The sequence below is a fragment of the Zalophus californianus genome, chromosome 4 (assembly GCF_009762305.2).
Source record: "Zalophus californianus isolate mZalCal1 chromosome 4, mZalCal1.pri.v2, whole genome shotgun sequence".
NCBI lineage: Eukaryota > Metazoa > Chordata > Mammalia > Carnivora > Otariidae > Zalophus > Zalophus californianus.
This window is the reverse complement of record NC_045598.1, coordinates 99,301,995-99,373,472: the sequence shown is the minus strand read 5'-3', so window position 1 is coordinate 99,373,472 and position 71,478 is coordinate 99,301,995. Positions and strand designations below refer to the sequence as shown.

Sequence of the window (71,478 nt, the reverse complement as noted above, 5' to 3'; positions counted from 1 at the left end):
GAGGGCAGGAAAGTATGCAACTACACAGAGTATCGGAGAGGATTTGCCATTAGGAAAAATACGGAAAAGTGCTTTGCAAACTATTAAGATCAATGCCGATTCGTTATTGTAGCTTTTGTTACAGATACGTATGATAGCTCCCGGAGACAGAGATTTTTGTTTGTTTTGTCCATGGCTGCACCTCCAGAGCCCAGAACGGTGCCTGGCCTATAGCAGGCGTTCAGGAATATCTGTGGCACCGATGAATGAATGAAGCATAGCCCTGGCTGCCTCTCTGGAGCTCCATCTCAAGCCCCGGAGCCCTCTCCAGTCAGGCTGCAGGCTGGGTGGCACAGGCACATCCCCGCTCTGTCCAAGCTGCTTCCAGTCACCACCCCCACGCGGGGGCTATTTTGGATCCGAGGGTGTCAGGAGCATAATGGCATCAATCTTGGAAGTTGTGGCTGAGACATGGGCAGAGAGTGCTGGCTTCTCTCCCCACGTCTCAACTGGAGCCTGAAATAGCTGTGAGGTTAAAGACAACCTCAGAATAGCTTTTGACTTTACTGCAATTTCAGGCTAGGGCATGACACATGCCTGAGAGGGGCCAAATAGGTGGCTCGTGGCGTGGGAAAGTCCTCTGGGGGGGCGGGGGGATGAAAATCAGGACACAAAATCCAGGCTTGTCCTTGTTTGGGGAAGAGTGACAGCATGTTCAGCAACTGCAGCGGTGCAGCCGGTGGTTGTTGACCGGTGTGGGTGAGGTCCCAGGCCACCAGCACTGCCATGGCTGGGGGCGCTTTGCACTGGGGAGCCTGGAGCGTGAGCTTCTGAACATCCGGGAAGGTACTTGCAGAAGCACTCAACTCACCAGGAGTGCCCTGCCTCATGCTTCTTAGAGACTTTATCCTATTTTCTCATCACAGGTCTGAACAAAAGGCACTATCCTTCCCGTTTTAAGGATGAGCTGAGGCTCCCAGGCATTAAGAAATTTGGCTCAAGTCATAAGCGGTAGAACTGGGATTTGAATGATGGTCTGTGTGGTTCCAAAGTACATTTTAGCTGGAGCTGCCCAAGTGGGTAAGATTCTGACCTCTTGAAAAGGGGCAGAGTGATGAAGAGGAGAGGGTTCCAGCTCTCAGGTGTTTGAGGACCCCTCTTGGAATGCTCCAGACACCCCCAGTGCCCCAGCCCATGCTTTAATATGGACAGAGATGGGGCTGGAGACTCCGGAGCCTACTGGTGCAGGCTTGCCGTCTCTTGCATCTCTGGGAGGTGGGAGGTGCATGGAGCTGGGGTCCAGAAGGAGAGCCGAGGAAGCCAGGAGGCCATGCCCCCCCACAGGGCGTATGCCACTTGTCACGTTTCAACACTAATCATGGTAGCCTCAAGAGTGACTGTGGGAAGCAAGGGAGGAAGGGTCATGTGAGAAAAAGAGCTCAGACAGAACCATGACCTCGGTCATCCCGGCCGCCATTCCTATCCTTTTGCTCAAGTCCCTCAACCCAGTTAACATGCTGACACCCACGGCTGCTGTGTTCTGTCCCCTGACCCCTCTGAGGCTGAGGCTCCACCTCTCTTGAACTGCGCTGGGAAGGTGCAGACACAAAGGAAGGTGTGGTGAAGGAGAGCACCACGAGGGGGCAGTGTGGAGCAGAACCCCCATCAGCCATCTCACCAAAGACTTGCTCCTGTCTCAAACCCCGGAGACCAAACAGCCACCAGTGCCCATATTCCAGGGGGTCCCTGAGCTTGGCGTGATCTTCACCTTCACTGTATTCGCTGCTATGGTAAGTTAAAGTATGAGAGCATTCTGAATTATCCGATGCCACCTTATAACCTAGGACCGCGCTTCAAGGCTGTCCTTGACACTGGGCAGTAAGTGGCAACACTTTAATTGGCATAAACAGATAAGTGAAGGACAGAGGCTGATGCAACGTGGAAATAATGTGCTTGTTCATTGAGTTTTTGCAGTTATTCCAACAGAGCCCATGGGTGTGCAGTATAGGGCAAGCCAGATGCAGAAGAGCCTGAGCCGTGGCCCTCATTTTATGAGCAGCAAGCGACTTTCAACAAGACCATCTCCTCAATTATGTGGGACTTCTTAAAAACTTCACTTGTTGCGTCCTTTTTATGATGTTTGATCTGTATATTTACTTTAGTTTTAGGCCTGTATGATTTAGCAGTTTATACCTAGTTTTTATATGGGCACATATTTAAGTAACATAAAAAAATAATTTAAGTCAACACCGGTAGATTTTGAACTTTTTTTTTTTCTTGTAACTTCCGTTACGAACATAAACTTCAGCCTGAGTGAGGCGTTCATGGCACTTAGAGTCAGGGAAGGTGGACTAGAAGACTGGGCTGTGAAGGACAGGGATGTATCCTCCTCGGAAGCAGAAGGCATGGCTTCCAGAGTCTGGGTTTGGCCACTTTGTAGCTGCCGCCTCACTTCTCTGGGCCGTGGCTTCCTTGGCATGCTGGCTTCTACTTCTAAAGTTCTGGCTGCTTGAAAGTTTCCGAAAACTTGTCATCCAGCAACCCCTTAGCTTTTCCCCCAAGCTGGAGGGTCAGGGGCTGCTGGGAGGGGGTGGGGAAAAGGTGAGCCAACGGGAAATGGCCTCGGGCTGCACAGATAAGCCTGACATATTGGCCTGCTGGTCCCCAGCACCCTCCCCCAAGTAAGCCAGCAGTCACTTTGCGTTGAGTCCATTAGTAGGGGTTGGGACAATTGAGCACCAGTCTACGGCAGGACCTTACTGGAAAGAGCCCACACTAGCTTGGACTGTCCTTCCCCATCAGCACACCCAGCGTACAGAGGTCCATCACACATTCTGGATTCCCTAGACCTTTCAGGGGTGGGAATAAAGCCAACGCCATCTGGCAAAGAAAATTTCCAAAATCCCGGGGCCTCGTCTCTCTAGGACCAGGTTCTCTCTGCTACCAGTAAAATGGGATAGTCAGCCCTTCTTCTGGCTCACGTTTATTATCAACTTCAATAAAATCACCATTTAAAAATGGGTCTTTATAGTTTATAAAATCTGCTCACATGTATTATTTCATTTGGTAATCAGAATAAAGGACTTTGGGAGAAAGAACCCAAGCTCCCCACCAGTGCTATTTTCCCTTGCATGGTGTCCAGGGAAATTGTGCCTTTGGGACCCTTACAATCCCAGATGTTCGGGTATCCACTTCCCAAGATAACCATAAAGTACCAGGACGCATCTTGGAATCACCCAGAACACTCATGCATAGATGCCTGGTGTGGTTTTGACCCAAGGGAATAAAGCTGGAGTGCTTTGGGTACAAAGATTCCTCTCCCATAGAAATATCCTTCTCGTGCTCATACCGACCAAGTTCCTTGAACAGAGAATACGCATTTTCCTTCTATCATAGGAACTCAGTCCTTTCCCTGAGAGGGCAGGGTGGGGGTGGGGAAGGGGTGGCGTTAAGCATAAAACAGAGGGAGGAGAGAAGGGAGGAAGGAGGTGCTCTTACTAAGGTGGAAGGGAGGGCAGAGTCACATCCACAGTACCCCAAACCGCCGCCTCCTTCCGGGCTCCTCGTGACACAGTTTGGGCACAGTTTGAGAATCACCTGACAGGATCATTTGCCACCTGGGCTCCAGGGAGACTGAGATGATTAGCACCCAGGCCCTCCCTGCCAACACCGAGCTCACCGATCATTTCAACCCAGGGTGACCCAGACCATGACAGAGGGTGCCTGGGTGCTGCATGAGCAGAGGAGAGCATTCTGCCCCAGCTGGGGACGGGGGGGCCTGGGGCAGAGGAAGCTTCTCAAGAAGGGATGGTGCCGGGGAAACTTTCAGAATACTCTTGTAAAACAAAAATAAAAAATGTTTAAATAAAAAGAATCTATTGATGTTTAAAGATAAAAGCCCATTAATTGCCCAAACAGTCTGCATCTCTGTAGGGCAACCAGTATGCTAAAGGTCAAGAAGCTATGTCATGTGCAGAGAGGTAGGGCAGTGCCGGTGCTCACCTGGCTTCCTCCCAGCCAGCCCCGAGTGTGTGCTTCTCCTGGAGGGTCCAGTCCCCTCTGAGCTCCCCTAGACCGAGCAACTGCCATCATGGCCCTCAGGAAGCCCACCCATGTGCTAAGTGTCCATGTATAGAAGGGGCAGCAGAATACCCCTGAGCCACCCAAGACTGGAGCCTACTCCTGCTCTGATCCTTGATCCTTCCCTGATGAGATTCCGCTTCTCTCAGACTTTAGACTCTCCCCTCCTTCTCCCTCACTCCTCTCAGCCTGTCTTCCTGCATCTCTATGTTTCTCTTTCCCTCCCCCCCCTCCAGAATCCCTCCAAAATCTACAATATTTGATGACATCGAGAAGCATCACAGTATATTGTGAAGCAAAACAAAGCAAAACAAAAAAACCAAACCAACAAAAAAGGCAATTTACAAAAGAATGTGTGCTATATAATTCCATATTTATTTGTAAAATGAGATCACTGGGAGGCAGCACCTCTTTCCTACCTCAGCTCAGAAAAGAGAGAAAGAAAGAAGAAAGAAAGAAAGAGAGAGAGAGGGAAGGAAGGAAGGAGAAGAGAGGAAAGGAAAGGAGAGTAAAGGGAAACAGAGGAAAGGAGAGGAGCAGAAAGGAGAGGAGAGGAGAGCAGAGGGGAGGAGAGGAGAGGGGAGGAGAGGAAAGGGGAGGGGAGAAGAGGGGAGGAGAGGAGAGGGGAGGAGAGGAAAGGGGAGGGGAGAAGAGGGGAGGAGAGGAAAGGGGAGGGGAGAAGAGAGGAGGAGAGGGGAGGGGAGGAGAGGGGAAGGGAGGGGAGGGGAAGGGAGGGGAGGAGAGGGGAGGGGAGGGAGGGGAGGAGAGGAAAGGAAAAGGGAGGAGAGGAGAGGAGAGGGGAGGGGAGGAGAGGGGAAGGGAGGGGAGGAGAGGGGAGGGGAGAAGAGGGGAGGAGAGGGGAGGGGAGGAGAGGGGAAGGGAGGGGAGGGGAAGGGAGGAGAGGGGAGGGGAGGGAGGGGAGGGGAGGAAAGGAAAAGGGAGGAGAGGAGAGGAGAGAGGAGGGGAGGGGAGGGGAAGGGAGGGGAGGAGAGGGGAGGAGAGGAGAGGGGAGGGGAGGGGAGGAGAGGGGCAGGGAGGAGAGGGGAGGGGAGGAGAGGAGAGGGGAGGGTAGGAGAGGAGAGGAGAGGGGAAGGGAGGAGAGGGGAGGGGAGGGGAGGGGAGGGGAGGAGAGGAGAGGGGAGGGGAGGAGAGGAGAGGGGAGGGGAGGGGAGGAGAGGAGAGGGGAGGGGAGGGGAGGAGAGGGGAAGGGGAGGGGAGGAGAGGAGAGGGGAGGGGAGGGGAGGGGAGGAGAGGAGGGGAGGAAAACCGAAGAGCAGCTAACAGAGGCCCCGCATTTCGGGGATGAAGCCCTTTCAGGTAGGGACAGGAATGGGAGGAGGAGGGGAGGGGAGCCCTGCATATTCTGTGCGATTCAGCAGGCATCTGGCTTCCTCTAGGGGCAGGCTCAGGTGGAGATGGAGAGGGCCAGGCAGGTGCCCTCATCCATCCCCCTCCTTGGGAAGAAACGCCAAGGCAGCTGGTTAACCCTTTATTACCTGGTGGATGGCCGCGGATGCCAGAGGCCTTGTCCGTCCGGACAAGGGCAAACGGGGGCATCCAGAGGCTCACAGTCTCTGTCGGTGAGGTCAGGAGAGTGGGTGCTGTGCTCCCTTCCACTCTGGCATTGGGCTTTAGAATCCCGCCACAAGCTTTCTACCTCCATCCACGGGCTCCCGAGAGCTCCACGGATGCACCCAGAGGGGGAGCGGGTCAGGCGGACTTGTGGACGCACAGTTTTCCGGGCAATGATCCACAGGTTTTCTGGGATTAAGGAGTGGGGCCCAAGGCCTCCAAACTATAAAGAACCACCGTTCCCAACGTTGAAGAACCTTAGGCTGTTTTGTCCGGAGAGTTGCTCTCACACATTTGAAAGGCAATCATGGGGAATGCAGGAAGGAACTGGAACCAGTGGTGAAGTTTCGGGGAGGCCAATTTCAGCTCACCGTGAGGATGGACGATCTGAGTGATGTGGAAATCAAACAGACTGTCGCCCCAAACAGGGAGCTCCTGGTCACTGAAGTGTTCGGACGGGGGCCACCCGCGGGGCCAGGGCACAAGATAGACCGATGGCCTCCAGGGTCTGGTCCAGCTCTCAGCTGGACGGAAGGAAGGAAGGCCATGGCTTTGGGTGCCCTCTCAGATAGAAAAGTGGGGAAACCGATAGGACACTGTATGTTAACTAACTGGAATTTAAATAAAAACTTTAAAAAAAAGGAAAGCAGGGCAACAGAAGAAGCTGTCTTTGGGTTGTAGGGCAAGCCCTGGGTGTGCGGACTGTCTGAACTGATCCTGTATTGGCCCTTTCCACGTCCCTGGGTGGAGAGGACATGGTCAGCAGAGCTGTGGAAGCTCAGAGCTCCGGCCTTCGAGAGCTTGGCGGGGGCTGGATGGTGTGGACGTTAGCCCGCTGCCCCACACGCTGGGCTGGACCGGCGACGGAATGTGTCTGCGTTTGTCCTCTCGCAGGCAGTTTTTCTCACCTGCCATTTGCCACCGCAGGTCTTGTCGACAGCTGGCTTACAGTCAACAATTACTGACGCAGCTTATGTATCTTGACTGCAGATTGGGACACACGTTTTCTGTTGAGTTAATATTCATTGCACACGTTTTTATTCCACGGACATTGGGTTCGTATGGATCGGTGGCTTGAAGGAGGGACGTTTGACACGAAAAGCAGTCAGAGGGTTCTCAACCGGCCTGAATCAAACAAGAAAAGAGACATCATACTTCAAAGGGAAGGTGAACAGTCATGGCCTTCAATTTCTTTAAAGAAAAAAATGGAGGAGAGCCATTGTGGATGCAACAATGGTTTCGGAGCAGCCTCATGAGAATTGTCACCTCACTATCACCCTTGTAGCATAAGGGCAAACAGGATCTCTTATCCTGGGTTTTCCTTATTTGTGGAGTTGCCACACCCTCGCTGGCCACCTGGAGGGAGATGGCAGATTTCCAGATTTCCGACAGGCAGAGTCAGCCAGAGGGAGCCCAGAGCCCCGCGGGCAGAGCCCAGCACAGCCCAGCCACGGCGCTTTGCTCGGGGCTCCTCAAGGGCAGCCGGGGCTGGCCTTCCCACCAGGGGACCTCTGAGTGGGGCCCGCTCTTCAAGTCTTCAACCCAGCCCTTTCTTCTGGACTCCCACTGGGCTGAGCCTTCGTGTGTGCGAGGGAACCCAAAACTAGGAAACTGGAACCTGGCCCAAAGGAGCCGTGTGGTGGGGAAAAGAGGGGGCCCCTGTGGTGGGTGCCAGTGCCAGCCAGTAGCCCCTGCTTATCCTCGAAGGGGAAACAGGGGCCCTGCCTCCCGATGAGATGCAGTGGCGGGTGCTGCTCCAGCACAAAGAGGGGCAGGATCTTCTTTTTCTTTTCTTTTCACGTCTGCCTTCAGCTCAGGTCATGATCTCAGGGTCCTGGATCGAGTCCCATATCGGGCTCCCTGCTCAGCGGGAAGCCTGCTTCTCCCTCCCGCGCTCCCCCTGCTTGTGTTCCCTCTCTCGCTGTCTCTCTCTCTCGTCAAATAAACAAAATCTTTTTTAAAAATTTTTTTAAAAAGTTTTAGTCGTAATTTTTTAAACATGTTATTTATTATTATTTTAAAATTTATTGAAGTGTAGTTGAAGCCCTTCTGAAAAGTGTGTCTGGGAGTGCCACGGCCAGCCAGGGAGATGTGGGCCTGAAGAGGGAGGAGCCCAGGGGGGAGGTAAAGGCAGGGAGGAATGGTCAGCTTCCTCTTCCGGTCTTGACGGGACCTTACAGCCTCACAAAATCTCTGTTCCCTTGGAGGACTGCAGCCACTGAAGGGGGGCCCCAGCCTTGGTCATGGCGCTGACCAACGTCCATCCGGTCCAGACCTGGTCAGAGGGTGCTTCAGCTTCTTTGGTTCTTAAGAACTCTGGGGTGAGGTGCGTGGGGCAAGCACCTTTTTACCCTGGTTTGGGTGCTGAGCATCAATCAGGGCTGTTGGATGCTGGCTCAAGGTCACACTGCTCCTAAAGAGGCACATTCAGAGTTTGAAATCGGACCTCCAAAATCCGAAGTCTAATCTCTTTCCAAAATTCATGCCGCCTTGCCCACTCGCAACCTGATGTGCACCCTCTGTTTACAAACTGCTTTGTAAATCCTGGTGTCGTTTTGCTAAATGTGTTGTTGATATAGCTGTACAACAAAGGACTTCATGAGGTTCAGAGAGGCTAAATAGCTAGGCCACAGTCACACAGCAAAGTCGGGGTTTAATTCCAACATATTCGTGTGCTCTTGAGAATCCTGAAGTGTTCTTAGAGGATAAAGGGTTTAACCAGCTTCTGCCTCTGTCTTGCTTTATGTGACCCAGCTTTTTGTTTGGGGGAGAAGCCTCCTATTTCTGGAAGGTGAAAAGGAAAGCGAAGTAAGAGTGACATCGGGGAGGCCAAGAAAGCATCCCACCGTGGTAAGGAGGATCCTGACAACTCACAGTCATGGGCAACTGCCTATTCTTGGGTGCTCTGGGAAGGCATAGAAATGATGGTCCAGCTCCAGTGTAGGACCCGAAGTGAAAATCTTCAAATATTTTCCTTTTCTTAAAGGACAATACAAGGCTCTCAGACCACTCAGCTTTATAAAGAAAGTGGGTAAGCAGCTACTTTTATTATTTTTTTAAGTGGGAACTAAAAAGGCTTAATAAAGCAAAAGAGATTCCCTAAAGGAACCCCAAAGGGAGGTGACTCATGACATAATGTCCATGGCTGTGGGCTTTGGATTCAGAGTCCAAAGGTATGGGCTGTGTGATCTTGGGCAAGTCACTTAACCTCTTTGAGCTCCAAAGCCCTCCACCATAGACTGCATCCTCTTCAGGGAGTGATGGTGATGAGCATAGGACACACTGTTTATTCCACGTTGTTCACGCCATACTCACAGCCTTCTGCGCGTGGTGGTATAATTTGCTGCTTCCATCACTGAGTCTCCTGGTGAGCCCCCCGACCTGCCACATTGTGGTGCTCAATGAATGTTTTTTGAATGAATGAATCTATGAATGAATTGACAAATCTGAAAAACACAATGCAGACTTTGGTATTATTATTATTATTTGTTAAACACAGATCTACACATGAATCACAAGGCCAAGAAACTCATTTTCAAGCTTCTGGTCATAGCCGAAAACTAATATTATGCAATATTCAAGAGATGGCCAGAAATGACGCGAAGTATTTAACACTCTTTGCCCCTAATGAAATTTGGTTTCTCCGCAAGCGTTTCCCTGCTGCCCGTGTCCCCAGGTCTTCCAGATGCTCTAGAGGGATCCCAAGAGTGTGGGCCGCTGAGATCCCGGGGCTCCCTGGGACCTTACATTCCCTACCTCTCCGTTCTAGCTCACAGATGGAGAGACTGAGGCCCGGGAAGCAGAAGTGCTTTGCTCCAGGCCCCCAGCCACCTGGTCAGCAAGCCCCTGCAAGGCAGCGAGCAGGGCCACCGGAAGCCCAGGATTGCCGTGGAGCCTAAGTCTGGTTCCAGAATCAGGGGGATTATGCAGATGATCCAGTAGCACGCAGAATTCAGAATAATTCAGGAAACATTCACCAAGCCTCTGTCATGGGCCAGGCGCTGGGGTTTTAAGGTAAAATACGAGGGGTTCCTAATTTCTTGCTGGGGCCAGACCATTTGGGATTGGACGCCCCATAGTCCAGGGTCTGTGTCGTCTTTCTTTTTTGGGAGAGGGATCTGAGCAGCGCGTTCCTGCAGCCTGCACACCAGCTGGCCCGGTCCTCTCTCTATCCTGGGGGCTTCCTGCTCTGGTCTCCAGACCTCAGGCTTGAGGAACCACTCTTCCCTCCCTGGGACCATCCCTGCTGTCCCTCCTCCCTTTCTGCTTTGGCAGCAGCGTCCAGAGCTTTCTCCCATGCCCTACCCCCCCCCCCCAGGGATGGGGGAGGGGGACAACTATGGAGGAGAAGGTCATAACCCTGTGACTCTGGGGACAGAGCCAGCCCCTGCCCTTCCCTGCTGCCTGTCAGCTGCCCAGGATTGTGACAGGAAGGCTCCCCCTTTACCCCAGCTGTTCTGTGCCTTAGGGAGGCCGTGGCCCAGAGCCGAGAGGCGGCCAGGCCCCCTGTGCATCAGTGTGTTCCAGGCAAAGACAATTTCCTAGGGAAGGCTGGGAAACAGAGCCAAACCAGCCCTGTGTCCAGACAGAAGCAAATAGAAAATGCCAGGAGGGGAACCGGGTGCAGGGTCAGGGCGGAGCAAGAGGAAGTGTCTGGAAACTGCTCTGCTCTGCCCGGTTGCTCTGAGTCTACACATGGTCGGAGGCTGGGAGGAAGGCCCAGCTGGGAGGGGCCTCCCATCCAGTCCACCCCCTTATGTCCAGGTGGGGAGCCCATGGCCCAGAGAGGGGAGGGAACTGTCCAAAGCTGCACAGCCAGTTAGAAACAGGGTACGGCTGGGACACCCAGAGCCTGTGCTGGGCAGTGTGTGTTGGGGCCTGCTGCCCAAGTGTCTGGGGGTCGTGATCTTCGCCTCCCTACAGTGCCCCCATGGCTCACTCGGTTCTCCGTTCCTGATGGAAAAGCAGCATTTCTGGTGATGTTCTAGAAGTTTAAACCCAGCTGGTCCTGATCCAAAAATGTGTCCATAGCCAATGTTTGGGTGCTGTTAGGAGATGTCTACATGTAATTCCGCATATGGAGCAGCTACTGAATCCTAACCATGGGCGCAGACCTGGGAAGCACACGGGCAGGGACGTGATCAGCTTCTGACAGGCCCAGGAGCACACTCCAGTCAGGGAGCCCCGAGAAGCACCCGGAACATGCGAGGCACTACGTGACCAGGCAGCTTGCAGACGGCGGCAGCACCATGCTGAGGGCCCTGAGGAAGGCTGCTCACACACCAGCAGGGTTCTCAAGTGGGGGACTTACTCTGGACACCGATTTCAAGCCCCTCCCGGCCCAATATTTAACAACTAGCCACCCTGCTCCCGGGGTTTGGGATGGCAAGGAAAAGAACCAAGGAAAAGAAATACAAATTTCTGGGTTTTCATTTCTGCTGTGCAGTTTCTGAACTGTGGGAACTTGGGCCCGTCCCTTTCCCTCTCTGGGCTTCCCTTTTCTCATTTGTTAAAGGGAAGGGTAGTCTGGATGAGCCCTCGGATGCTTCCAGTCCCAAGACTCTGACTCACATGAACTCAAGGAAGACCTGCCCACGCCCGTCTGGCCCAGGACTTTCTCCTTGCATGATTTCCTCTGACGCGTAGACCTCAGAGATTATAACGGGGGGAATCCTCACCCGAATATGGACTTGAAGAATGACTCCAGTTTACAGAGCAGGAAAACCATCCTATAAGGGGAATCCCCTTTCTTTATACTTTGGTCACGTTCCCTGGGAACGCGCAGCACTTGGTAGCACCAGACTAACCAAAATTAAACCAGCTTTCTCTGTGGCAGGAGGTAATGAGTTTTTATTACGTTTCAATGGCCTCAGCAAAGACACCACTTGGTTTTTTGATGCTGAGGATATTCTATATCTAATTCTGGTGCTCTTTCCCCCCTCTTTCTTACCACTGAACTCTTTTTGGTACCCAAAGTATAAGCCTGCACTTTGACCTTGCAGGTACGTTCTTGAGTTTAAAAGAAGGGGGTGGGCTTTCCTCTATTTGAATACATGCTTCACTATACTCGTGTGCATCTCACACTGTCCCTGGGCAGGCTTCCTTGTGCAGGGCACAGCCTGCGTAACTGTACATCGCAATCCTGGTCTTCAGAGTGGCCCATCTTGTGTTTCCCCAAACAAAAGTCGAACTTCTCTTTTTTTATGACTTCTTAGCTCTGACAGCTGAGATAGAAACCTCTAAGAGTTTAATTCCTTATATGAAGTCAGTGGTTCATTTGAGATGCCATCATCTTCTGCCTACCCAGCATCTAAAGCAGAAGAGAAATGGTCTTGGCGAAGCAAGGCATCCAATGCCATCCAATGCCATGTATCCTGGGTACAAACTGTTCAGAACAGAAAACCTCAGTGACATACTCAAGGTGTACTGTCACTTCTGCCCCATTCTACAGCGGAAGAACACCACACTGAGTAGGGAAGTACCATGCATTTCAGGCGGCACTCCAAAGTTGCATGGAAAAGGCTTGGATACAAGGGGGTGGGGAGGGTAAAGAATTGGGATCCCTGAGGAAATGAACCTACCACACCCCCACCTTCTCCCATACTCTGTCCAGTTCTCAGACCCTCCTTCTGTGTCTTCAACTGCTCCTTCTCTACTTAATCAGACCCCGCCCCAAAATATGTGCAAAACTTTCCCCTCTGTATTCTGTATTCCTATCAAACAATCTACGACCCTCTATTTCCCTCTCTCCATTCTTCAGGGAATTTATCTTGGGAAAGAAAGAATATAAAATATAGAAATGTGTATAAAATAATAAAAAACATATAAAATACATGGAACAGTGTTGTTCCTAACAGTGAAACTGAAGCAATGTAAACTTCAACAGAGGAAGAATTTGGCAAAGTACCACACAGGGTTAAGGGGATGTTCATCATCTGGTCATTAGAAATGATGGTCACGGAGATGATGCAACACCACAAGATAAAGTAAGTTGGAAAAATAGAGACCACACAGGACTCCTGGGTGGCTCAGTTGGTTAAGTATCTGCCTTCAGCCCAGGTCATGATCTCCGGGTCCTGGGATTGAGCCCCGCGTCGGGCTCCCTGCTCAGTGGGGAGTCTGCTTTTCCCTCTGCCTCTCCACCCAGCTTGTGCTCTCTCTCTCGCAAATAAATAAAATCTTAAATATATATATATATATATATATATATATATATATATATATGTATATACATATAGGCCACACATACAAGCTTATTATCACCCCCATGTTCACAAAATAACCATAACATGTAAAACTGATGAAAGTGAATAAGATCTGTGGGTTGTACCAATATCAGTTTCCTGGTTTTGCTGTTATACAATATTTATGTAGGACATCAGCACTGGGGGAAACTGGTTGAAGAGAACAAGGGAGCTCTCTGTTGTATTTTTTCAAACGCCCGTGAATTTATAATGATTTCAAAATAAAAAGAAATTTAAAGCCCCCAACCTTAAACCGAAAGAGAAAGCCTGAAAAAAACTAAAAGAGCTACATTATGGGAAGGAAACATGGGCGATTTTCTTCGTCTTTTTTTTAAATGAATTTTTCCATTTCTTAAGATTAGTGTGTTACGATGCGAAGGAAATACCTACTGTATTTTTAGGAAAGAAATCTTAAATTCTCTCAGCGGGGTCTGTCCTCCCGCTCCCCCAGACACAGTGTCCCTCACGGCCTCCTGCTATGGCTCTACAACGTCCCTTAGCCATCTGCCTGCCAGACAGTACACTCCCTGAGGGCCGGGGCTGTGTCTCCATCACCTTTGGGCACCTCCTCTGCTTCCCCTCTGGGGCCCAGACTGGGCTTCATAAGAACTGACTCAGATACGTACTGAAGCAAAACTCCACTGGGTATTGGGGTACAGAACCAATTTTTTCAAGGCACATGGAAGAGCGCCCACCTTCAAGGGCTCACAGGCAGGAATGGGTTTAATCCAACACAGCGAAGCTGCAGATAGGGATGGACAGAGGGTGGTAGGAGCACATAAAAGAGGAGCCATCTATGCCCTGGGTTGCAGGGAGGGCTTCACTGAGGAGATAACACTTGGGTTGCGCCAGAGGTCAAGGAGGAGATGGTCAGGTGGCCAACCCAGAAGGGTATTTTCCAGATAAAGGATGACCTTGGACAAAGACATGGAGACGTTGAAAAGCACAATGGTGCACAGGGCATTTCGAACCCACCATTTCCATCCTGAGGATGTCTTTTAAACTTATTTATTTATCTCAAAGTATAATTCACACACAGTGTTATGTTAGTTCCATGCGTACAACATGGTGATTTGACAATTCCGTACATTACTCAGTGTCCCCATCTGTCGCCACACAACATTATTTCCATAGTATTGACTACCTTCCCTATCTGTACGTTTCATTTCAATGTTTTAACTAGAAATATGTTTAAATCAGAATTACATAAACACTAATGAATTTTTGTTAATGCAATTAAATCGTTTCAGGGCCCCTGGGTGGCTCGGTGGGTTGAGAGTCCAACTTTTGATTTTGGCTCAGGTCATGATCTCAGGGTCATGAGAGTCTGCTTGAGATTCTCCCTCTCTCTCTCTGCCTCTACCCCTCCCCCTGCTCAGTGCTCCCTCTTTCTCTCTAAAAATAAATAAAATAAATAAAATCTTTAAACTGTTTCATATTTTTTCCTTACTTCTATATTACCAGAATTATTTTTACCATCTATTTCTTTTTTTTTTTTTTGCTTTGCACAGCAAAGATTTTATTCATTGATCTGTTTATTTTGTTCACATCCTCTTGTTTTATTAAAGCTTTTCCACTATGAGGGTGTATGCCTTTATCCCTATCAACTTTGACTTGTTTCGGTCAAATTTTATATAAGTTAATGTATATGGTCTAGGATCTCTCACTGTTTCTTCAATTTTTTGGTGACAAAATAATTTTACCAAGTGTAATTTTTGCCATTGCCACTTTTATTTTGTTTTGATTTTTTTCTACCAGAAATAGTCACGATGAAGTGAATAAACTGCTGAACATTTGCTTTTGTTTCTTAGATTATCCGTGAGAAAACTGAATCAATTTGTGAGACATACAGAGGGACAGATGGAGAGAGAAAGGGCACGAGAAGTTAAGCCTCCAAGAGGGAGAGACAGGCCACAGAGCCCCCGCCATACTGTCTGCCAAACATAAATTCAGGGAGGGGGCTCACTGTGTCCTTTTGCTTGGAGAATAAAACTCACCGCCCTTTAAAGGAAAAGGAGAAAAATCCATGCTCCCTACAAAGTATCACTCACCAAGTAGGGCCCACAACAAAAAAAGTACAAGACGTGTGAAGAGACAGAAAAATGCAACCTATCGTCAAGAGAAAAAATGATAAATAGTTCTCAATGGAAATTTTTAAATAGAAGAAAAAGACATCCGTTGTACATTTTAGAAGGGCCACCCAGGTAGCCAGTAACCTAAGGTCCATTGAGAAAGGACTGGCCTAGGAGGAGACAGTGAGAGCTGTGAGCAGAATCTCCTCCAGTCTCTAAAGGAAGGTGACAAACATAAAGACGTAGGTCCTGCAGATCTATGAGTTTTGTGGTTACGTTAAGATCACAATATGACAGGGCTGAAAAAAAAAATCTTAGATAGTGTTCTGTCTTCATCATATGTGGGGGAAGCCAGGCCTCAGGGAGGCTAAGTGATTTTCCTAAGATCCCACAGCTACTCCAAAGATGAACCAGGATTAGAATCTGAACCTCATAACTTTCCGGTGTCACGTGTGATTGTCCCTGTGACCATCCTGCACTAAAACAGGGTCTCTGAGTGACTAAGTACGTGCATTCTCACAGGGGGAAATCCTAGCCACAGTTTCTGAGACAACATCAAAGTGTCATTTCTTCTTTTTTTTTCCCACATAGAATGACAAGTTTTCCAGTAACGCTGCCAGAGAGCAGCCCAAAGTCATCATGCATCAGACTTAATGCCTGGTCACATAAGTGGTTGGGATTTGAGGCTGCTGAGATTAGATTTCTAGAAATACATGTGCTCCTACTCACATTTGAATCCGGTTAGTTGTTTCCCAGGAGTAACACAATGCGGTCATGACTGTGGCTTTGATCCATGGTCGTGCCGTTAACATCATCCAGGATAAAAGGAAAATCCATTCCATGACCTGGGTTTGCACCTCCAAATGATGCTGTTGGCAACACGTAGCAACCTGGGAAGGAGGTCCGTGAATGGATACTGTCTTCTCCCCGATCCCGGGAACAAACTCCAGGCATGGACAGTGGTCTGTGGGTCACTCCTCCCGCAAAAGACAGCCACCCCGACCCACTCAACCCATTCCTGGGCTGCTTGTTTTTTTTTTTTCCTAGAAAAGGAGCAGGTTTGGGATATGAGGACCAGGAGTCCAGTTTGGAATGTGTTGTCTGAGATGCCTATTAAACAGTGAAGTGGAGATGTCAAGACTATGGTCGGATATGCAACTCTGGAGTTGAAGAGAAGGTCTGTGAATATTTGGAAGGGTTCAGGAAGGCATAAACCCTTTGAATGACACCCAGTCTACGTCGTGTCTTCAGCAACTGTTCATAAGAGGAATGGGAAGCTTGCACTTCTATCTGGTATACTAGCTGACTGTACCATGTTCTACATGGCTGTCTTCATCTGTTAAATCTTGTATCTTCTACTGTTTGAGGCTGCTCTTTTCTAATCTCTCAAAAGTAATTTCTAAGTACATGACATGCCTGACAATGAAATGGCCTCCTTCCTACAGAAGTAAGTCCCTTTTTAGTCCCCAAAGCTGGTCTAGCTTGGGCCACACAACTACCCAACCAATTCAGTTGGGTCTTACAACTCTGCTCCTGGAGGGCCTATGGCTGACTGGGACTTGGTACTCGGGCTCAGGGCAGGGTGCTGAGAGAACAAGAGTAGCCCAGGTAGGAGTTGGGCCGCCACCCCTAAGGGTCCTCCCTACTCTACAATGGTTGAAATCCTCCCATTGGTTACAGAGGGAAAGAGGCTAAGCATCCTCCATAGGCCAGATAGGTAGCATTGATTTTATGCATATCATCTCATTTTATCCTAACCACAACCTTAAGCAGGCAACCTCATACCCACTGCTTTTACTAATCAGAAAACCCCAAGCTCCAGAGATCAAATCTCTGCCCAGGGTCACATGGCTCGTCACTCATGTCTGGATCCCTGTGACTTCAAAGGCCACGCTCTTCCTGCCACCCACGTTGCCTCCAGAAGTACAAAGGGGATACACACCTGGAGAAACTTTTGGGTCTTTGGGAACTTGCAACTGAGTGTATTCATGACATAGACCTGGTGCGATGGAGGGGAGTCTGTGCAAACAAAAACATGTTAATGAGAAGTAGCCACTGACCGTTGTATATTTCCAAGTCACATGTCGTGGGATGTTCAAATCTTACAAACCAACCATGGCAGAGGATCAGAAACCACAACACAAGGTGAGGGTACGTGTACATGAGTGTGAGTTCTGTCCAGGCATGGACCTATCTGTCAGTATGAGTGAGGATGGTCTCTTTCACACACAAGGGTGTATATGTGTATGAACAGATCGGAAAGCATATTTCACCAGGGAAACAATTTATTTATTTCCTTTTTCAAAGCATAGAAGACAAAACAAAACAAAAAAGCTCCTGCTTTTATTTATATGATAGTCTTCAGAGATCTATGTGACAGGGTTCTCTATTCTGTTCCATTGATCTCTGTGTCTGTTTTTGTGCTGGTACCATACTGTCTTGATGATGACACCTTTGTAATAGAGCTTAAAATCTGGAATTGTGATCCCTCCAGCTTTGGTTTTCTTTTTCAACGTTCCTCTGGCTATTCAGGGTCTTCTCTGGTTCTATACAAATTTTAGGATTATTTGTTCCAGCTCTGTGAAAAATGTTGAGATATGCAGAATTTAAGAAACTAAACAGATGAACATGGGGAAGGGAAGGAAAAATAAAGTAAGATGAAAATAGAGGGGGATACAAACCATGAGAGACACTGAACTTTAGGAAACAACTGAGGGTTGCTAGAGGGGAGGAGGGTGGGCAGATGGCGTAACTGGGTGATGGACATTAAGGAGGGCGCTTGATGGAATGAACACTGGGTGTTATATACAAATGATGAATCACTGAATTCTACCCCTGAAACTGATAATACACTATATGTTAACTAAACTGAGTTTAAATAAAAAGAAAAAGATCTATGTGACTGGCAATATTACCTTTCTCTGTGATTTCAAACCATTTATTTAACCATTTAAAAGTGCATGAAGTGGGCAAGTCTGAGTTCTTAGGAACCAATCACAAGGAGGCATACATCATGACTTACCCAAATAGTAACTAAACTCTTGCTGGTCAGGTTCTCTGGAAATTCTTATCTAGGGATTGCACATGTTAGGACAGTGAAACCAGACCTGCCCAATGGGCTCAGGGAGGGGCTGGGAGAGGGGACAAGTTGGTAGATTTCAAGCCAGAGGACCTTCCGCCTTCTTTATCTGCTTTTTCTGGAACTGCCAGAATTTAGCAGGAACCAGGGGCCACCAGCTAATTTTGACAAGTGCTTCAAGTCTTCTACCAGGGTACACAGGCACAAAGAGTTTACGGAAGTTTACTGAAGCCAGCTGAAGTTACCAGCCTCCCCAGCGGGACCCGAGAGGCTTGAAGCACAGTGGGGAGAAGAAGGGCCACCTTTCGGGGCCAGCAGCCTGCGGGAAAGATTTCTGGGAAGGGCTGGACCAGAAGGTCTCTCGATGAGGATTTCCTCATCCAACCCCCTGGCTACCTGGGAAGCAGGCTTCTGACCTGTAGCAGGATTTCTCTGACTCCCCTGAACAGGGAGGCATCTTGGCAGCCCCTCTGCCTCAGCAGAGATGGGAGCTTCACTGGAGTCCCCAGGTTCAGTGCACACCGTGCATCTCCAGCACACAGCACACTGCTCAGCCCGCAGTAAAAACTAAACAAACCGTTGTTGAATGAATGAAAACATTTACCTACCCCCCCACTTCCTGCTCTGCCCAACCAGATTTCACCCCCGCCCCATAGCTCAAAAGGCAATTGTCCTTTTATATCTGCTGAACCCAACAAAAGGAGTGTGGATGCTGCCTGCCACTCAAAAGGAAAGAAGTTCTAGGTGGATTAAACTGAATTCAGCAAACATTTATGCACACGTGGGGCCAGGGAGCAGGGAGGCGCCAACTAAGTTGTAGAGATTCTAAGTCCGTGGCACGCCCATGGCAGTCATCAATAACTGATCACAGCCTCTTCCTTGTGGGGCCAGAGGTGGCCTAGGGACTGTCTCAGCAAAGCCGTCCAGGCAGCCACTAAGTGGGACCAGAAACAGTACTTCTTGCCATCCTAGCGGTGGGTATGTGCCGGCCGGGCTTCTGTAGGAAGTCTGGTAAATAAAGCATGAACCAAAAGCTCTTGAACTCTAGAAACCTGTAACTGGGGAGGAAATAAACACCTGGAGGATGAGGGGCCCCTTCCTTCCTGCCTCCCAGATGGGTCACCGGTTGCATGATTTTGAGAACAAGATGCTTTTCTGCTCAGGAAACCAAGAAAACCCTGGCGTGCCCACAGAACCACAGTAAACACGGGTGCTCTGATCAGGGTTCCCCACCCCCCCCCCCCCATGCCAGGATTCGGCCCCTCCAAGGCAAGCTTTCCTCCTCTTCACGACAGCACCCTGAGTCCCTTCTCTGGGCTTCCTGTCATTCTGGACTGCAGGCCGTTCCCTGGCCACCTTCGCCCCCATGCCAGCTGGCGCCACTCCACCTCGATGCCCACCCTCTCCCATCCTCCCTTTGGAAATGGCCCAGTGGCAATGACGTTCAGGAAAGCTGCTGGATGCACAATTGTTTGGAAACTCCGCACCGAGATGCTCCAGGGTCTTCTGTTCAGCCATTCTCACCAGTTAAACTCAGCTTCCCCAGAGACTGTGCTCTGGGCTGGGAACCCAAAGCCCTCAGCAGTCTCTTCCATTCCCGGTGTGTGTATTTCAAGGCTCGGGGGCAATGTGAACAGCCAGCTGCCTGGGGGACCCTTGCCCGAGAGCATCCTTCCAGGGGATGGTGCATCGCCAGCGGGGAGCCCGGGACCCAGGTACAAGGCGGGGTAGGAGTGTATTATCTTCGCTCATGCCGTGCTGTCACGGCTGCCCCAGACACTAACATCTTCATCATCGTTCCCGAGCATGCAGTAAGCCCCTGCCTGGGGCGCTTGGCTTCCATTGTGCAGCAGTGGAAGTCCAGTTGGGGAAAGAGGGTTCCATGTGCGGTGATCAATACAATCCAACAGCTCCTGTGCTCATAGCTGAATCAACACACCCAGGCACTCCTAAGACTACACGAGTTCTGGGAAGCGTACTCAAAAATAAAAATAAACTTAGTATTTGAGTCAAATATCCGTTTAACTTACTCGTATGGTTGGTATTTCTTGTATTTTCCTTAAAAAGCTCAAATGAGTCTTTTGGGCCCCCGGAACAAGGACTCACAAGTACGATTTTTCATTTTCTTAAAAAAAGGTAGTAAATTACTTTATATTTTATAAATAAAGAGTACATTACAATTGTCATGTTCTAAGCATTTACCTTTAAGATAACATTCTCTTCACCAGAGTTTGTGATCTGGATTTTTTGGAAGGATGGGAAGGGCCCTGCTAAGAGGTAAAACTGAAGAAATACGGTCTTGTTTCACAAAACATGGTTTTGTCCACATCTGTGTCAATTCACCAACTAACACGAAACATCAGCTACACGCCCTCCTTCTCCAAGGACAGAGACTGGGCCATTTGGATCATGGAACAGAATCAATAAGCAGCCAGGTCCACCCACCCATGGGAAAATCGGATGTTGTCTGAAAGAAATCCTATTTCCCCCAAAAGGGTCAATTCAGCAGTGCACATATTCCCTACAAACGACCTTTAAGGGCCTGTCACTGGAGGTCCCTTTCCCTGTGTTGATCACATCCGGCCTTGTCCCTGCTGTCACTTGGGTAATTCCTTGCAATACTGCAGGTCGTAGCTTAGAGGTCGCTTCTTCCAGAAGTCTTCCCTGGCTCCCAACTCAGTTGTGTCCCTGCTTTACACCCCTAGCCATCTCTCACCACGTTGGGAGCCCCAGGCTTAACTGAGCTCCAAGTCCTGTGAGGGCAAGAACTCATCTGTCTGTCTCGCCAACGCTCGGCAGTGTCAGCCACCTGGCATGGGCTCAAAAAACATTAAGTGAATGAATGAATGCATGCATGCATGAGTGAACAAATAGTGCTTGAGGACTTAGGTACTCTCCTCACTTTTCAGGTGTGAGGTTCTCAGAGGCCAGACACATGGAGGCACTTCTCAAATACGTCTTCCCACGCAGACACATGTTCTCTCCCATATAGAGCAAAAACATGAAAATCTGCTCAAATACACAACCCTAGCTTTCTTTTAGAACAGGGATGGGCAAACTCACAAAATCCTTTTACTGAGCCACACTCATCCGCTCCCATGTCTGTGGCTCCTTCCACACGACATCAGCCGAGTTTAGGGACTGTAACAGCGTTCATCTGGCCTACAAAGCCTTGAAGAGTCACAGAGTCTGGCCCCTTACAGTGTGCTGAGCCCGGCTTCAGAACACCAGAGCAGATGAGGGTCAGAAGAGGACTGGGGGCAAACACAAGTGGGGGAACAGGCAGCACGGAATGGGGGTGAAGACGCAGCTAGGGCAGTGCGGGTGCGAATGTCAGAAGAGGTGTCTGGGCCCCCGGAGGAGCCTCGGAGCGCCCCCACCTCCAGTGCCCAGAAGCAAGAAGCAGGCAGGCTTTGGTGTAAGAGCCTGGGATACGCTGCATCACTGCCTCATGATCTTAGCAGGTTAGCTCGCTGCCCTGAGCTTCGGCTTCTACATCTTTAAAAGAGAAACTGCCTATAGCGCAAGGTTTTCGGGAGACTCAGATGACAAAGTGTCTCTCAGAGCCAACACGGGGCAGAGTTTCCAAGTGGACTTGTTCCAGATCCAGGTTCAAATCCTGACCTGCCTCTCTTGACTCTGGGGCCCCGGGAAGCATGCAGCTCCTGGGGACCCCTTTCCGCGCCTCTTCCATGAGTGGGGCAGCCCTTCCCAGCAGGGATCTCTAAGGAGTAAGTGGCATAAGCAGGTAGGAGAGCAGCACAGACCCCGGCAGTCTGCAGTTTCCCTTTGCTGTCACTGCCAAGTTGTCGAGCACAGACCCTAATGCATGGCAGGTGCGCAGTAACTCTGAGGTCCTTGCATCCTTCCTCCCGCAAGTCCTTCCTCCTCCCATCAGGACGTCCCCCCGGGGGAATTCACAAGCCTGTCCTGCTAACTAACAACTTGCTGAGTGACCCTGGGTCGCTCACGGGGCCTCTCTAGATCACTAAAACGTGGCTTATAAAATGATGGGGTTGGTCTGGTCGTTTCTAAACCTGGGGATAAAAATCTCTTGGGAACCTCATAAAACACCCAGCCTCCCTAGCCCTTCCCTTCGAGATTCTGGCTCCCAAGGCCTGGAATGGGGCCCAGGTTGGAATCTGTCATTTAAAAAAGTAACTCAGGTGATTCTTGACTGCAAAGTACTTTGGGAAATACAGGGATCCATGAGCCCTAAGGTCCTTTAGACTAAAAACTCCTGCCTCCTGCAACCCCAGTGTATGTGTGTGTGTGTGTGTGTGTGTGTGTGTGTGTGTGTGTGTGTGTGTGTGTGTGAAAGAGAGAGAAGGGGGTTGAAGAGATGTTTTGGGGCTGATGAAACTGTCAACCAGGTATTACACTTCAGAAATTTGTTAGGCTGTCAGCTTTCAAGAATTAGTCTCCGTTTCCATGCCCAGGCAGCCAGTATGCAGACGGGATTGTTCCTTTCTATCTTCTGACACACATTTGCTTTCCTCCAGAGACCTCGGACCCTTCTGAGAACCAGGGAGGGACCAGAGCCTGCAGCTGGAGCATCCCCACCAGCCATGCCCGAAAGATGGCCTTTCATGAGTTTCTAGAAAACTCACTGTCCTCCCCTCCCCTCTCAGCCCAGACCAGGGCCTGAGAGGGCCGAGTTTGAGGGAGGTGAGCCTGAAAGTGGAGCCCCCAGGGGCAGGGCAGGGGCAGGGCAAGCTGCGGAGATGGTGGGGGGGCAGGAGTGGCTGTGAGGCCAGAAACCTGCTGGGGAGGCCAGGGCCGAGGCCCGCACCTGCCACTTATGTCTGCATGCCTGGGGTCAACTCACTTTACATGTCCAAGTCTCAGTTTCCTACCTAAAAATACTTCCTGCTCAGTTGTTGTGAGGGTTGAGATCATGGGTGAGCCCGTTCTGCAAACCCTGAAACTGCCCGGGTCACGTGCCCCTACATCGTGGCCCACGTCACTCATCCCCGGTTCTCTTGAAAGCCACACCTGCACATCCCCAAGTTTCTAGTGACCAGGCTGCGGTTGTTTTTAGCTCCTTAGACTGTGGAGATGCAAATAGCTGTGCACCTGGAGAGTCCTTTAAATGATTCTCCCTTCCTGCACCCTGTTTTCCAACTCTGGGGGAAGGCATGACATCCCCAGGGCCCAGGTGCACAGCCTTGGGGTGTGTGGGGACAGGGAGGACTCAGACCGTGAGAGGAGAGAATGCTCTGGAGACTCAGAGGGCGGCAGAGTGCTCCTGGGCTCAGGGACGTGGGGATGCACGTCCCGGGGCATTGACCGTGTGAGCTCAGGGATCTCTGCACATTTGCATTTGTATTTGTACTTGCAAATATGCCTTTAGAGAGAGAGAGAGAGAGAGAGACATGTGTATGCACCGAGCCTGTTCAAGTGGCCATGCAGAGCTCTTATTTATTCTCCAGAAGTAGACTCACTACTGGTCTGACAGTGGTGTCAGACTCATGACTCACTGAATTGAAACACAAACACTGAAAGTGCAAGGCCATGGTTTTGATTCTGACTGTGCCCCGGCTCCTGTCCATCAGGTCACAACTGGGTGAGTGGGCCTCAGGGTGGATGCCCCACTCCTCCACCACAGCCCCCAGCTTCCTCCCACCCCCTTACTGTCCATGTGCCTTGTGCAGAGAATCTGCACAGACCCTAGAGTTAGAGGCAAAGATTGCCAGAGCTCAAAGAAGTCTCGTCCTCCTTCCAGACTAAAGATGACAAAGCTCTGAAGCCCAGAGAGGTCAAGTGACCAGTCCAAGGTCACGCAGCCAGTTGTTGATAGGCATTCTCCATTTATTCATAGAGACAAACATTCCTTGTGTGCCTGGAACTGTGTTGGGTACTGGAGCAGAGAACCAGGGAACCTAACTTAGGTCAGGGGTCAGAGGAGGTTTCAGGAAATGACATTCAAGCTACTATTTAGCTGACGAGTGGATGAGGAGCCACCAGACCATGGGTGGGTGGGAAGAGCACCCCACGCAGGGTAAACTCCGTGTGGATGCGTCCTGAGGTCTGAAGGGGCATCACACTTTCAAGGTTGCCAAAGGCACTCACTGAGGATAGGGGGCTAAGTAGATGCCAACTCACACAAGGACTTCGAATGTGATCCTACCGGCAGAGGGAACGTTGCAGCTGGGGAGCAGAATATTCTTAAAAGTTATTTTGTGGAGAATAGGTTGGCAGGAGCAGAAGCTGAGAGTCAAGTTCTGAGCTGTTCTGCACTGTTCTATTACTTGCACCACCTCATTTGAAGGTCACCACAAACTTATGAGGTGGCCACTTTTATCCCCATTCCCCTGGGGCTATGGCACATGGGGAAACAAGGCTCAGAGAGGTTGAAGCTTGCCTAGAGGCCGCTCAGCTGGTGAGCCATGGAGACAGTGTGTGGAGCCCACGCTCTTGCCTACTGATCTTTCTTGCCCTTTCTTTAAAAAGATCACCTCCCCTTGGTGGCCTCCCACTTATTCTTCGGCCCCCTACAATAGGGCTTTGTCCCCCTCTGCTCTCTACACCTGCCTTTGTGGTCACAGTGATGTGCTATGTCCATTCCCCTGTCCATGCCAAACTTTGACACTACCAACCACCCCTGCTCTGACCCCAGAGACAACACACTCCTTGGTTCTCCACCCGCCTCTCTGGCTGCTCCTTCTCACACTTTCCCAGTGTTTCCCCCTGTGCTAGCTCTCTATGGGTGTATGCTCCTTGAGGACTCTGTCCTAGGCCAACTCTCGCTTACTTGGGGGCTTTGAATACACTCCAGTTACACCTCTTCACGGACTGCCATTTGTCTATCCCTAACCCTTGCCCCAGTCTTGGGCTCTGAAACTATACTGACAATTTGATCTCAGCATCATCTCCTCAAAAGCAACATGACCAGAGTCCCCAAACCTTCTACCATGTTTCTTCTGTTAACGACACCACTATCTACCCAATTTCCTGCTATAGAAATCTATTTTTCCCCCTCTGACACTATTATTCCTACAACTAATGAGTCATTCAGTCCTCCAGTTTAGCTTCCAAATCCTAATCCAGTCTTCCTTTCCCATCCTTGTGCCCACTACCCTGATCTATGTCCTCATCAACCTCCTTGGCAAGGTGTATAGGGCCCCAGGGGTGAAACTAGGGTGAAGAGGCCTATGCCTTTCATCACGGCCCATTATAATAGCAAGCTTCAGCCTAGCTCATAGGCATCCAGCCTCTTCCAGAGATAGGATGCCATCCCAGCACAGAGGTGGATAAGAGAAGTCCAGCCTTCCTTAAACTGTATGAGCTATAGTGTTTGTATGTGCAAGTCTCCCCTGCCCTGCTTCTCACCCAATATGGTGCTTCCCTACTCATCCCCTACCACATATACACACAGCTCACTACTGCTTACTTGGTGGACGGATTCTAAGATGCTTCTCAATAACCCTCAACTCCTGGTATTCACACCCTTGTTTATTCCTCTCTCGAGTGTGAGCAGGATCTATGACTTGCTTCGAACCAAACGAATACTGCAAAGGTGATGCAATGTCATTTCTATGATTATATTAGATAAACTCTTGACTTCAGTCTTGCTAGAAGACTGTTACCTTCTTTGGCTTGCATGCTTCCATGAAACACGTGGTGAATGTGGAGGGCTCCATGTCCAAGTAACTGAGGGTGTTCTCTGGGTGACAGACAGTGAGGCCCTCAGTCCAACAATCTTCAAGGAACAGAATTCTACCAGCAACCGCATATGTGAACTGGGAAGTGGATGCTTCCCCAGTCGAGCCTCAGATGAGACCCCAGCCCTGGCCAACACCTTGACTGCAGGCTTGTAAGAGACTCTGAAGCAGAGGACCCTACTAAGCCATGCTCTGATTCCTGCCTCAGAAACTGTGAAAAAATGTGTGCTGTTTTAAAGTGCTAAGTTAGTACTAATTTATTACCTGGCAATAGGAAATGAATACATATACAGTCTCCTTTCCCATTTGAACAAATGAAAGTGAGCTCTTTCTGCTGTAAGCAGGGGTGTACAACAAATAGAGGTGCACCAAACCCACTGGATTAGCCCAGCTTATTGGCATCTCCTGTACACTTCCCACACCAACTTTTCTATCATTCTCTGAACTTGTATTTTCTCTACTTAGAGTATCTGCCTCCTTTTCTTGACCTGTGAACTCCCTTTTAACCACCCTGGACTGGCTGAAATGATACCTCTTCCCTCTGAGATCAACCCCTGTGGTGGGATTCACAGCTCACTATGTATCCCTCTACCCTGCACCACCTACGATGTCCTCTGGCCCCCTGTATTTAGGTCTCACTCAGTGCCCCACATCTCATCTTATTTATCACTTTATACCCCAGGCCTATTAAGTCATAGGGATACAATAAATGTGTGCTGAATGTATGAATAGTTCAGCCTAGCACATATCCTCCACCAGGAATACCACAGCCAACGAAGGAGCTCTGTCCCCATCTTGAGTGAAAGACAAGGCTTTGTTGTCACCATGATGGCTCACCTCTAAGGGTGTTATCATATGATACTTATGTAAGTGGGGAGAACTACCCTGGGGGAGCAAATATGGGTGAGTGAAAGGCCCCTTTGTTGTGCTTAGAGCCAGGGTGGTTTTGGATACACAAGCTAACCTGCAGTAGAACAAGGGGGGGGGCAGTGGAGAGAGTAGGGAGCCAGCAAGATGGTGGGAGCTGGGGACCAGAGGTGACACCAACCATGAGAAATTCCCAGTGAGGGGAAGGCCAAGAACAGAATGTCTAATGTTCATATTGAAGTTGCTGGCTGTTGGAGTTGCTAGATTCAGTAAAAAAAAAAAAAAAAAAAAAAAAATGAGGACACACAATAAAGAAATTTTTGTTCATCTAAAGTTCAAACTTAACTGGGTGTCATGGGGTATTATCTGGGTCTGTATCTGTTGTGATTTAAATTCTTCCTCCTGTACATTTTCAGTCAAGTCTACAGTTAACACTGTGTCTTGTATGATTTAGGGGGTTTTGTGGAATTATATAAGAGGAAGAGTTTGGGCTCTGGAGCCATTGGGGTATAAAACAGGAATAGCACAGAGATAAAATGAACAAAATTCAGTGGAATCAGGAGTTGAGAGTCAGAGACGACCACAAAGGGTAATCTTGGGAAAATCATAGGAAGGGCTTGGAAATTTTTAAAGGCAGAATGAGGGCTTGGAGCAACCTTATCCAGGCAATCATTCAAACTCAAGGAGGGAGCAGCCAGATGACACCTGGATGACCTTTAGAACGCCTGTAGAGCCCTGAAGAGAGTCCGAGGAACTGTATTCTCTTCCCAACCATCCCTCCCCTCTACTAGGAGAATTTGGGATGTGAGATCCACAACGAAGCAGCAAAGTTCTTCACCTGAGGGTCAGGGAGCGACAGAGGCACGGTGAGGGGAGAGGGGGACCAACAGACTTTTAAAGAGGAATTGAAAAAGCCCAAGGTTGGCTTTTGCAATGTACACAATGGGGGGAGGGGGAGTGTTGTGACCAAGTTCATCAGAACCCCTGATGTGAAGAATGTGTGTGGAAAGCTTACAGAGCACCCTGCTCCCGGCTATAAGATAGGTCTTGGTGGGGCAGCATGACCCTCAGAGCCCTGGCTGGGCTGGTCCAGCAGGGCCTGACCGGCTGCCCATTTGAGTGGGGATTGCTGACCCACAGAACAGCCCTCTGTGCACCCCAGCACTGCAGTTTTGAGGCCTTGGAGCTCTTCTGGGGCCAAATCCCATCAGAAACCAGCTTATGCTGTTCCACACGAATCTACTCTACCCACAATGGACATTCTGTTTTTCTCTAAACATACCAGCAGTATTCATGCCTCCTGCCTTTGTACATGGTATTAAGACAACATAGCGTTAAGACAAGACCACATATTCTTTAATACTCCTCCCTTTGAGGGGTGAGCCTGATTCCCCTCCCCCAAGTGTGGGCTGGACTTGGGGACCCCCTTTCCACAGATGGAATAGATTCTAAATTCCTGGCCGGCAGAAGCGCAAGACAGTAGATGTTGTTTCAAGCTGCTAAGTTTCGGGGTAGTATGTTATGCACAGTAGACAACTATACACACAGGCTCCTTCTCAGACTTAAATAACCTTCCTTCTCTGTCTGGCAAACCTTTTGTCATCCTTCAAAATGCCATGCAAATGCCTCTCCCTCTGCATCACCATTTGCAGGGCGCAGGGTCCAGGTAACGGCTCTTCCTCCCGCGCTTCTTAGGCAGGTCCCATCCAGGCTCATCTCAGCCCTTATTCTGTCGGATTGCGATGATGTGCGTACTGTCTCTCTCACTGGAATCAGAGCTCCTGGAGGGATTATGTCTTACTCATCTTTGTATCACGAACGCCAAGCACAATGGTAACGCTTGATTACTATTTCTTTAATTACTTAACTGTGTAACATGGTGTCCTCCTTCTCTGTTTTTTTTTTTTTTAAGATTTTATTTATTTGAGAGAGAGAGTGAAAGAGATCACAGAGGGAGGGGGAGAATCAGACTTGCTGTCGAGCAGAGAGCCCGATGTGGGGCTCGATCCAAGGACTCTGAGATCATGACCTGAGCTGAGGGTAGATGCTTAACTGACTGAGCCAACCAGGTGCCCCTGGTTTTTTTTTTTAATTGGTGAAAAAATTTCATCTGAGAAACTGAGTTGATTTGCGGTACTACTTGGTAATTGATGGTGTTGCTAACATCTTCATATGGCTTTCCTATTTTTATATTTCTTTCGTTAGCTTAGCCAACAGGGGTTGAATGGTTGTCTCTTTGTTCCAGGGGCTGGGAGGAGGTACCCTTGTGGCAGGGAGGTAAATTAGACCTGAGCTTTCCAGCACATTAGTCACTAGCCACATATGGCTATCTCAACTTAAAATTTATGGGGTGCCTGGGTGGTTTAGTGGGTTAAGTGACCAACTCTTGATTTCAACTCAGATCATGATCTTAGGGGCATGAGATCAAGCCCCACATCAGGCTCCAGGCTCAGCAGGGAGTCTGCTGGAAATTCTCTCTCTCCCTCTCCCGCTGCCCCCCCACTTGTGCGCTCTCTCTTGCTCTCTCTCTCAAATAAATAAATAAATTTAAAAAAATAAATAAATAAAATTGAGTTCTTCTGTCACATTAGCCACATTTTTTTAAAAGATTTTATTTATTTATTTGACAGAGAGAGAGAGAGAGACAGCAAGAGCAGGAACACAAGCAGGGGGAGTGGGAGAGGGAGAAGCAGGTCTCCTGCCGAGCAGGGAGCCCGATGCGGGGCTCGATCCCAGGACCCTGGGGCCATGACCTGAGCCGAAGGCAGACGCTTAACCATCTGAGCCACCCAGGCGCCCCGCACTAGCCACATTTTAAGTGCTCCAGAGCCACACATGCCTAATGGTTACCATATCAGACAGTGCCAATATAGAAAATTTCATTATTGCTATATGTGCTATTGGACAGAGCTGATTTAGAAAACTTTTGATAGATTAGCAATGGTAGAGGTGAGGAGGGCCTAAGCTGAAGTCATGGGGTTGAGATGGAGGGGCAGGATCTCTCTGAGACACTTAATGTCTCTTAAATGTCACTTAAAGGTGGGGTAGGATGCATTTAGGATGCCTTCTAGGTCTCTCCCTATGGTAAGTGGGTAGATGATGAACGGAACCATTCACTAACAGAGTATGCACAGGAGAAGGAGCAGGATTTGGAAAAGGGGATAAAATCCGATTTGGACCCAGAGAGGAAGAAGTTAGGCTGGGGCAGGCCAGTGATGTCTGGGAGGCTGCTGGGTCTCAGAATGTGATGTGAAAAAGAGAGCTCTAAGGAAGGAGCAGTAGTCATGGGTAGGCGCTGGAGACATGCCCCGGGCTGAAGGCACTCGGGGAAAGCAAGGAGCATGATGGCCGATGGTAACATCAGGGCCTGGGGAGCACTGGCATTTAGGCCAGGGTTTTCAAACTGTGGGTGGGTCACGAAACAGAATAGATCTCCTCCAGTGTTCAAAAATGGTATTGAAAATATTAACACGCTGTGCATATAATTTCGGTAAAGATCCTTCCCTGAAACTTTTGCTATGATTTTATCTACATATCTATCTATCTATCTATCTATCTATCATCTATATATATTTATACACTTGCTTGCAAGCTAAAACATATTTTTCTGGGTTGTGGTCCAACGCGTTTGAATGTCCCAGATTTATAAAATGAACACCCCAGACTGTAACTTGGGACACGGGAACTAGAACGGTATCCTTTTCCTCATCACCACCTGAAATCCTGGCATACAGTAGACAGTAAAGACCAAAGGAATGTAGCGAGAGGGTAGGAGAAGAGAGAAATAACCCAGTGTCAGATGTCAGGGATTTGGCAATACTGAGACCATGTGTGGCCTCATCTCTGCCGTTTCTGTGCATTGGCAGGGCAGAAGCCAGCTGCAGAAGTAAATGGTAGTTTGAGGAAACAGAGAGGCGACAAATGACCTTGGAAACTGAGAGGTATTTGTTTTGTTTGTTTTGTATTAACGACATGAAAATTCAATATGTATCCAAGAAAAGACTATATGCGAAAGGCACGCTCTAGAACTTGTCTGACAACAAAACTGCCAGCCATATGTGGCTATTGAAACGAAAATCAATTAAATTAATCACAGTAGCTAAGCGGCTGGTGTGCTAAGTGGTTAATCGAGTACTAAATGCCTACTGTCTTGCACAGAGCTGAATAGAACATATCTATTATGGCAAAAAGGTCTACTGGACAGTGCTACTCTAGAAAAAAAGTCTTAATTCATCATGTCTATGCTGGCTTCAATGAAACACGCCCAGTTAAACTAGTGCACAGCGCTACCAACCTCCTCCGACCCAAAATATTCTCCAAACCCAGCAGAGAAACCACTGGGAGATTCAGTTACGATCTGTACATGCCGCAAACTCACATTTGGTCTCAGTGAGTGAGTTAACGCAGGTGAGGTCAATGGGGACATCAGGGAGGGAGCCAGACCTCAGGATGTGATCTGGGGGCTGTCTGGGCATTCTGTGCATCCATGATGTTTTCCCACCAAATCCAGGAAAGACCCGTGACAAAGAGAAGCAGCTCACAATTGCCCAGGACTGAATGCACAAAGAAAGAAGCTGTGGGCAAGGGTATAACAGTGACAGGTGCTGGGGATAGTGCTGGACAGGAAAGGTGGAGCCTTCAGGGGAGGGTAGACCGAAGATGGTGGGTAAAATCGGGCCATTACAACAAAATCCCAGTTCTACAAAATTCAAGTGACTAGTGAAGAACCGATGAACTACGTGTGTAATTTCTATGTGTAAGTTTCATGGTTTCTGTACGGCACCTCGATACCAAAAAGCGATGTGGTAGAAGACTGAGGTGTTATTATCCATCAGAGCCATCCACTTCGTCTCCAGGACTATGGGTCTCACTGACTCACCGAAATGAGAAAGCCACTTCTGGAATTTTAAAGGTAAAATTTCCAATTTTGTGGAAGAATCTGTCTCCTTTTGAAATCACTTGCTCCCAAAGATAATGTTCATTTCTCTGTTCAGTGAAAAGGTAGTTATTCCTCAAAGAAATGTGTTTACTTCTCTTCTCTTCCATCCCCATTCATGATCTGGGAACCCCGTGTTCCACTTATCTTATCTCTTCTGCAATAAAATAAGAATTTGGAGCCGGCTCCGGAAACACTTCTGAACCATAGTTTCTGATGAGGCAACCGAGGCTCAAAAAAAGTTAATTGACTTGCTCAAGGACCTGAGAATGACATATTCGAAATCCACTGCAAATAAAAATATTCCACTCAACAACATGGTGGGGCCTGAAAACCTCCCGTTAAATGAAAGAAGTATGTTCTAAAAGAATGACATTATGAATTCATTTCTAACAAGTTCAAAACCAGGCAAACCGCAACTCCACTTTGAGGTCCCTACACAGGTGATAAAACCACAAGGAAAAGAGGGGGAAAGTATCACAAAGGTCAGGGAAGCAACACCCCTGGGGAAGAGGGAGGTGACAGACTACGGGGCTCTGGAGGGACTTCTAAGGGATCAACTCGGTTTTATTGGTTATACCCGGTGGTAGTTACACAAGTAAAAAAAAAGGGGGAGTACAAATCTTTTCATCTCATGGGTTCAAAACTGACTTTTTAAAAAGCTCATTCGTTTGGATCCACCAGTGCAGAATCAATGGGGGTTCACGGGCGGAGCTTGTGAGTTTTCTGAGAATTAACTGCTAAACCCTGGGGGGCTCGGGGCTCTGCAGGGGAGGGAAGGTGCAGTGGAAGGCGGGCTACTAGGGGGCTTTGCTGCTTCTGGCGCTGGTCCAGTTCATCTTCCTCTGAGTTTATAAGGGCTTCGGAGTGTGGTCCTGGGGCCTCTGTGGAGGTGAGTCGAGGGCTTCCTGAGGGAGTGCTACGTAACCGAGCGGGACTCCGGTGCCCCCCCCCCCCCTTGGCCTCAACATGGCTGCTCTGCCTCCAGCTGCCATATACATTGGACATCCACAGGAAAGCTCATGCAAACAATGGCTTCTGATGGTAAGGGAACGAGAGGAAGAAAGAAGATTCCTGGGGCATCAATTCTCCCTTAAGTAATAGAGAGAGAAATAGTAAAATTAGTTAAAAAAAAAAAAAAGGTTCTGTCTTCCAGACTATTCATGAAGACAGCATCCTTCAGGCCTCCCTCTGGACCCTGGGCCCTGAGGCCCTGAGCTCTTCTCCCTCACTCCCCATCTCACTCCTTCCAACTACACCCGCCCCGACTCTGTGCTGAGGAAAAGGTTGCTTGCTTTGGGAGCACGAAGACCAACTCCAGTCATACAGGGTCACCCGGTGGTCATCTCGGGGAGGGTGGCTTCTAGAAGGTGGAGTCTTCCAGTCTATACTGGACAGGTTGCACAACTGGGCCATAGGAGAAAAGAGTCAGGGGCCAGTTGCGGCCACTACAGTCTGGACTCCACAGAGCTAAGCCATGTACTGCTAGGTCCAGTGTCCCTGTTCTAGATTTGTCAGCTGCTGGGCCTCTAGGAGCCTCCAGCTCCGGACCTCTGGTCTCCTCTCTGACCTGCTGGCTCTCAGAGCTGCTGACATAGGAGTCCTTCACTGTGCAGGCTGCCTGATCCCAGCTAGAGCGAGCTGGGCACAGTGAGAAGCGGTCATATGACTGCCTGGAGCCCAGCAGCAGCAAGCCAGGGCCCAGGGAGCCAGAATAGAAGGGGCCGCGCTCAGAAGAGCTGCCCAGGAGGGTGGGAACGGGGGAGCTTACCGGACACCAGCACCAGCCCAGCCACTCACCATTCAGAGAACAAGCTCCCTCCAGAGAAACTTGCCCCCTGTGTCTCTGACACTAGATTCAAAGTCATAGGCAGGCTATATTATATAACCAGAGGCAACTGTTCCTCTTGGCCTCACTCCAGAATTTCATTATTAAAAACAGCTAAGACCATTTACTGAGTTATTACTACATTCCAGACATTCTGCTAAGCACTTTATGTACATAGCTGTGTCAGTCTAAGTCAATCCTACCTACAGTTTAAGTATTTTTTTTTTTAACCGATTTTATTGTTGAGGAAAGGAACACCTGGGAGATTTGGTAGCTGTCAGGGGTACCTGGTCCACACAGGGGAACCTAGATCTGAATGGCTTTGTCCAATCCACCAAAGAAGCAACAACCATCACATGGCTTCTTGCGTGGGGCAAGCCCACCGTGACCACTGTCTGTGTACCTCAATATCCTCCACTGCCTTGCCATAATTCCCCCCCCCCCCGCTCCCCCGCCGAATGGCAGGGTTTCCTGTTTTCCATTCTCCCGTAATCCTCAGTCTCCCCCAACCTTCATTTTCAAGGGGGCGCCTCCATAGCTCGTCTCTCTGTAGGCTGCCATGAAAGCAAATGCCGCCATTCGGGGTCCTCAGTGAGCCCCCAAGGAACCCAACTGTGGGGGGCTCCAGGTCAGTTCTCAAACTTCTAGGACTTTCCATATGTGTGCCTACATTGATGGCTACCATCCAATATTCGATGATCCTAGTAATATCTCCAAGTTACCAAGAACTGATAAAGTTACACTCTGTAATCGGCATGCCTTGGTCAAATATTTAATCTCCCTCTGTATGTTTCCTTCCCTACAAAATGGTGATAATGCTTGTACATACTTCACACTGCTGTGAGGATTAAATTAATATACGCAAAGCACTTAAAACTATGCCGAACTCATCGAGTGTTATGATTATCTCTATCGGTATTGCCATTCTATTACTCTTACTAAGGCAGGAAAATATGCAATGGCTTTTCTAAATAATTCTGTCAAGAAGCTAAAAATTTGGAAGTGCTGGTGTTCTTGGGCTAATCTTTGGGTACACAGGAAAGAAGCTGGCCCAGTGACTCCCATCGCCTGAGCTGCAGGATAACCTAGAGACACAGCACCATAAGGCCACCAGAGATAAGAGATAAAGGACCAAGGAGTCATTCAGTTAGCTCGATCTCTCTTAAATTGCCAAAATAGATTCCCTACTTAGCAATACCCCCTTCTTCCAGTGTTTTAAAGAGCTTGAATGACAAACAGATGAAGCTTTTTAATCCGAAAAACTGCGCCGATCTTACGACCTCTTTTCCCCATAATTTCATTGCTCCCTACCACCCCCCTCACTTTGCTACACTTTCCAAAGATAGATCTGGCCTCCTGGCCTTTGGGAGAGAGCAGGCACAGCCTGCCCTGCTGATTCACTGGCTCCATTATTTTCAAGGAGGGGGTGGGTAGATGACATGGCCTGCTGGGTGGCACCATGAAAGCTGAACCCAACCACAGACTGAAGAGTTGTGCATGGTAGTATTTGTGTCATGACCACACTGCTGCAGAATCTACCTATTCTGAACACTGTGGGATTAAAAGTTTTGTTTTCATTAATCATTGGTTCCGTTCAAAAGAAATCTTTAGACTTCCATTTCCAGCCAAGATGAAATAAAAGGGACCATCTTTACCCTCTTGCCTGAAAAATGTAAAGCCAGACAAAAGATCTGAAAGACACTGGACATCAGGCAATGAAAGGCAATGTGTGATCCCTAAGAGATGGGAAAAAAGGCATTGAGGCCCCCTGGTTGCCTCTGCTCACCGGCAGGAGAATTTCCAGGCTGCTAGTCGGGAAGGAGGAAGCCAAAGGGAGCTGAGTTTTGGAGATGCGGCTGGGAATCTGGGAGAGTGTGGGGCAGAACCCCAGAAAGGAGAGAGCTACATGGAGAGGGAGCTCCAGAGATCTGCAGAGGGTCCCCTGCAGGTCTTCAGCCGAGTACTGAGCAGGGCACACCCGTAAGGAAACTACTCGGCGTTGGGGAAAGAACCACCCTAAAGGATTAGAGGGAATAATCCCCTGTGCTCCACCAGCCAGAGTGTAAAACCTTATCATTCAGGGGCATCGGATGGAGAACGGACATCGATGATAGAACTGGTAGACAAGAGCATTTAAAAAGTTATGATGCTTTTAGAATGGCTAACATGCAAAACACTGACAACACCAAATGCGGGAGAGGGTAGAGAGCAACAGGAATGCTCATTCATTGCTGGTGACAATGCCAAATGCTATGGCCCCTTGGAAGACGGTTTGGCAGTTTACTACAAAACGAAGCATACTTTTATCGTGTGATCTAGCAATATATTCGTCAAAACTCACAGAATGTTATACTACACACAGTGAGCCTTAATATAAACTATGCACTTCAGATAATAATAATAATAATAATAATAACGTATCAGTATTGATTCATCCTTTGTAACAAATATTCCACACTAAGGAAGATGTTAATTCATAATCGGGAAAATGTGTAGGGGTGGGCAAGGAAGGGAGAGGGGGGTAAATGGGAACTCTGTACCTTCTGCTTAACTTTTCTCTAAACTTAAAGCTGCTGTAAAAAAAAAAAAAAGAAAGAAAGAAAGTTTTGTAATTTAGGGAGCCCCTGCGTGGCTCAGTCAGTCAAGTGCCTGCCTTCAGCTCAGGTCATGGTCCTGGGGTCCTGGGATCGAGCCCCCATGTCAGGTTCCCTGCTCAGCCGGGAGTCTGCTTCTCCCTCTCCCTCTGCCCCTCCCCACTGTTCATGCTCTCTCTTGCTCTCTTTCTCATAAATAAATCAAATCTTAAAAAAAAAAAGTCTTGTAATTTTTTTTAAAAAAACTACATGAGGAACAAAACATGTTATTATAACTCAATTCCAACTTTCAAAAAGACAGAGGAGAGATTGGCTATGTTAAGTAAAGAAGTGGGAGATACGAAAAGACCCGAACTAAACCTCTAGAGATGACAACTACGATGTGTGAAATGAAAAATACCCTAGATGGGGATCAGTGGAAGATGGGAGGTTTACTCTGTGCGGAAGGTAGATTGGAAACGCTCTAGATTTGAGGATGCCAACGATAGCTAAGGGCATGGTTGAGACGCTATTCCGAAAGCGGAAATTAAGTCAAAGTCCACATACCTTACTGTGAGTCAAGCTGGTGTCTCCAGATCTAGGTGTGGCTGGCAGATTCCTCTTGGGAAGACTGGCCCACCCCAGAGAAAATGCCCACAGATATCCACAGTGGGCATCTCCCAACCAAGCGTGGCTGAGCATCTGCCTACTCCCCCTCCAGAGACAGCTACAAGCCTGTAAGGAAGCCTCGTGCACTGGCTAGAGTTTCTCCTTCATGTCTAAGTGACTCGTTCCCAAGTGAGAATGGACAGCCGAGGGTCACCTACCATCTGAAGAAAGCCTCTACAGTGGAAGATGGGATAAGACACATAAACAGGGAAAAGGAACTTGGAGAAAAGAGGTACAAGGACCACGAGAAAACACCAAAGACTTACGGATACTATTCTTAGAGTGACAGAAGACATTGCATCTGTGAAATAAGAACTGGAAGCTCTGTCATGTTCCGAGGCTGGTCACGCTTGAAGTGGGGCTGGGGGGCTGCCAAGGGTTTGGGGTTGGCTTGGGCGAGGCAGAGAAGGAAGCCGAATCACAAGGATGGAGTGAAAAGATTCTAGGAGATAAACATGCGGTGACTGATGAAAATAAACAAATGTGCCACATGCCCACGAGTCTACAGAATGAACTCTATGATGTTATATTTGATGACACGTTTGCAAAGGGCTGTGTCACCACTCTGTGCCCACGTTCAGGCCCGCGTCCTCCCCCCATGTCATCTGGACCACAGTTGCGGCCTCCCTGTCTCAGCTCTGTGCTTCCATCCACCACACAGCGACCATGGCCTTCGTTCTCAGACTCACATCTGAGTGTGTCACTCACCTGCTCCAAGCTACCCATGGCTTCCCATTGCCTCCCCATTCCCCAAGTTCCTGAAGCCCAGTCAGTGGACTCCTCCTGCAAGGCCCAGCTCCGGGGCACCTCCCGTGAGGGGCTTTTCCCAGGCATTCCCTTCTGGGGAGACCCGGGTATTGTACCTTCTGTTTCAGTATGCATATGCATGCACAGTGTGATGCTTGTGTGCTTTTATACAGTGTTTCCAGGAGTCCACGAGCCCCTCACAGGCAGGGACTGACTGCTTCTCCTCCATCTGAATCCTCAGTGCCTCACGCACCACCTGGCATGCCGTAAGCACCCACCGTGCACTTGCTGAATAGAGTTGACCCATTTCTCCCTTGCGAGAGGGCCGTGCTCAGAGAAAAGCCCCAGGTACGCTCTTAGTACCAAGAGAAGCAAGGGTCCTACATCATGTCAGGCTTCCTCTGAGTCCTTCCCAGCTCTTCTGAGCCACAAAGGTCCTTGTGGCTTTAGGCTCAGCAGGGAGCTGTGGGCAAGGCCCCTAACGATGGGCTAGCCCAACTTCTGCATCTTTCAGGTGAGGAAGGCAAGGCCTCGTGGGGGCTGGTGGCTCTCTTGAGGTTCCATGGGCTCACACACCAGAAGAGGACATGATCTCCTGGCCTCCAGACCAGTGTCCCATCAGCACTTGCCCCACGTGTGAGGGAACGGGGGAGAAACTGGCAACTGTTTCACAGCTAAAGTGAGTGTCTCACCAGGTCTCCCCTTCTCAGCACCGTGGAAGCTTCGTGAAGGCCCGCCGGGACGGGCCAATGGGAGGCCGACCTGGGAGGTGATTTGAGTCCTGCGATGCAGGACTCAAACCACTGCAGGATTTTGAGAAGAGGCAGGCTTGACCGGAGCAGGGCTTCCGACAGAGGAGAGGTGGGAAATGCAGACCGCCCCCACCCCCAAGAAGCTGCCGCCACAGTGATGGGTCCGGGGCTCATGAGTGACGCCACTAGTCGCGTCCAGTGAAGACGCAGGAGTGTCTCTCCCCAGAGAGCGGTCTTTGCAGAATTCTCTCAGCAGATACAAAACCCGAAAAGGGAGACCCTGGATAAAGAGCTGCAGGGAATCCGTTCCTGGATTCTGGGATCCGAACCCAGGAAGGGTCAAGAGGTTAAGGAGGTGGAGTGACAGCAACTGTGGGCCCCGAGCCAGAGCAGTGCACTGGCCAGCTACCTGGGGGAACATCAGGAGTCAGGCCTCGCTACACTCTTCTAGGTTTAGAATTCTGTTCTTTCCATATGGATTTTCCATTTGTTCTCCTTTAAAATTTAGTAAGGTGTCTTTTTAAAACATCCAGCTCGTCTCAACTGGCTTTGCGGAGCCAGGAGGACTTGGTGGAGTCCCTGCGGGGAAGAGTGGCTTCCCGAGTAGAAGTAGCTAGCAGGGCCCTTAGGACAAAGGCTCCCAAGCGGCAGGAAGAGCCGCTGGGTCCCCTACCCTTCCTGCTGGAGGACTCTCCTTCCAAAGTTAAACCTTCAAGCCTGGGGATTTTATCATGGGAAGTGAAAATCTCTTAGCACCACCATCTGAGCAGAATTCTTGAAACCTGTTTTGGTCTACGAACCATAGATCCTCTTGATTTTATTCCTATTCAGTACCCAGTTCCTCCCCAGGCATATGAGTTTTCAAAATCTGAAGTAAAAATGCAAAGTATTAATAGTCAGCTAAAACCACAAAAATACAACTGTCTTTCCACACCCTGATCTAATAGTCTAAGAAAATGACGGGCAGATTGGTCTCTCTCATGGAATCTGTGTGGGCAACCCTTTAAAAAAGTCAAACTCATTCTAAGTTAGACATCTAGCTTGTTGGTCTGATGTTTCTGGTTGTCTTACCTTCTTGTTGAAAACTGTGACACGGGATCCCATGGGATGTCATCTTCTGAGGCTAGGACTCTGCTCTCTAGCTCCTTAAGGGGCCTCTGACCATCCCTGCTCCATGGCACATCTCCTCCTTAACCCTTATGCTGTGATATCCAAACTCCAGAGCACACGAGACTAATCTGAGGATGATTCCCTGGCCCCTCCCCAGACCTGCTGAATAGAATTTTGGGGTGGGATCCTGGGAACCTAAATTTTTGACTAGCACCCCAGGTGACTTTACTCAGGCAATCTGAGGACCCACAATAAGACCACTAACTTACTGAAGAATTGTCCTGGTTAAATACACACGCGCGCGTGCACGCACACACACACACACACACACACGTGTTGGCTATCATTTAATAACCATCTACTTAGGGCTAGGGTTTTTTCACTAACTTTATGTCCTTCAATCTCTATACTCACCATAGCAGGTTACCATCCCTCTTTTCACAGTCGAGGAAACAGAGAGGTTAAGTAAGTTACCAAAGGTCACAGAATTGGGAAATGACAGTGCAAATTCCATCAGGCTCCTCAGCCCTCCCTCTGGTCTCCTTCTCAGAGCTCAGAGCCAGCTCCCTCCTGAATGGAAAAGACAGACACCCAGGAGGAACCCAGCATGTGGCTTCTGGGCATCACCTGCTCCCCTCTCTCCTTCCCCAGGGAGTGGGGCTATCCCTCCATGTTCTTCTTGGTAAAGCCTAGAGTCTTTCAGATATTTTTTTTCACAGCTTGAACCTTCTTGACTTATTCTTGGCAGGGCTGAGCCTCTCTCATATGGTGCCCTCCACTACCTTGTCCACTGAATGCCTGAATGGTCTGTAGAGTGCCACCAATTTCATTAGAGCCCTCCCTAACCCTGTCCTCTTCTAAGCTCATTAGGGACAACATCAATAGTTTTTTTCATCTGGGACCTCCATCCTTCTCGAGCATTTGGTGTGTCAGGCCATCATTTCTTCAAACCTCTGACAGCCTATGTGCCTGCTACAGAGGCAGACGCTGAGCCCCTGGGGCAGGGAGGTCTGAGTGAGATGGGACAGACCCTGCTGGCCGTAGACAGCCTAGGGGTATAGTGGGCCATTGCACTTTTAAACAGTTCCAGGGCCCCCTGCGAGAAGTGGTAAAGGTCTCAAGAGCCTGGGAATCAGCCCCCAGGACACCAGGACAAAGGGCTTGCTTTAGGCTTAGGGGAGCACCTGGGGGTCCTGCGGGATTATGGGCAAGAAAGATAAACTTGACTCAATGATTTCACGAGGACCGCGACTTGAAAGTCCCAAGAAAACTGTTCCACGTTCCTTGGGATGAGTTGTAAGCAGAACCAGCCTTCCTAGCAGGAGCTGTATCGTTTGGGAGCTCTGTGAAGACCCGAGGGTGGGAGTCACCCTTTTCTGGGAACACAGAAGAAATTGTGACCCTGATAAGGAGAGGCGCTTCCCCCAGCTGGGTGAGAGGTATGGTGGAAGGTGGACCAAGAGGACCATCTGGGGCCAGAGGGCAGTGATGCTCACGTGGCTAGAGGCTCCAGGCCCAACCTCACAGTCGTGGTGACAGCAGGTCATGCTAGCAGGTGCAACAGACGACCACAGCCAGACCATGAGGAGAAGAAGTGGCAGGAATTGGCAAGGAGGTAACAAGATGGGCAGTCTGCAGTACCACCTGTTTGAAAGACATGTTTGGGTTGGGGTATAAGAAAGAGGAAGAGTGTTTTGCTGTGAAGCAGCCTTCGTTTAGGACAAAGGTTAGCAATCCAGAGCCAGTGGGTCAAATCTCCCCTGTCGCCTGTTTTCATACAGCCAGCAAGCAAGAATGGATTTTACATTTTGAATGGTTGGGGGAAATCAACATCATAATATTTCAGGATACATCAAAATTATATTAAATGCAAATTTCAGTGTGTATAAATAAAGTTTTATTGGAACATGGTATTAACTCTTGCTGGGTTTTTTTGTGTGTGTGTGAGAACAGCAGAGTTAAATAGTTACAACAGAGACTGAACTATTATCTATTTGGCCCTTTATGGAAAAAATTGCTGACCCTTGAGCTACAAAGACCCTCATAATGCCCCCAAGAAGTTATTTATCTAGTTGGTTTCCACTACGGCCGGATCAGAAACTTGCCCGAGCTGATCTCAGATGGCTGTGCCGTGTCTCGCTACCTCTTTCCCCACAGGTCCTGGCTGCTGACCGTGCTGGAAGTCACTGAATGCTCCTCGGGTGGGGGAGACACTTGTGGAGCGGAGAAAACTCAGCTGTGCTCAGGAATGTCAGCATGGGAAATCCCAGCTTCTGCCATCTCCCCAGGACTGCTTGGCGCTGGGTCTGAGGGAGCAGGCCCCGGTGAGGGACGGGGGTGGGCTAGCCCCGGGGCCCGGGGCCATGGGGGAACATCTGAAACAGCAGCTTTGGAGAGAGGAAACGCCCCTTCCATGCAAAGTCCTCTTTGTTGATCATCACCATTATTGGAAATGTGCACATCCCAGCAAAACCAGCGGGTCACACATTTACAAAAGAGCCTGTTGCACTGAAGCAGGAGGGTTCTGGGCCTTTTCAGCCTATGTAGGTTCTAATTCCTGGGACGGGGAAGTTGTTCAGTGAAAGGACAAAAGTGACGTCATTCTACAGTGAGTTCACTGCAGCTCTCCAGAACAGCATCTTTCATTCCCTGTTTGCCCCTCCCTGGGCTACAGGGGTGGGGGAAGTGCTTCTGGAGTTCTGGGGAACTGTGTGAGCCGGAAACACCTCGGGAGAGAGGCTAGCTGGTTGTCTAGTGGGAATTATGATGATATTGCAACCCATGGGCCAATGGGCAATGGGGCGGTCTGCCAGGACGGAGCACTGGCCACTGCCCCAGGCTCCCAGGCCAGCAGCTGGGCATGGTCCACACCATCTTGGCTCCAGGAGTAAAAATGGCTCAGCCTGGGCTGATGGACCACTCCGTGGCTGTGTGGGCTGCAGCATGTCATTCAACCTTTCTGAGCCTTGGTTCCTCATCTGTTCCATCGGGCATGGGGTAGGGGGGACAGACGCCTGCCACTTACCTGGTAGAGCTGTCATGGGCATTAGCGATAGTATTAGGGACACCCTAAGCCAGCTGCATGGGTTTCAGTGAAGTGTAGCCAGTGTTACGACTCACTTCTTGATGTCCAGTAGAGCCAAAGAATCTGTGGCACACATAGGTTAGTGCTTTAAACGCCACATAGCTTCTCTTAGTTCCCCAGGCACACTAGAAACTCTTAGAGGGCAGATAGTATGAAGGAATAGATAGCATCTACGGGCGCTGCCGCTGGGCTCGGGGCTTGATGTCAAGTACCTTGTGTCTCTAATTCTCAGCGACTCCAGAGCCAGCATCACCATCATCTGCATCTCCCTATATGGACAGCTGGGCTGGCAGTGGTTTAGGAGAGCACAGGGGCGGACGAGGCACAGGCTGGGTCTGGACCTCTGGTTCCAAAGCTCCCGCTCCTTTGTCCCACGGCCCTTCTGCCTCTCTGGGGCTCCTCGCCTCAGTTCCCACGCACCCCGCTGGGTCCGGAACTGGCATTCAGGCAGGGGGCCGGAAGCATCGCCCCCCCCCACCCCACCCCCCGGCCCGGTGGGGCTGAGGGCTGTGACAATGAGCATCTGGTGTGACATTTCCCTAAATAGGGGCTGGGCCCGGTTCAGCAGTGGCCAAAACTCAAAAGGCAAAGAAAGAATCATTTTCCTCTCAGCAGTAGCTGAAGTAGGATGGAAAATAAGCCTGCTGAAAAGCTGCCCCCCGCTGCCCGTGCCTGAGGGAGAGGGGCCCTTCTCCCATCTGACCCCCGTGCTGCTCACGTGGAGGCCAAGGAAACTGATCCCTCCCCACTGGGGGAGGGAAGAGAGGCACCAGGGCAGTCAGATCCGTGGAATGGACCTAAGGGGAGGGAAGGACCACAGAGAGATCTTTTGCATGGGAACCTGAAATAGCAGGGGGGTAGCAGAAGAGCAAGAGTTGGCCGGGGGGGTGGGGATGGGGAGGGGGAGGGGCCTTTCCCAGCTGCCCCAAGCTCGCTGCCTCGCCCAGCCTCCAGCTACCATGAGCCAATGTCAAGATTCTTTCTGAAAACGTCTTTGCCTAGCTGTAGTGTTTACTTAAGGATAAGATGACCCAACTTCCACTATATTTAGCGCACAGAAATCTACAGGTGTTCCATTCCAGGAACCACTTCAGGTTTTGCTATTAGTTTCCAGAGTCCCCTCCTTTCTTGGTTTCATTGTCCCGTAGCCGTGGGGAAGCCAGTTTCTTGACGTCTACAAGAGCTCCTGCACTCCCTGACCCTCCAGCCTGCAGGTCCTTAAATACCCCTCTACCAAGTAACTTCCTGCATAAGGAGAAAAGAAAAGGTTTCCATTTCAATTCAAATTTAACAGATTATGCCAGCCACAATCCAATACAGACACCCTATTTGAGCTCAGTCAACGGGCTTAATTTTTGCTTTTAATGAATCAGTCCTTTGGGACCCTGTTTGATATGCTGCTTACTAACCATGGACCTTGGAAGGTGGGACACTAGTTCTCAGGGGCCTCTTCCAGGTGCTACCCTGAAAAGTACGCTTTGAAAGCAGAAGAGCATATCGTAGAGGGGCTAAAAGCTTGAGCCCTGAAGGCAGACACCCCCTGGTCTGGCCTGGCCCTGGCTCTGCCAGCCGTGTGACATTTTAGTTTCCCCTGTGAACTTCACCGTCCCATCCCCGAGCACAGGACCTGGCGCTCCGTGGTATTCCCTAAACACGATAGCGAGCCTGCACTAGGTCCCCCAGTCCCCTCCTGACCTGATTGGCAAAGGCAGGGCTGTCTGAGAAACACTGCGGGCCGGTCCACGGGGTTCTTGTCCTGTGCAAGTGGAAGCCCATCTATTACCAGGCAATGCAGCACCTCTCTGGCCATTGAGAGGGGGCTGGGGACGCAATTAACATCTGCACGGTGATTGGCAGGTTAGGGAGGGCCTTCAGGGTGTCTAACGGTGGGAAGAACGGGGGGCATTGGAGTCAGGTGTTAGAGCACAGGCTCTGCCTCTCACAGGTTAGGTCACGTTGGGCAGCTCTGGGGTGCTCAGAGCTCCCCACTCCTTGTCTGTAAAGTGGGACTACTGCTACCCGCCTCCCGGGTTCCTGTGGTCCACAAGCTGAGATTTTTGTAATGAGCGCTTGGTAAACCCTAAAGCCAAATGCGAGCGACTGTCACTCCATTTTCTCATATGGTGGTAGTTTCCAGCAGACTCCTGGGGCAAAGGCTCACACGCTACCCACAGTGGATGGAGTTAGATGGTTTAGGAGAGTCAGGACAAAGGCGCTGCTGTGCTGTCCCAGTCTCTCTCCCTCACACACTGTACCCCAGCCCCAGACTCCTCCCCCCCATCCCTCCCTCCCAGGTGAGGATGGGAAAGGCGGCAGGTGACTCCCTTCTCCCGCCTTCCTCTGGGGCCACTTTTAAGAAACTTCCCACAGTAAAAAGCAGCCTGTGTGGTGACTTGATGAGCAAGCCCCAGAGTCGATAGACCCGTGGTGCCACTGTGGCCCGCCGTCCAGGTGGGCCGGACCGCCCCCTAGCTGGGTGCGGAGTGACCTACGTGAAACTCAGCCTCCTCACAGGGCCCGGCCTCCCTGGGTTTTTGGCAGCACTCGCAGAAATCTGCTCGAGAGAGGGATGGCAGTCAAGCAGCCAAGAGACATGTGGCTCATCTGCTAGGCCAGCACATTCTTCTAGATAGCATTTACCCCCAGAACAGGGACACGGCCCCGTGGTACAGAAGAAAGCATGGGGCCCGGAGGTGAGAAACCAGCCCCGGGCCTAGCTCTGCTGCTGCATTTTTCAGAGAGGGAGCATGTCTACCTCACCAATCCCCCCTTAGTGGGTGGTGGAACCGACCCTCTCCACGGGGCCACCCAGCCTCTTACCATGCCCCAGACTGGGCTCCACCCCTGCCTTATCTCTCAGTTCTACTTGTCCTAAGATGCACAGGGAATCTAAGATGCACAGTGCACCCCCAAGGTAAGGTCGGAGAGGGTGTGCCACACGGGAGCTTTGTCCTTTGTTTCTCCCCAAGGTTGTTTGGTAAACCCTCTCATGTTCCATTAATGCTCCTAGCGTCTGCCAACAGATATTGATCCCAAATTGCAGACAAGTATGTTGTTATCCCACCCAAGTGAAGGGGGAAAGCATTCCCCACTCGTTGAAAGCATACTTCTGGAATCCTGGGTGTCCGAAGCGGAGATGGAAGCACCATGCCAGTGCTGAACAACAATCCCTTGGAGGCCACACAAGAAACGTTCCACGAGAACACCAGAAGGTAGATGTGTGGGGGTGTTAGGGGGGCGGGGAGTGAGGAAGAACGCAGCGGAGTGTGTACTGACCGTGTTCGGGAGGTCAAGAGCTGGTGATCAATAACGTTACAGCGTCCAGGACATGACTGTTCATTCCGGGGAACTGAGCACCCCCACTTCCCACACAAGGTGCTCTGCATGTAAACATTGGTCTGGACAATGCCTGGACTCCCGTGTTGGCACTGGAAGGAGGCATTACAACACAGCCAGGTTAATACCCAGGGCTGGGCCTCATCGCTGCTAGCGGCCCCAGGCCAAGTCCTCCAGGGATGAAAACCCCGGGGTTCAACATCTGAGGCACCAGATCGTGGTCAGCTGTGTGGGAGGCAGTCAGGGGAAAACGAAACAGGCAGGTGTTTGCAAGCCCCGGGAAGGAGTGACGCAACCCAATCAGCCCACCCACAGAAACAGCAGGCCAGGGAAGCCGGAAGTGGGCCAGCTCCGCCCAGCTGCAAGAGGCCCGCTGTGTGCTGGGCTGCACAGGCAGAACTGTGCGCCCGGATGCTGTAAGAAGGCCCGCTCAGAAGAGGCAGGAAGGGACTGCCAAGGTAGGCTGGGGCTAGACCTGCAGGACTCCTCACGTTTGTAAGTCTGACAGGTGCCCTTGCACAGTAGGGTCTTAAACAGGTTGAAATGTACGGGAGGGGCACAGGCACATCTTTTTTAGAAAGAGCCCTTGGGTAAATCAAGACAAGTGACAGGACTCGAGAAGTGGCCCAGGCAGGAGTTTAAGGCAGTACCGAAAAGGCCGATGTCAACGGGCGTTTCGGAAGGAACATGCAGTACAGATGAGGAGCGAAAGGACCCCGCAGCAGGCTCGGAGGCAAACCTAAGATGGAAAAGTTTCGATTCCAATTCTTGTGATGATGGCGGGGGGTGGGGTGGGGGGAGGAAAAGTCACTCCAACCTTCCTGAACAGTTCTAGATCACTTCTGTACTTCTAAAGCACGAAGAAACCATGGTAGCAGTTGGATATAGGATAGCAGAAGTTATTTCGGTTCTTATTGAAAATGGGTTTTGGGCCAAGGTCAAGCTCCAGAGAATCTAGTCTTTAATGCCGAATCAAACAAGATGCCAGCGAAGACAGAGTCCAGCTGATGTAGGCATTAGCCGAGAGGCTGGGGTCAATAACGTGGCTCAGTTTAAATCAGTCAGGCACCCTGGAGAAGAGCCCAGATATGAAGGGAATTATGGCCCGAAAGGTGAGCACACCCCTCTTCCCCCAGAGAAAGCACCATCTCCCAGAGAAGTATCTAAGGCTGAGAATGTTAATAACTGACCCCTCCCCCACCCCGCCACGAAACAGGTTTTCTGAAACCTAAAACAGGTTCCACTGTTGAGGAGACACAAAGAAATGACCATAACAGACAAGGTTTTGGGGTTTTTTAAATATATCTTTATTTCTCAAACTCAAAGCTTTATTTCATCAACTTCTAATACAGTTTGCATTGACAAGTGATTTCACCTTCATCACATAGGAAGGTCAGTGACCATCACACCAAAGAGGAAACCTCACATATCTTAGGCATCACTAAGAAATTAGTATTTCGAAGGCTATGCAAACCCAGAATAACAAAAAGCTTCCAATTCAGTCTAATAAGTATCTTACTTTTCATCTATATTAATTTGGAAATTACTGGATAAAAACTCTTAATTTTCCAAAAGCAGCTATTTTTTTTTTATCCTTTGGGGGCTGGGGGGAGACCAGATGGCTTGAGTTTTAAAACGCCCATATATCCATATTATTTAATGACTTCCTCTTTAGTGAATCGTCTTCTCACCTTCCTATACAAACACACGTGACAACTTGTACCAACTCTCACCAGCCCAGGCAAACCTCCAAGCGTTTTCTTTAGTTTACACTTAAACTATTTTTGAAAAAGTGATAGGTAAACAAGATTTAGAACTCACCAAAAAACAAAACAAAACAAAAACACATTTTCTTTCCTGATGCTCACCTTGGGCAGTCTCCATAAGCAATCCTGAAAAGTCGCCAGGTCTTTTAACACACATGCTCCCTACGTACCTCCCTTGGTCCTCTGAATGTAACTGGCTGAACTGGAATAGGTTCCAAAATCAGCTGTGACATTCTGGTCTCTGCCAGATTAAGGATCTGGATCTAACCCTGGCAAATGGGAGTTCTTCACCTTACAGAATCCAACCGAAGGGCTCTCCTTCGTAGACAGCCCCAGTCAGACACCCAGGAAATCATGGCCCTGGGGAGCTACAGGGTCTCTTCCCACAGATGAATAACTATCAATACCTTTGAGCTCTGAATGTAGGTGCATCCCAAAACAAGGCTCCAGTACCAGAAAGTTCACTAGAAAGGAGGTATTCCTAAAGTGAAGAAGTTGCTCTTGAGTGGCACCATTTCTCAAAGTTAACAAAGCAGTGCTAGTTAAAATCCTAACCCACCACGAAGGTAAGGAGCTAATGCTTGCAGGGAGGCAGAAGGACGAGCTGATTCAGGGCATTAAAGATTTGATTATTAATAGGTCACCACAAAACATGGGTTTACACACAGCTCGAAGTGACTCAAATCCCCAGGTGTGTTAAGGTGTGTCTGCTTTTCAACCAAACGATGAAATAGTGGAGACCATGAAATATATGTGCCTGGCTAACTGGCAAATTAATTGACCAATATAATAAGTGGAGCGCCTTTTGGAGTACCCTTTTTGAGGTACTCAGACTGGCAGTGGGCGGGGGGGGGGGGGCGGGGAACTGCCCACCAAACCACATTAGCACACAGCAGGGCCCCAGCATCTTTCCTACCCAATTCGCCCCGGCTGCCAGGTGCTCCCAGGTGTGGGCCGCACCCAGCCCACATGCACTTAGCAGGAACCCTGATTGGAAGGTGTCCATGATAGAGACCTTAGTTTCAGAGTTGAAGTTGAGTGAGGAATCATGTCTTACTGCCAAAGTAAAATTCAAGGGTGAGACTGAAGCTCAAGGCCAGGAATTCAGGCTGTGCCTTTCTGCCAACACAAGGGGAAATGGTACTGTTTTAATCTCACTGCTGGTCAAATGGATTCCAAGAAGCAGGCCAGGAAAACAAGCTGCATACTTGCAGAGAGCATCAGAGAACTTCAGAGTCCTGAAGCAAGTGAGACTGCTTAGATTTATATTAGAATTTGTACTTGAACTTTAGTGCCCTTGACCACTGCCAAGTTTCATGTTACTCAACACACACAAAAAAAGGAACCACAGGTCTCGGTACCATTTCAGGGGACCTGGTGCTTGTGTGAGCTGCATGAAAGGCAGGTTTCAACTGGAATTTCCAAACACCTGAAATTCAAGGTTACCTGATCTATTCTGAGGCCGGCAAAGGCCTTGTAGAGCAGGTAGAGACACACTGGACCAGAGTGATGTTTTAAAAGCTCAGCTTTGGTCAGTGCAGCCTTTTACCCCGATGGAGGTTCTAGAACACGTGTCTACTTTCAAACTCCAAAATGGCGGGGCTGACTGAGAACTTCAAGTGAACAGATTGCACCAAGATGGTCATTGTGCAATGGTGGTAAAGAACTAAGGGGGTGCGGGGGTGGGCAGAGGGGAGACTGGGAATTTCTAACAACTTCTGGGCTTCCCTTCATCCTCAGAAGAGGACTAGTACCAGTTAGCAAAAAATATATATATATATAAGCAGAAAGAACTCCAAGGGCAAAGTGGAAATTTAATTACTTGATGTGGTTCTGATTCTATCTTCATCTGGAGCCTCATCACCCTGGTCCTCAAGCCTTCTAGTAGGAGCAATACTGACTGACTTCTGTTAGCAAGTGCTTATATTGGTGGCTTCATCACATCTCAAAGTTTTGGTTAATCAGATCTGTCATTTTTGCGCAAAGATGTTGCCATTAGACCACAATGGCAGCCTTTTAATGTCATGGATGAGCACATAGTTTTTAAAGTTGGGATTCACTCTTCATTCCCCCCCTTTTAACCCTGAAGCATGCTGGCCCCCCCGTCAATATAAAGGCCTAGACTCAAAGCTAGTGCGTTCAAATGTAACTATGGTTCACAGGCAAAGCAGAGCTGGTTACTTATACACAGAAGTGGCTTCTATTCACCTAGTGTAACACAACATGGATACCAGCTGAGCCCAGGGGTTCAGTCACACCCAATCTGCTTTTAAGAGGACCAAGACATCACATTCCCCCAAAAAACCCTGAAAATACCATCTTCAGAAAAAGGAAAACCATGCATTTTCTGCTAAGCCTTTCTGCATTAAGGTATCTTCATTGTTTAAAGCAAGGAGAAAGGAAAGCAATCACTCAGGGCTTGGGATTTTTTATGGCCACAGGAGAAAGAAAAAACCAGGAGCGTGGATTTGATGAAATCACTTTACAGATCAAGCTGGTTGGCGATACTGAGTTCCTCTGCTCTCAATACCCTAGAGTGATGCTTTCTAAGAGATCCCACAAAAGTTTTCAAAACACAAAATTCCTTACCTAAATCGACTGGGAAAGCAGTAGCCTAGAACTCTCCCATTTACCGAGCTTGCTTTAGACTGGAGATTAATACTGTTTTTCTTCTAAAGTGCACAATAGAAACAAGTATGGTCAAATCTACCAGAATAAGGAAGGCCATTCTCCATTTACTCCATTCTTTCCTGAATCCACCAGAATTAATCATTGCAAGGAGCCCTGGCAGCTCCCGTGCGGCACACCAAGCCCGAGTGAGTGCTAAGCCTCTACCTCGCACACAGCACAGGGACAGAGGGATCGATTCTAGAGCAATCGTAAGCCAGGGGACTCTGCCCACAGCAGCAGGTCATTCCACAGGTCATTCCTTTCTACTGAAAATCCCAAATTCATGTGCTGCCCAAAAAAAGCCTGGAGAAGGAAATCACTATTTTTTGAAGAAAGAACAAAAACAAACAAAAAATAATCACCGAAGGTATTCCAGAAAAACAGCTTGTTATCCTTGGAATGTGACCAAAATGGGTTTCCAATTAAAACATGGGAAGACCCTCTCACGTCAGTTACTATAAGGGCTCTAGACTCAGCACAATCCTTAGTCTTAGGAAGAGCAAAACTAAAGTGATGAGCTGCTGAGGGAGGGAAAAAAACAAAGTGTCATTCAATAAGAATTCCTTAAAGAAAAAAAAAAAAACTGAACATTCACGTTTCCTATTTACAATCACCCGCTCCCCAACCCCGCCACCGCCACCACAATTCTGCTTTAACATTATGTTCCACATTTTATTTTGTTTTCAAGTTACATTTCAAGCAAAGGTCTTTTTTTTTTTTTTCCTCAGCAATATCTCACAATTCCTCGTGAGAGCACAGCATCTAAACCATAAACCACTGTCAACCAGATCTCAATTCTCCAGCTACCAGCTTTGGTTTATTCATGAAAGAAATCCTCAGCTCTGCTAACAGGGAATCAACGTAAGCAATTCAGTCCCTTGAACAAAAATGAAGTCACGAGACCACTCTCATGTCCACCATTTTCTGCCTGGCTAAAATTGGTACAAGAAAATAGACTATAACCACAACTTTCATAGAACAGCTGAGAATCCCTTGTGAAGGCCAACAGAGCCTATGCTAGGCTTGGGTGAGGAGATACTGCCCAAGCATTCTCCCAGATTCCATTAGCACACAGAGCTCCAGTCTCCCCGTGCGGCTGTTTGGAACATGGCATGTTAGTGTCTGTCTTGGAAAGATGTGGATAGGCCGTACTTCCTATAGCATTTTCCAAAGTGGCACTGGAATAATGGGTCCCTTTAGGGTTGGCTCATGATACACTGTAGACCCATTCCAATGGGTGCACAAAGAAAAAAGAGCAGAATCAGAGCTGAGTTCCCCTTTAAAAGCCAAACACCTACATCTAGAAGGAGGCTCCCCTACCTGAGAGCCCTTGCCCTATTGGGGTTCCCACTGCGGAAGCCCTCAGGTCTCAAGGTTAGTTACAGGGCAGCCAGGTAGGGTACGGCTGGCTGTAGGTGACAGGAGGATGGGCAACATAGTAGTTGTTGAAGTTGCCATCACTGACGTAAGGAGCTGGCTGGTAGTAACAGGTGACGTTGGTGGCGTTGGGGATGATGTTCTGCTCTGCCAGCACGCGCAAGGCCAGGAGGGAGATGAGGTTCAGGGTCTGCCTCCGCTCGTGCCCCATGAGGCACACGGTGCTCTCGTTCACTACCCTGCGAAGGATCATGAGGTAGTCGTACTTGCTCCTCTCTTCCTCGGCAAAGTGGTTTTGAAGGTAGGTCTCCAGCTTCCTTTGCTGTTCGAGGATGTCCGGGAAGTCGATGAAAAACCTGGAGCACATGTAACGCTCCAGAGTTTTGATTTCTTCCTGGTCTGTGGGCCGGAAGTCCCGCACAAGGAGGTTGCTGTACTTGAGCAATCCCCCGCCCCTGATCTCTTCGGGGTTCTTGGTGGCGATCAGTCTGTTCTGCAGGTGGTCGAAGGCTTCCTCGAAGTCCCCGTACATGCTCTCCCCGATCACCGTGGGGTGGACGTGCTCAGAGATGGGGCTGCTGGAGCAGTCGTAGAAGAAGAGCAGAGAGTCCAGGATGATCTGAAAAGAGTCCACGCTAAACTCAAACTGGCGCCGGATGGAGTCGACGAATTTCAGCTCCACGTTCCTCCCGTTCTTGTTGGAGAGGGAAATCAGGCTCCAGCGGTCAGTGTCCGTGCAGACCTTCACCAGCTTCTGGACGTACGCCTCCTTCAGGGTGACCGGGCTGATCTTGAGCTTGTTCACACCCTCTGGCAGGAAGTTCAGAAGGGAGCACAGCACCACATCTCTGACCAGCTGAAATTCTGCCTCCGTGGGAAGAGCCACGTGAAAGATCAGGTCCAGGTCTTTGCAACCCAGGCCGTTGTCTTTGACCAAGACGTGGCCCGCTGCGGAGCCATTCAGCCGGACATCCTGCACTTTGATGCCTGCCTCCTCCAGCCGGCCACGCACGGTCTGGACGATGTCCTTCAGAGTTATCTCCAAGGTTGGGAAGTTGCCTCGTCCGTGGATAGGTACAACCTCGGTCAGGACCTCATGCAGCCGGCTAACCTGATCCCAGTTGAGCACGCTGAAGGACACGCAGTCCCTGGTATTGCTGCTCTCCTCTGCCATCTTGGGGAGTGTTCTTGTGGGGAACTGAAAGTGAGGGTGCAAGAAACAGAGTTAGGATTTGCTTCTACATGGCCAGGCAGCCCGAGGGACTCACAGCAGATGCTCAACAATCTCTGAATGTTTTCCCACACAACAGCGACAACGGGTGCCTACTGCTGGGTGCTGCTATGAGGGTTACACGGATGTGTGTTGGGGGGTATGTGCACGGAGTAAGGACAACATATACAGAAACCTACCCTCTGCTTCGTAATTTTGTTTTATGTGGGGCTGGTTTCTTTGTTTCACTTGTTTTGTCTGCAAGAAGGTGGTCTGTGTGAAGGGAAGTAGACAAACTTCTTAAACAAAGTCACCTAAACACGTTCCTCCATCGAAGGCCTACAGGTTGGGCCAATTTTCCTTGTTCTTCATAGAATTACCTCTCCTGCCTTTGCATGCCTACCTCCACCTTGAACTGGGTGCTACCTAAGCTACCACCCCGACCCCCACCCCAGGAAAAGACTTCCTTCACTCCATGAGGAGATGAAGATTCAACTCTGGGCTGCAACCACACCGAGGACAGGAAGTCAGATCCGTCCTGTTAGAACCAGGTACACGGATATCTTGTTAGCAAGAACCCCACGTCCTTTTCACTCACGGGAGGGGTCTGCCCTGTAACCAGCACCTCCATTATCCAGAGTGGGACGCCAGGGAACCGTCTGGATGACAAGATTCCTGGCAACAAAGGTTCAGGTCAGCCCTACGGTGGATCAGCTCTGTCAGCAAGAAGGGCCCTCCGCAGCATGTGGGAAACTTCCTCGGGGCAGTGTGATCTTTTCACTGTATTTTGAAATCGAGTACCTCCAGGCTACCTGAGAATCAAGTGAGCTCTCAGTATGAGGAGCAAAACATTCCATCTCATGCTTCACTTGCTAGAACCGTAGTTACACCAAAGTAATCTTCAACCAAGTGATATGTTTCAGAAAATAAAATACAACAGATCCCTGGAAATCCTAATGTGTAAAAACAAATACTGCTGTATTAGAAAGTCAAGGTGCTTGTGGATCCACGTGGGTCAAACATTAGCTAGACAGACGTAAGAGCAGAAACAAAATGTCAAGGCGCTATCCTCACCCTTCAGGGCGAGCACAGAGTTTCCCTGGCCCCTTCACCTTCCTGACTTGCTAGGCACACACAAAACCCATCCCAACTTCTGCAGTTTCACTGTTTGGAAACCACTGCTTTTGAACGCACATCCGCCATCACTGTCCTGAGATTCCAGCGTGGGTTTTAGGCCTTGCACTCGTGCCAGGGATCCTCGCCTGACATAATCGCTCAGAGGGATGGTGATGGTTGTCACTCAGTGTTGGGGGGCACCACTGGACACCCCAAGACAAGCTTTCCAGGAGCCGGCCATCAAGAAGGTAGGTGAGAACACAACACAGCAATAAAAGGCAGTGTGTGGTAGAAAGAAGATGGAATATAAAGGTAGAAGAAAGGCAACGTGTTCCCTTGACTGGAGTGAACAAGAAGGCCACAGAGGAGTTAGTTCACTTACAGGGACAGAAAGGCAACATGAGCTCTGGGCTGGGATTTAGGGCCAGAAGGCAACATGCAGCCAAGACCTAGTGTATCGTCCAGTCTGGCCACCAGACACCTCTCAAGCCGGAGCACAGGCTCCCTTTGGTCTGTACATTAAGGGGTTGAATGTGCTTGGCCGGCAACAGGACGGGTGGTCATGTGATCCCAGCAGGCTCTAGGAAGACCAATCTGGGGCTTCTACGGGCTTCTTCTGTGCTTGCTACGGAAGAATACTTGCCAAGGGGCAGATAAGTTTCCCTTTGAACCTGTTTGGATAGTGTTAAAAAGCTCTAGGCTCTCTAGATCATTCTACCAAAGCAGGCCTAGGTTAAGGATAACAAGCAAAATTTGTGGCGAAATACTTCATGCTCACTGTGACTAGCATTTGGCTTCACGTCAGACTTGGGACATAGTTCTAAGGTGCTCTATGTACATTTGGTTCTCTGTGGCCCTTTTATGATCAGCATACAGTACACTGTGCCTATTACACAGGGCACTGCACAATTAAGTCCAAATGACTACAAAGCGGTCTGGCTCTAGCTTTGTTTTGAGATACTGCTAAACTATGATTTGGTGACACAGATTTCCATCAGGTATGTTGATCTCCCTATAAAAACACAACCTTCTCTCCCTGTGTATCACCTGCTATTATGCTTCCAAGTCTCATGTTTATGATACAGGTATGAGAAGTCACAGTGACAGAGGAGCAGCAAGTGAATCGACACTTGGAAGAGAATGAACAACTAATTTTAAGAATATCTCTAGGAAGAATCTCAATAATGTTGGAGAAGAAAATAACTATAGGAATGACTTTTGACTCGTGCCTTTTTTTTTTTTAAAGGAGTTGTGAGAAAAAAAAAAAAAGTTTCTAAAATTAAAGTCAGAACTACTCCCACCTTTAGAACAGTAGTTCTTAGAGAAGGAACATCTAACACCAGTGGGAACGTGATGAAAGCTATCATGCCTTCTCCAGGGAGGGAGTGGGGAGAGAAGGGGAGGTCATAAGCAGGAGACCTTTCCTAGATTTTTAAATCTCTAAACTTGCAGGAGGTTCAAAGTTAGAATCTGTTTTAGATTGAAAATCTGTAAGGTTCGTATGGGAGGAGGGGCAAGAATGGCCAGAAGAGTTATGAGAAACAAGGATGATGTACATATTAGCCCCATAAGAGGTATTTTGAAGCCACAATAATCGAAACAGTGTGGTATTGGTACAAAAAGACAGACTGTTGGAACAGAATTTTTAAAATCTAGAAATAAAATCTAATACATGGGGTATTTCATATATAATAAAGGAAGCATTTCAAAATAATAGAGACAAAAAGTTTAGACATGTAGATGAGTTATCTACATTTAAAAAATAAATAAGGCGACTCCCTGTCTTGTGCCAAACTAAGATCTAGATGGATGAATGAAAGACCCTGAGAGTCCTGGGGAAACATGGAATTTATGCACACAAATGTACAGTAGGCAGTCCTTTCTAAATAACATAAAACCTAAAAGTCAAACATTTGATACAGAAAAATAAAAATATCTACATGGTAAAAACACCACAAAGAAGGCAGAAGAAAACACTAGGAAAACATTCGCAACGTGAGGCAAAGTACTTATTTTATTAATGAAGAATGAACTCCTACAAATCAGAAAGACTAGCACCCCAACAGAAGAAGGGACAAAATAATACCTGAACAGTGGCTCAGATGCAGAACACATTCAACCTTACCTTAAGGTATGAGCATATTATAATTTCACTGGATCATTCTTACCTATCAGATCGGCAGAGATCAAGAAGCAGACACCTGTTAGCACACTGCCCATGGGTTCTCTCTGAAGAACAGTGTGGGACTCTCAATGTTAAGTGAATGTGCTCTTTATAAATCAATTCTACTTTTGGGAAGTCTACTTTTCTACTTTTGATTTTATCCTGTGGGTATACTTGCAAGTCTGCGCAAGGGTATTTACTGGAGAATTATTTGTAAAGCTACAGAGTCATCAATAGAAGGTGAAATGACTTAATGCATGTGTACAACAGTATACGATTGCATGCAGTTGTCCCAAAGAATGGACACAGCTCTCTATCTGTAAGAATGTGAAATGCTAGTCGAGATTTATTCATAGAAAACCAACTGTGCGTGTGTAAAAGCACAAGCCCACGCTTGCACATTTATACAGATCTCTGGAAGGAAACACAAGTACTTCGGCCTATACCAAACACCCCCTTCTAGACCGGGAGATGGGACAAAGGAAACTTATTTTATCCTTTTTGAATTGAGAACCTACACATGTATTAATTGAAAATAGTTAAAATCTTATGAGCTGTATCTGAAAATCTTTACCCCATGAGCCTTCTAACTCATCTGCTACCTTATTTAGTTCTTCCAATGCCTTTCCTATCACTCCCCACCATCTCTTTGTCCCCAAATCAAATAACACATAGAAGCTTCCCCTCCAGGCCTTAAATGTGGATCTCTAGGGGGTAGGCAGGGGAGGAGGGACTGTTTTTCCCCTAGAATAGCTTTTAGTCGAGTTTCTACTTCTCTGTTTAATAGAAGACGTCCATTGTTTGTCAAAAATCCTCCAGACTTTCAAAATAATGGATAAGCCATCTCATCTAGACCCTTTCAATGTTTGTTATCCCAAAGTGGTTTTTTGTAGTTTTATAAGAATTGCTATTTCTCATTTCAGACATATGATAGTGACCCTCATGATGCTGTTATCAGTTACGGTTGCAAGAACCTTAATAAATGCAGTCAACACTTTACCAGGAATCTAAGATGTCTGTGTTTGGCATCTTGTGTGCTAACTTCTTCTGACATACATGTGAACAATGGAGTTAACTTTTAGAAAAAAGTAGTTCATATAAAAGCATGGTGTGGAACATGACAAATGACCAATCCATGGTGTAGTTCTTAATTCTTCCAGTTTATCATGACTTAGATACGGAAGAGCTCAAGCTACTGAAGGCTCAAATTTAGGCGGGGTTCATATTCAGTGCTTAGCCCATTAGAAGAGCCCAAAATAAGTTTCGGATGACAATTACAAAGGAATTCTTTGTTTCTCTCGCCTAAACAATTTCTAATATCAAAAGTATATTTTTTTTAGTGACCCCAACAAACACTGGTATTACTAGAATAAATCCAAGTCATAGGCCCTGAGGGCTTAGATAACACACCAGAGCTTAGTGTAACAGTTTGAGTTTTAATTAACCGCTTGAGATCAACATTGATATAATCTGCATATAAAAGAATCATGTGAAACACATTCTCATCTCATGAAAGGGACAGGTTAAAGGCAAATTCTAGTTAGCAGAATTAACAAAATGATGACTAGAAAACAAAATTAATATGAAGCCTGGTAAATTCAAACTAGTGTTTGATTTTCCTTTTACTGAGAAGGAAGATTCACTGAGCAGACTCGTTGTATTTTGCACAGCAGAAGCTGGGCAAGGTGGGAACCAGGATTACTCACTGATTTGGTAATTCAGGCACCATTTTATAAGTGAGGATGACCAACTGCCTACTCAGTTCAAAGTACTTAATCTCCTACAAAGTTGGACTCGTGATGACTAACCACCTCAGGTGCCCCTGAATTCCCTTTTCTTCTACCATCTGGCTACAGCAGGAGGGTAGAATGCACACACTGTAAGAAGACAGATTTGCAGGAATGGCAGCAAAAAGTGAGAGGAAAAGACTGACCAAGCCCAAAGAAGAATAAACCAAGCTCCCTAAGGACAAGTTCATGTCTAACTTACCTTTGTTTCCCATGGCCTGCACCAGAGGCCCTCAAAGGCAGGTTGACCTGAAATCCTATGATTAAGCCCTAATTGAAGAAAAAAAAAAAAGAGAGAGAGAGGAAGAGAAAGCCATTTCTAGTCCTGCTTCCTAGCTTATCTAGAGCCCAGAAATAAGAGTGACAGAGGCTCCGAAAGCCTGAGGGGACTCAAGGCAGGCCAGCAGGACAGGCAGGCAGACAAGCTGGAGATGAGCATGAAGAGCCTACGTAATACTTCTGGGTGTTAAGGTCAAGGGCCTAGGTCAAATCAACACTGATTCCTATTTATACCGGGTATTAGGCATAGACACTGTCCACAGGGTTCTCAGTACATGTGGAAATGTCCATCTGTGAAGTTAAGGACAGTGTATATGTAAGTCTGAGTCTGCGATATTTCACGTGAAAGCTCTAGAAGCTACTGTCCCAAAGGTTTCATGGAAATGCTGAGGCGTGAACAGAGGCTCTCAGCTATGGCAGCCCTCCATCCCCTCCAGAGACAACTGAGCAACACCCTCTTCCTCTGACCCTGCTGGGGTTTAAGAATACAAAAGAAACTCAAACACATTTCAACATTCGTTTGATGACAACATTTCCTTTTACAGTTACTGGATGTTACCTCAAAAACCTGGACCTTCCTAGTAACACTTTCCAGGCTCAAGGTAAGAGACCCAGCCATGGACAATGGACCAAGCCTGGTGACAGACTATGGGAGGTGTGTATGACGAGCAAAGACATTTGCTATCCCCAGCTCCGGGCTGAGAGGGATAGTATTGCACGCGAGGCAGGCATCTTCCACACAAACTCTTCCCCCTCCAGTATACCACAGAGGGTACTTTCAAGAAAAAGAAACTACTCACTGCATATAAAAGCCTAGAGAGTTTAAGCAGAAGTGAAAAGAGGGTGGCATACACACCATACTCTTCTAACCCACCAATTCTTTCAGCAACCTGAGGGAATGAGAACCACATTCTCTGTAAAATGAAGGTACAAACGTGTGTGCAAAAGAAAGGGTACTTAGCATAAGCCCCTTCACATCAATTCCCATTTAATCCTCACAAGCACTCCGAGGAAGCTACAACTGTCCCTTTTGCACAAATTAAGGAATAAAGATCAGAAAAGCTTACATGAACTGACCCCAGATCCTCAACTCTAGAGCGAACATTCAAACCTTTGGAACTGGCAACGGTCCCCACCAAGCTCGCTCCGCCACTGGCTGGGTGGGAGGTAGGGTGAGGGTATAGGCTCCTGCTACAAGTCCACAGGGGCACAGTGCCCAGTTCTTGCTGTGACCACAGTGATCTCTTCCATACAGAGATTGTATTGGTCCTAACCAGAAAAGGAGAAAGTTACCCCTATAACTGTGACACTTTATCTCCACCACATACACTGAAAACAGCAGGGCTTGAACTAATCACCCTTTATTGCCTGCTTTAGAGCAGATTCCAGTTGAGCAAAGGACATGAGTCAGTGCATCTTCGAGGACGCCAAGGTGTCTTTAGAAGTACCCCTCAGAGAAGCACCAGAGACGGCAATTCACTGCCCATGGTATGGGAAATCCTATTTCTCAATGCGGAGGCACATCAGCTGTTTCATAGTCTAAACATCTTACCAATACCATCCACTCAGAAACCACTGACTACCTCCTTAGAAGCTCCAGCAGGTATTAGCAGGTACATAACCCTCCAGGCCCTCTTCATCGGGGGAGAGACCAAATGTGACCAGTTGTCTAGCCAGGTGCCCTAACATGAATCACCAAACTCTATCTGATCCAGCTTTATCCAGATCAACCCCGCTGATGTGTACACCAACACTACCATTATCCCTACTTTACAGGAAAGGGGACCGGGGAACAAAGTGGTTATACAAAGTGTTAACTGTCCAAGGATGCCTGCCAGGAAATTGGCACAAATGGGACCGAGGGGCTTTCCTAGGAGGTGGACAGCTTGGGTGCACGTGTTGGGTGCGGGTAGGGCTTGGAAGATAAGCTAGTTGCTCAGGTAGTTGTAAAAAGTAGACAGCAATAAGTGGAGGGAAAGAGGTGAAAGGTATGAAGGGTTTTTATAGGACGGCAGGAAGGAAGGTGGCTAGATGAGCTAAGGGCCCCGAGTGAGGCGGGCCAGATGGCAGGTGCCGGAGGCAAGGCAGAAGCATTCGGAGCGCGAGTCCCTCACAGCTGTCAGTACAGAGACCCTCTCCCTGCAGATCATCATGGATTCGGGGATCCATGGCTGGATCTGGCTGGATCCACCAGAATGGAAGGTAATTATGTACAGAAATGCTAATCATTACGCTCAGGTTTGTTTTAAAGGAGCAGTGGCTGTGAGGTGAAGGCCCAGGTTGCTCCCTTTGAGGGAGCTGCCGGATGTCAGCCAGGCTGCCAGGCAGTGGTTCTCAGAGAGCGTGGGGACAGTTGCGGGGATGCGCTCTGCTGGCTGGAAGATTGGCAGTGTTGATCTGCTGATAAAGCAACAGAACAGGACACTCTGCAGACAAGAGGGCAACTTTTTAGATCCCAGAAACTGATAACCCAACCGGAGTTGCAGACAGAAGGTAGGTAAGTTCGCAAGCAGTGATGGGCACTCCTCGGGCGAGCTCGGGGAGGGAGGGGAGCTGGGACGGCACTGAACACAGAAGAGCCTGGCACAGACTGACGAATGCACACATCACACCTGCCACCTCCCCAACTGCACAGCGTTTGGCCCTTGAGATGCCTACGCCCCCGAGAAACAAGCCGGGCACGCTGGATGACCGTGGACTTGGTAAACGCAGCACCAGACCAGCGGGCAGCAAGGAGAAAAACCGGCTCAAAGTAGATGTGGCCTTCTGGAGAGAAATCCTCCCTCATGTCGACTGTGTGGTGAAGGCCAGGAGTTATGGAGGACCAGGGGGCAGCCTGAGGAAGCCTTTGTCTGCCCAGGCCCCGCCTCCAGGGGGGAGGCCACATTCTGGAGACTCCTCTGCCCCCAAACACATGGAAATGGTAGAGATAACCGAGACATGCTTTTTTGTTTCACGTGAATGTCCATGGAATAAGAGTTTACGTTAGCAGACAGCCCAAAGCAATCGAACCAGGTAAAATAATGTCTTGTTTATGAAAAGGCCAGTAAAATATACTGTGAGTTAGCTTTTTCTAGAACACTCACAAACACACGCTGCCTCCGTTCAAAGAAACAACAGCACCATGCCGCAGAACTCTGCCCAGAGAAGACAGTTCTAAGTCAGCCACACAACAGATCCCGCAGCTGGCCTGTTCCCACTCTCCGCTCGGTCATGTTCAGCCAGAGGTCTCGATCTATTTTCCCAGGGTTATCAGGAGGTCCTAGCCACTGAACACCCATGTGCGCCACAGCCCCCAAACTTGGTGTGATTCCCACGGCAGCCGGCGTGCTGCCTCAGCGGAAGGAAAGGGGTGTCCCGGACTGAAGCAGAAGCGGGTCACCAGAAGCCAGGGCCGCCTGGCTCAGCACCATGCTTTGAGTTCGAGGGGCCCTCCCAAGTTCTCCCTTCCCACGGATGCCCACAGACGGTCTGAATGGTTATCAGAGATTGGGCTCTGTCCACAGACACCCGCCCTAAGAGGACTCCAAACAGCACTTTCTCGTCTTTCAAAATAGGATGCTTGAGCAAGTGTGGCTGGAGAGATAACGGTGGAAGAGCTCATGCTGTGGCTGCAAAACAGCACAAAACAGAATCAAAACACGGGCCCAGATACTGTAACAGGGACACCGCAGAGGTGCACATGCTTAGAGGAATACCCAGAAATTGTCGCAAATGTAAACGTTAACAAGGTCAGGACATGGACATCTTTAGATGGAAGCTAAGCACAGAAGTCTTGATTTTTCTGGGGTGTCAGCAATATTAAGTGCTACATACACCACTTGAACTGGAAATAATCCCTGTTGCAACTTGGCGCCCCACTTCCTCCTATGAAATGCCTCTTTCTAAATCAGAGATGTTACTGGTCTGACTCATTTAAAGAGATCGCCAGAGCCAGCCCCCACTCTTTTAAAGACTGACTAGACTGAGAAAAATAGAACGATTCCTAGGAGGCTGTTTACCATAAGGATGGCTAAGTTTCCGTACAGTCCACGGGGTCTAAGGGTTGCCAGCCCCCAGGGTCTATCAAGTATCGCACACCACCTAACCCTCCAGCTTAGAACTTGGAGCAGTTGTCAGGTGTCCAGAAGGAGGGCCTCAGTTTGCTGTCCCATCCCTAGCAGCATCCCTGGGCCTTATCAGGAAAGGGCCAAGTTCAAGTGCAGCACTTATCATACTTTAGACACACACACACACACACCCCATTCACATATGTCTAAGTGTGAGCTGGCCTCCATTTCTGGGAGGATGCTAATTATGCACAATTCCATCCAGGTTTTAGGTTTGCATCCCTGTAGCAGGCACCCGACCTCCAGGTCTGAGCATGGCCTCAGCCTGAGTGACACATCATCAGGCTCAGTGGCCCCTTTGACATTATAAATGCTGTGAAGAATGGCAATTTGGGTAGCTGGGAAGTACTGGGGGGTGGGGAGATGCCTTAAAGTGAAGGAGCAAGACCATGGGGTACCTATTTCTGTACCAACTGCACCGGAGCAGCCAAGTCACCCTGTGTTTGATGTTTTGACATGTGTGGAGCTGGGCAGGCCATGGATATGGCCCACTAGGAATGATTATCATTAAATTAGCAATACCAAGTCACGTGTTTGTCATTTGGCAGCTCACAGACACCTGTTGCTTGAAAGTTATTTCCCCTTGCAATTTCAAATGTCAGTTGTTGATATATTTTAATTGTTGATAAATTGCTTGAGCCCTGGTGCCCTGCCAGTGTCAGAAGATTTCATCTGCAATTCTTTGAAATTCTATTACCTGGTGATTATGTTCTAAGAAACTACAGAAAAATGAAAGAATGAGCACCAGACAAGGAATCAAATATCCTGTGTTTTAGTGGCAGGCCTGACTCACAGGGTGAATGCTTATCAGTAAGTGGGCTACGATGACTGAATTTCCTCTCATTCTTTCCGGTATCTGAGTGCCTACTATGTTCCGATCGCTGTTCTAGGAACTGATGACCCGTCAGTAAGCAAGAGACAAAGACCTCTGCCCTGGCTCACACTCTCCTTCCATAACTTGCGGCTGTTAACTCATGTAGAATCAAAACCGAAGAATGAGCCACTGGGCAGTTGGTCTGGACCCGTGCTGCTCAACACTGTATCCGCAAGCCTTGTGTGGCCCTTGAGCACTCGACACGGGGCAAGTCCACACTGAGGCCACTGAGATGTGCTGTGAACATAAAATACACCCCAGATTTCAAGAACTCAGTAGGAGGAAAAAAAAAAAGGGGGAAAGTATCTCCTTAATATTTTTTATATTGATTACATAGAGATGTTAACATTTGCTATGATGGGTTAAATAAAATCATTAAAATTCGTTTCACCTGTTTATTTTTACTCTTCGATGTGATGACTACTAGAAACTTAACTGGGGCTCTCCTATTTCTCCTGGACAGCACCGGTCGACTGGCCTTATCACAACGAGGAAACTGAAGCCTAAAGAGGTCGAGGCCCATCCTCAAAACCCAAGACAGGCCTCAGAGGCAGGGAGGAGGGGAGCAGAGAGACCGTGGGAGGCCCAGACACTCAGGACAGTAGCAGCTGAGCAAGCCCAACCAGGGCCTGGACACAGGGTCCACGCTCACTTGGTGTCCACTTCACCTCGCCTCCTGGATCTGCACTCTTCCTACCGCAGCGCCCGGCCACTTCCTCCACATGAGTGCCCCGATGGGCCGAGACCACGCAGGGTCAGTCAGCTGCGATGCCCACCTCCTCAACCACAAGCACAAGTCAGGGATAAATGGGGTGTGCTTGGGGGTAGGATGTAGACAGCCGGGCAAGGTGGAGGATGACCCTTTCTCCCACCCTCGTGTAAAGACTGGCCCAGGGGACAGAAGCACATGGTAATGTGAGGGAGCGGACGTAGTTCAAGATTCATGGATAATTTTGTTCTCAAAATAGGCCCACAGAGAGTGAATATGGAGACAGATATGGGACTTTGTTCATCCAGCGGAAGACTTGAAAGTAGAAACAGAAAACAAGGTACACGGCAGAGCTGTAAAGAGGTGAGTAATGAGATACGAAGACCCTCAGATGGGGTGACCTCAGGAGCCTCTCAGGAAGGCCTAAAGCTGGGTCATAATATAGTTTGGTGAGGAAAGAAGAGCAGTGATTTGTTCAAATATTTGAATCTGAATTCTGTGAGGCAAGGGAGGGCAATCAGGAAGACTCGTCCAAGGGAGGTGGAAGATGAACAAAAGGTCAGAAGGGGACAGGTCCTGAGAAGGAGCTCGGCTTCTGGAGGGATGGGCAGTTCCTGGGAGTTCTTCAGGTGGCATTCGGGGGGGGCGGGGGGGCATGGGATGCAGAATTGGCCAGAGAGGCAGGAGAAGAGCCCCATATGGCTCTCATGGAGCTGCTGTCTACAGGCCCCTGAACCAGGTCAGTGATGGCAGTGGGAAACAAAAAGTGAAAAAGATAAAAGATCAGCAGAACCAGCAGCCGAGTGAACTGGAGAGAGAAAGGCTGAGCGAGCCATGTGAGGCTGGGGTTGGGGTGGATGGGCAGGAAGCGCAGGGTGGAAACGCTGGAAGAGAGCGGGTCTGGAGCTCAGCTTAAGGAGCTTCAGCTGCTGGCCAATTAGCAGGCGTGGCCCCTCAGCTCCAAGCCTACCAAACGGAGGCCACCATTTAGAAAAAGGCCCAGAAACCACCCGGCATTTTAGGCTGGGAGCTTCCCACCCAAACAGCTCCCGGCCCGTTGGCCCACCAAAATGAATCTACCTAAAGGAGACTTCCCTCGCTGAGAGAACTGGCAGTTGAATGCCCCAGATCACTGTATCCAATTCGCAGGAGCACCTTCCGTGCCCCAGGGCCTGCTCCGGGTGCGGGGAGAATTCAGCAGGGAGCACTGATCACTGCCTTCCTGGGGCTCACATGCCAGTGGCTAAGACAAATGAGCAAAATCTGAGTGCCTGTGCATTAGGACCCTGTCCCAGCTCCTCCTGCATCCAGAGCGCTTCCACAAGGCCTTTCTACATACCACTGCCTTGGCCTCCTCGGCACCTGGCACCAACTGCTACCCGGGAAGGACTTAACTACTTACTGACTCAATCACCGTTATCCAAGAAATAAACACTTTATGCAGTTTATAGTGACCAAGCCTCCAAAAGGCTCTGAGACTAAAAAAAATCTCCTCCATGGAGTTACTTAACATCGGCAATTATTTCTTCATATTCCTTTTTTCCTCTTGTTCCAAGAAGCTCTGCAAACAGTTCTGGGGCAGCCTAGAGGGACCAGCTGTACAAAATCTATCGATTCTAAACAATTCATAAGGCTCTTTCCTACATAGCTGGGTTTGCAAAGAGGCTTCGTTGAAATCACTTAAATTCCAAATATGAGCTTCTTTATAATGCACGCAGTGAAAGGATAAAAAGGCTTGAGACAGAAGTCTGGGAAGCATCACAAGAGATCAGAACTACTGCTGTACCCAACTGGCTTGTTTAAACACATGAGCATTTCTTTAGACACAGCGGTGGCTGCTTCATCATAATATAGCTTATGCCAGCTTGCCAGGCCACGGTCAAAACACCAGGATGGCACAACACATTTTTCTGTATTGTCTTTTGTGTACTTCAGTGACATCACAAAAAAAGCAATGAAACTTATCTAACCAGAGTAATGTTTTATCGCAAGTAACAGCTCAGATTCAGCATTACTTCCCCTTAACCCCTAAACACACACACACACACACACACACACACACACAGAGTAATGCACACACACAGCCCATAGATCTGGCGTGAGACCAAGAAACCCAAACACGACAACCCAAGTTTAACTTAACTCATGAAACTAGGCTTGGGCTTCCACAACTTCTCTTGGGAATATAAAAAAGTTTTACCATTCAGAGCTCTTGGCTTGTCATTCTCTGGTGACTGGCCCCAGGCACACAATATCAGAGATGAAAGATGAAGACAAGGTACTACTTACTTGAGCAGTTTAAAAAACCGTGTCATTTTCTAACTTTGTATCAAATGTGTCCAATTACCGGCACTGGGAGAACAAGGGCACTACAGTCCACTCTGCATTATCTTTATTGCTAGGCAGTTCCTTGGATTTTCAGAAGTACGAGGACTTCTCTGTTCTTTGATGGGTAATGCAAGATGTGCACAATTTGCCCTGGCCTTGAACACTGGGGGCTGTAGGCTACATGGGGCATACTGGGAAATGCAGGGGTGAGGGGTTCTGTAACTCAGGATGGGATTTCCGTGAGCTGCTTATACTCACAGTACAGGCGAGCAAACCAAGGAGGGAGAACCACTGGTGCTCAGCTAAATCACACTCATTCTGACAAATAGGCAAGATCCACATCCTTACCTTCAGAGGTACCCCAACTTAATCTCTGGATACAAGGGAGGTATTGTGGAAGAAACTCCACATACAGAGTGCTGTGGTGAGCTCTAGGGTACAGACACTGTCATGAAATGAGGGACCTTTGTTTTGGGTAACAATTTAGAGGCCTCCTGGCTGAGAAAAAAGAAAGTGTGCCTATTTTTTTTTTAACTTTCACATGATGTTATGGGACTCGCCCTACAGCTACCTGAACAATTATATACAATATACCAAAACCTTCTTTCTAAAAACTCCTTATTGAGAATAAATGTACTCTAAAGATATGGGTATACCTTAAGACACAAGGTTTCAGTTATCTCAAGTAAAAGCTTGACTCCAGAGATATTAAGTTTTCCATCTTCACAAACAAGAATGTCAAAGGACAGAACCCCCGCTGGTCCAGCCAGACCGCCTCCCTGAAAGCGAAGAGAAAAGTCAGCACTCTCTAGTCTCCACCCCACCCCCTTCAATGGCAGGGTCTCATGTGTGGGTCTCACTCCCTCAATAATACCTTTAGGGATTTAAGACACAGCACAATTCTTGGTAAGCGCTCCAACCACCCCCCCACCACCACCACCCAGGCAGCCCCAGGCTGCCTGGCTTGCTTCCTTGTGGGCTTCCTTGCCAAGTTACTCCCCTGGAAAGGTTAGTGTAGCCAACAATGGCCAATCTCATGCCCCACCCCCGCCCCTTGGAGGGCAGCTGAGCCAAGCCAGGAGTCTACTTTAGAAGAATTTAATAATCTTTACTTTATTTCCTGGGGAGGTTCAGGTTCCTGACCCACCTACCAAATATCCTGAATACCAACTGTCACAATACAGATGATTACAACAGTCTTTATAAACGCTGACTGTAATAAGTGAACTTTAAAGCACTCCATGGCTTGCATGTTATAACTCCATTAAAAAAAAAAAAAAAAGTTTAAACGGTAGCAAGTCGCTACCTAAGCCAAGGACTTAGCCCTGAAGAAGCCTTTCCTCCAGACAAAAAAGAGGGAAGGGGACTGAGCTGATCCCTCCCGTGAGGTCCAGCCTATCTATCAGGCGGTTCTAGCGGGGATGATGAGTGAGCTCTAATTCTCCAGAGAAACTCGCCAAGCTTCTCTCCGGAAGTCCTCCCTTACTTTGAGGTAGAGCAGTCTTGTTTTCTCTCCCATCTGCGTTCTGTGTTTATAGGGGTACAAGCTACCAACCTGTACCGGTCAGGTTCGTCACCCTCCTCCGCCTCCCCTCCCTCCTCTTCGATCTGGGGCAGCCACCCGCCGCACCGCTAGCCCAGTCAACTCACTGTCAAGGCTTTTAGTCTACACGGTAAGCAAGTTTCCTTCCTAAAGGGGGAGGAACCAGGCAGGGCACAGACACCTTATTCCCGAGAAGTTTCCAAGAGAAGTGCAGCGCGCGGAAGTCACTCGCTTGGACCACTTGCTGCTCACGGTGTCCACAGTCTAGTGTGAGTCCACCGAAAGTTAGGGATCTCCGCCCTGACCTCGAAACCCGGGCTTGGCGCCGAGCCGGGGAAGCGCCCCGCCCCTCCCCTCCCCGGCCTGATACGAGCCCCTGACCGCTGCGTCTCCAACTGCGCCTCCGGAAACCGCCGCATTCGAATTCGCGCTCGGCCGGCCTGCGGAGGTGTGCGTGCCCGCCGGAGCGCAAGCAAAGAAGAGGCGGCGGGGGCGCCGTCGGACCGGGAAGGGGCCGAAGGCCCCCATCGCACACTCTTCGGCCGCCCTGCCCGCCCCCGCCAGCGCACAGCCCGCGGGACGCGCCGAGCAGGAACTCGCCGAAGTTTGCCAAGCCCCGGTCGAAGTCTCTGGAAAGTTGTAGCTCCCTCTTGGGGCGTCTCGCCTGGCCCTCGGGGGCGGGGGGATGTGTGGGGGGGTGTCGTCGCCGGAGCGGGAGGGGAAGGGAGCACCGCGGCCCGGCACCTGTCCGAACCTCCCCTCTGGCTCCCCACCGGGCTCTGAGAAGACTTGAGCTCCGCTCGGCGGGGACAGACCCCCGAAGGCTGAGCGCGCGGCTCCGTGGGGCCGCGGCATCCTCGCACCTTTAGGGGAGGGGGCCGGGGACTCACCTGGGCGGCGGAAGAGGAGATGACAGAGGCAGGTCCTTGGCGTGGGCAGCCCCCAGCAGGAGCGGCGCGGTCACTACAGCCCCCGGGCAGCCGCACCGAGTGAGCGGTCCTGCCGCCGCCCCCTCCGTTCTTATACGGCTTGACCACGCCCCCGCCCCCGCCCCTAAGCCTTCCCTCCCAGGGGAGCGAGGGGCGGGGTGGGGCGGGGCCAGAGCCCACGGGATCCTTCCGCCTGGGCGCTGACGGCGAGGGCAGGGCAAAAGGTGCCCTCTGATTGGCTCCTCGGGTGAATGGTTGCCGAGAGACGAGTAAACCTTCGGCGGCGGGAAGGGGCGGGGGGTGCTAAAGGAGGTAGCACTGCGCAGGCGCAATAAAGAGGGGCTGGGTTGACACCCCCCCCCCAACTTCAGAGTTATTGGGACTCTCTTCCTACTTTCCGCTAGGCTCTTTTCTGCCGTTGCCATCATATAACTCTTCCTCCTAAGCTCTTCCCATCTCTGTCCCCCTCCCTCGCAGGCCTGTCTTTTTCTCTTGCTTCTCTGGGGATTTTCGCGTTGGTTCTCTCTCTCCAGGAGTGGGGAATGAAACCCCTACGCCTACCTCCGGCGTGTGTTTCAAAGTCGGAAGAAAACTTACGGTTTCTGAGCCAAGGGAGCCTTCCTCTTTCCCCAAGCAAATTGCCTGGAGGCCATCGGGGAAAAGGCCGGCGCAGTTGGTTCTCTGCCCGCAGTTACCACCTGTGTGAGGTTAGTGGGACTGCGGGTCTCGAGGAGTCCCCGTCGCCAAGGCGGGCAACCGCGACAGCTTCGGCCCTGCTCAAAGTGTCGTGTATGTTATGTAACGTGCAAGCGGGGCTTGGACACCATCCACTCGTTCCATAGCAAGCAGCCTAGAGTCCAGGTTCTAAACTCAGATCAATCTGGGTTGGGATCTCCACTCACCACCTATCTGTAAGGCCTTGGGCAACTAACTTAACCTTCCATAAATCTCTTTCCTCACCTGTATGACGAGACTAAAAATAGAGCACCTTTCTAGGCTTGTATAAGTACTAAATAGGAACGTGGAAAGCTAATAGTGCAGAGTCTGATGCAAAGTGTGTGGCAAGTGTTGTTTATATCAAATATTAGCTCTTGTTATTTATCGAACATTTATTGAGCTTGTACTGATCTTCTACTGGGTGGTAGAGAAAAAGGTTACTTCCCAGATGCACTATTTCCCTATTCCTCCCCTTCCATCAGTGCCTGAAGTATCAGTGTCTGCCAAGATCTCAAGAGCTCTCTGGGGGAGGGAGAGGTCTCCTGGAAGGTGGATGAGATAGGATTTCAGTATGCCTGCTTGTAGGCAAAGTCACAGTGACTCTATTGTTGGACATAAAATCAGGATATATGGTCTGATTTTTTCTCACTTTTTGAGGTATAAATTCAGTATAGTGCACAAAGCCGATGTGCACACAGTGATGAATTTCTACGATGTATACACCCATGTGGCTGCCAACCAGCTCAAGATGTAGAACATCTCCAGCTTCTTCATACCCCTTCCCATTCAGTGTCCCCCAAGGGTAAACACTATTCCGACCTCTGTTGCCAAAGATTAGTTTTTCAGGGTTTGAACTTGATGTGGATGAATTACATGTATGTGCATTTTTGTGTCTGGCTTCTTTCATTTAACAGTGTGCCTAAATATTCATCCTGTTGCATGTAACAATGGTTCATTCTTTTCCATTGTTGTATATTATTTAATTATGTAAGTGTTCAACAATTTATATACTCATTCTACTAGTGGATGTTTGAGTTGCATCAAGTTTTTGTCTATCCTGAATTAAGCTGCTACAAACTAGCTCCTTTTTCTAGCTTTCTTTCTAGAGATGTAGTTGGTGTATATTTAAGGTGTAATACATGATGTTTTGATACACATTGTGAAATGATTACCACAACCAACCTAATTAACGTAGCCATTACCTCACATAGACACTGTGTATGTGTAGTGCAAATGCTTAAGATCAACTCTCTTTGCAAATTTCAGGTATTTAATACAGGATTATTAATTATAGGCCCCATGCTCTACATGAACTTATTCATAGGGCATAACTGAACCTCTGTACCCTCAGGCCTACATAGACATCTCTTTTATGTTGGATTTATACTCAGGATTGGAATTGCAGGATCACAGAATATATACATATTAAGCTTTAAATATACTGCCAAATAATAATAATAATTTGTATACAATTATATTCATACATTATTATACAATAATAATTTGTATACCAACCAGTGATATAAGATTTCCAGTTGCTCCACGTTCTTGCCAATATTGGTATTAGCGGTCTTTTTAATTTAAAAAAAGTGGGTGTGTATTTCATTATGATATAAATTTACATTTATCTGATGAGTAGTGCTGTTGAGGAATTTTTTATATGCTATTGGCCATTTGATACCCTTTTAGTGAAGTGTCTGTTCAAGTCTTTTGCCCATTTGCAGAGAGTTGTCTATCTTAGTGATCTATAAGAGTTCCTTACATATTCTGGGTATAAGTCCTTTGCCCAATATATGTATTACAAAAATCTCCCCCCAGTCTGTGACTTTCTTTTCATTCTCTGAATGTTATCTTTTGATGAACAGAAATTCTTAAGTGTAAAGAAGTCTAATTTATTAATCTCATCTTTTAGGACTGGGGCTTTCTTATGTCCTGTTTAAGAAATTGTTGCCTGGTGTAAGGCCATAGGGATCATCGCCTTTGTTTTCTTCTAGGAACTTGGTTGCTGCCTTCATAGTTAGGTCTATGATTCATCTCAGATTCACTTTTTGTGCAGTTTGGGGTCAAGATTTATTTTTTTTTCCATTTGGATATCCAATTAGCTCAGCACCAATGGCAAGCAGTTTTGTTGAATGAATGAATGGATGAATGAATGAATGTTTGTTGAATGAAAATTCATTTAAGAGAACAAAGCAACCACTTAGAATCCAGAATGTCAGAAAAACCCAGGACACATGATCACAATAAATTTAATGCAAAATTTTATATTACATTGACTCTTGGACCATTTCTATTTTTTCAGTACCT

The 71,478-nt window shown here is 48.8% G+C and overlaps 1 protein-coding gene across 5 annotated transcripts; it reads right to left on the bottom strand.

Annotated features, from left to right (window-relative positions):
• Positions 1-46,884: 46,884 nt before the first annotated feature.
• Positions 46,885-68,597, bottom strand: TENT5C (terminal nucleotidyltransferase 5C). Of its 5 annotated transcripts, none has more exons than XM_027622795.2 (3): positions 68,416-68,597; positions 66,639-66,761; positions 46,885-52,604 (listed from the first exon to the last, which is right to left on the bottom strand). In XM_027622795.2, the coding sequence occupies exon 3, from the start codon at positions 52,578-52,580 to the stop codon at positions 51,405-51,407; it is 1,176 nt and encodes a 391-aa protein (XP_027478596.2). In that variant the 5' UTR covers positions 52,581-52,604; positions 66,639-66,761; positions 68,416-68,597; the 3' UTR covers positions 46,885-51,404. The 5 variants fall into 5 exon arrangements, with proteins under 5 accessions (XP_027478596.2, XP_027478570.2, XP_027478578.2 ...); XM_027622769.2 differs by lacking the exon at positions 68,416-68,597 and adding an exon at positions 67,707-67,899; XM_027622777.2 differs by lacking the exon at positions 68,416-68,597 and adding an exon at positions 67,633-67,730.
• Between the last annotated feature and the right edge of the window lie 2,881 nt (positions 68,598-71,478).

Excerpts from the sequence above, each read along its gene's own strand:
- TENT5C (XM_027622795.2), bottom strand. The coding sequence starts at position 52,580 with ATGGCAGAGGAGAGCAGCAATACCAGGGACTGCGTGTCCTTCAGCGTG.